This window comes from Mytilus galloprovincialis, chromosome 11 (genome assembly GCF_965363235.1).
Source record: "Mytilus galloprovincialis chromosome 11, xbMytGall1.hap1.1, whole genome shotgun sequence".
Taxonomy (NCBI): domain Eukaryota; kingdom Metazoa; phylum Mollusca; class Bivalvia; order Mytilida; family Mytilidae; genus Mytilus; species Mytilus galloprovincialis.
Genome location: NC_134848.1, coordinates 3,636,672 through 3,708,760, shown reverse-complemented (window position 1 = coordinate 3,708,760; position 72,089 = coordinate 3,636,672). Strand labels below are relative to the sequence as shown.

Genomic DNA, 72,089 nt, shown 5'->3' with positions numbered 1-72,089 from the left:
GATGGCGTCTCAAGGGAAGCGTATGACGGATTTTGGGCGGCGTTCATGGAAACGTCGACCACTGGAGAAACGGAGAGGGTACCATGCGTGAAACCTTCTATGCAGCGACCAGAGTGGGAAGCTGTTGGACGAATCCTCGCAGAAGGATTCATAGATCATGGCATATTTCCAATGAATCTATGTACAGTGTTTACTATTGCGGTAATTCACGGAGAAAGATCAGTAACAAGTGATTCTATGTTGGAGTCTTTTCTTAACTACATTGCACCGATGGAGAAAGATGTTGTGGAGAAAGCCATTTACAACAAAATCGAGGAGGAAGATGACAAGGAAGTGTTTATTGACATGTTATGTAGAATGGGATGCACGTCTGTATCGACAGATGGTGTAAGGGCATGGCTATTGGTACTTTACGGAACGGAACGGAACGGAACGGAATTTCATTTAAGGTATCCAAAGGGGGCATTTATCAAAATTTCGAAAAATCTTTAAAACAAAACAAACTTTAAAATTTCTGTGTTTTACGGTTTTCCATATACAAATAACACAAATGTATACTTAATCTCATCTTCACAGGTGAAATGTGTAATAATGTATAACATCGGGAAATATTCTGTAGATGAATATGTCGGATTGTCCTGATAAATTATCATGAAATTAACGCATTTGCAAGTCATGCATTATGATATCTAGACTGACCTCACGTCGTCCTTGATTAGAGACAGTGATCAAAATGAATCTGATTTAAACTTTTTAATTTATTTTTCCGTTCCGTTCCGTTCCGCAAAGTACCAATTGCTCTGAGGAATTGGTATTTAACGGAAAAAACGGAAACAGACATCTTTAATGTAATTAAAGCAGTATGATAAAAAAAAAATTGTCTGACACCTCTTTTTGCATGAGTGGTATGTGTTTTAGATAGCATTTTCGACTTGCTCAATAATGAAAAATTTAACACAAAGGCAGGTTACACAAAAAGTCTTTCTCCTTCCATCGGTAATTATATTTTAAAAAAAGAGGCCTTCAACAGCCCGTTCCGACGATGATTAGAGACAGTGATCAAGTTGAATCTGATTTAAACTTTTTAATTTAATTTTCCGTTCCGCAAAGTACCAATTGCTCTGAGGAATTGGTATTTAACGGAAAAAACGGAAACAGACATCTTTAATGTAATTAAAGCAGTATGATAAAAAAAAATTGTCTGACACCTCTTTTTGCATGAGTGGTATGTGTTTTAGATAGCATTTTCGACTTGATCAATAATAAAAAATTTAACACAAAGGCAGGTTACACAAAAAGTCTTTCTCCTTCCATCGGTAATTATATTTTAAAAAAGAGGCCTTCAACAGCCCGTTCCGACGATGATTAGAGACAGTGATCAAGTTGAATCTGATTTAAACTTTTTAATTTATTTTTCCGTTCCGTTCCGTTCCGCAAAGTACCAATTGCTCTGAGGAATTGGTATTTAACGGAAAAAACGGAAACAGACATCTTTAATGTAATTAAAGCAGTATGATAAAAAAAATTGTCTGACACCTCTTTTTGCATGAGTGGTATGTGTTTTAGATAGCATTCCCGACCAGATCAATAATAAAAAAATTAACACAAAGGCAGGTTACACAAAAAGTCTTTCTCCTTCCATCGGTAATTATATTTTAAAAAAGAGGCCTTCAACAGCCCGTTCCGACGATGATTAGAGACAGTGATCAAGTTGAATCTGATTTAAACTTTTTAATTTATTTTTCCGTTCCGTTCCGTTCCGCAAAGTACGAATTGCTCTGAGGAATTGGTATTTAACGGAAAAAACGGAAACAGACATCTTTAATGTAATTAAAGCAGTATGATAAAAAAAAATTGTCTGACACCTCTTTTTGCATGAGTGGTATGTGTTTTAGATAGCATTTTCGACTTGATCAATAATAAAAACTTTAACACAAAGGCAGGTTACACAAAAAGTCTTTCTCCTTCCATCGGTAATTATATTTTAAAAAAGAGGCCTTTAGCATTCCCGACCAGATAAATAATTAAGAATTTAACACAAAGGCCGGATAGACAAAAAGTCTTACATTGGGTACCAACCAGTCTTGTAAATCATTTTCAATTTCCGGTGCATGTGTCAAAACATGGATGAAAAAAATAATCCAGTTTTTCCTGATTTGTATTCCGGACTTTTTTCGGTTTGATAAAAAAAAAAATTGTGTTTTTGAGGGATATCAAATTATGAAAGTGGAATGATATGATGTTCACAGGAGGTGATGCGACCATGTGAAAACAGCAAACAGAAAGTAGAAACAAGTCTTAATTAACTTCAATGCGTTATAACTTTGTAATCGTAGTGGCATGGTACCCTTTCTTTAGTTAAATCACGGTATAACATTTCTACGATCTGATATGTAAATAAAATGTTATTTCTATGAATCCATTTAAAAAAACACATCAAAGATCAGCTGCATTGCATGTCAGCCTATGGAGCAGCCAATTACATCAATGCAACCATTGAAGAATTTGTATGTAAGTTACCGCCATTGAGTGGGCGGGGCTGGTAAATTTACCCTTGTAAATATGTCTGTCTACTACTTAAATAGGTATTAATGGCGGCAACCCTCGCGGAATATGAACATGATATTATAGCTCACTCGCGGGTATTGCGGCAGATTGCCATTTCATTGTAAAAGGTATAGCCCTCACTGTGTTGTCATTCCGAAATAGAATACTTGTACACATTTCTTTGCTAAGCCTGCCGATATTGAACCAATATTCCATGTGTGAGTGAATAATGTCGAGTTTCAGATCTAGCTCGCAATTATTTTTGTTTGGCACACTTTTAACGGAAGTTTAGCTTTATTAGTTTAATTTTTTTTGCGTGAACCCCATTTATTAGCGAGATTGGACTATGTCTATGGGCCATTCGATCTCCTCGGTAGGAAGATTCTCGGAACGTCTCAAACATTTATACTGAACTCTTTGTTGGTGAATTTCACAACACATAAACAAATTCTAGCTAGTGTCGGTCATGAGAATAAATAAAATAAGTAAATATAAATAAAAATCACTGAAGAACATATCATTAAATAATATTTAAACTATGACCCTTCTATTTTTAACATAAATAATGACAACATGTTAAATTGAGAAATTAACAACATGGGTTAATGAATTTTTATCTTTTAACAAGTGGACTTTTATAAACTTATTAATTTTAAGTTTTATCCATTTTTGAATTTTAAAAACAAATGTTTTAAGCTCATGGCAGTATGATCTGTACAGTGTAAATACAAGTTTTTACCTTTTATTCTTTTATTCTTATTATTTTTGTTTTACTAAAATAAAGTTACATAATTAAAGTAATAGAATTTTAATATTTTATAATAAATACGCATTTTATAAAATATCTAAACTAGTATATTTTTAATGCGGTGACCCTGCAAATAGGGTGGACTTCCAAAGAAGAAGAAGAAGATCATTTATACAGTACGATTTCTGCGATCTCGATTAATGTGCTATACCATGAGTTAATTAAATTAGAAACGCATACGTAAGTTTCATGAAATACAAGCTTTGTCCAAATAGATGGTTTGAGGTTATTTCATTTAATCGTAGAGATACCAAAGTCCGTCAATGCATAGAATAGCAGAACATCTTTAAAATTAGAATTATAATGATTCGTATCAAGGTTGCAAATTTTGCCGTGATAAATTTGAAGCATCTTGAAATTGATTTTTTTCAAAATGAAATTAACTTTCATTTAGACCTGTAATTTTTCAAGTAAAATTTGACTCTGAAATGGACTTAGAACCATTAGAAAATTTTGTTTATTAATTTTTGCCAGATTTCATTAATTTTCTTCAAGGTATTTTTTTGCCATGTTATCATATGAATACCCGGACTTCTAATATTGTTTTCACAAAAATAACTATGAACTTAGTATCGTCATTCAAGTTTTTTAGATGAAAATAACAAATCTTCCAACAAAATGACTAAAATGTATAAAACCAATGCATGAATATCGCCCAGCAAACATCCATGTAATCTATATTTATTGTAGCATGCTAACATAAGAAATCAGAGCTATTTAAAACGTTTCTCTTGTTAAAATGTTTCTTAGGAGAGGATCTGTGTTTGCCAAACTTTTAACAATTATTTAAGAGTGCTCAACTAAATAGAAATTTGTATAGTGAAAAAGTCTTCTCTATAATGATAACAATTATCTTTGCTGTTTCTGAACACCTCAAATATATGTACACAACTCTTAACATGGGCGATCTAATATTAAACAGAATTTTAATTTAACTAAACAAGTTGTACTATTACACCATTGCTCTTGAGGGGATAGAGCGCTCACGGCGACTTGAACAGCGCCTCATTATATAGATCAAGATCCGAAATCGGCAGCTTTTAATTATGCGTGTTATATTTGTTTATTGCTTTTTTTTCTAGAAACCGGAAACGCTGTTTTTCTCGCTTTTTATTGGTTTACATTTAGTAGTGAGTGCAAGTAAAGGGGTCTCTTATAACTTACTATATTGGATGTGCTTTGTTCATTGTTGAATGCCATTAGGCATACGATGTTTTATTGGGGTATACATCTTTATTAGTTCGTCTTTTGATAAAAGTTGTCTCATTTGTAATCATATTCATTATGTCTGCTATGTTTATATAGACTACACTGCATTGGCTCTGCGATTCCAGTTTCCTTCTGTCGTCGTCAGGCAAGTATAATATTACATGAACATTCCTTCTGTCATCGTTGATTGAATTTATTTCCAAAAGAAGAATCATGAAATTTATAGTAGGATAAACAAAGAAGATTAACACATAAATTTTTATTTATATTCAAACCAAATTGATCAAAATTCAAATCCCGTGTCTACTCTTAAAAAGTTTGCGTACAAGGATCTGACAACACTCCGTTTTACTTTCTGTCCTGGTAGTTTTTACATCAGCTAATAAAAATTTAAGCTTTCAAATTTTAAAAGTGTGTATTAATCCGACAAATTAAGAGAACCTCAAAAGATCTTTAAACAGAAAGTAAAATTGAGCGTTTTCAGATCCGTATAAGCAACGTATCGACACATTTTATATGATCTTTAGGGACGGACCATTTAACTTGCAGAAGGGGAGGCATGCGCGCATTTTTTTTTAATTTTTGGGAAGTGGCGCGACAAATTATTTTTTTCAAATTTAACATTATTTTTTATGGTAAATATCCTCTGTCAAAATTTTTTTTCTCCCTTTGCTGGCCAAATTATTTAATTTCTCTATTCAGAATCAACATATTTATTTACGAAAAAAAACATGCCCCCCCCCCCCCCCCCCCCCAAATTGCAAGTTAATTGGTCCGTCCCTTAGTTTAGTCCGATTGTATTCAAACTGACGAAAAGGTCAGTCATTCGATTTTTTGGCCTTCGCAATAAGGTAATATGTCCCGGGATATTGAATTTATGTCAGTTTTCAAATTTCTTATGAAAATGAGATGAAATAATGAATTTATTTTTCTTTCAAACCAAACCCCCAATAAGGTTCTCGTATTGCTTATCTTTTTTTTAAAGATAGCAACCTGTTTTAATTACGGAGTGCAGTACTCCTCCAAATACGCGCCTGAATACAGTGTTTTTACTTTTAAAATTGCATTAAGACAGTACATATTCCAACTTGTTTGAGCACGCCTAAAGATTTTTGACGTGAAATTATAAGTGTATAATGATAACTTGCAGATTGGATGCATTTTATGTTATAATTGGCCTTATTGGAATTAAGATCCATGTCAACTTTAACTTGCATTAACCTCGGGGTCATTCGTATAAATAAATAAATAAATAATTAAATAAGAATAAATAAATAAATCTTTATTTAAAGAGAGTAACTCATTTGGATTAAATCAATTTTCAATAAGGCTCTCTATAGACACAATATTAACAACATGAATAAACATAATCTACTACTACGGTTTTTTTTTAACGACCTTGACTAAAGGCCTTGCACGGTTGATATAAACCAAATCAATCTAGCAATACACAATGATGAATAATAGTATAAATATTAAATTACATAAACAAATACATGAACAAAACGGATTACATGATAGTGTTTTGAGTTTGATTGTTAAAATATATAATGATTTGTAAGTATACTTGACGATACATTTTTTTGATTTTTTGATTTCTTTGGATAGTGAATTCCACACCTTTTGACCACTAAAAGAAGAGCTTGGTTTGTATAATTCTGTATTTGATTTTGGAACAATAAAATTATCTGAAAATGACAGTCGAGTACTGTATGACTGTTTGCTATTTGTAGTTACAATAAGATTTGACAAGTATTGGGGTACCAATCCATTGTTTTATTCATACATTAATAAGGACTTGTGGTATAATATTCTATTACATGTATTTACTGGAATTATTCCAGATTCTTTAAAAAGTTCAACAGATGGCTTTGAAAATCGTGTTCATTTAAAATAATTCTAGCTTCCCTTTTTTGTAATTTAAGCAAACTGTCGATTAAAAATGTGTTACAGTTGCCCCATATTGAACAACAGTAGTCAAAATTTGGAAGAATGTATGCATTATAAAATAAAAATAAAATTCTTGCATTATGATTTAAATATTTCTTGATCCTTTTTAGTAGAGCTAAAGGAAGAATTTACCTTAAAGTTTTTAATAACATATTTGATATGATCAGACCAAGACAGAGTTGCGTCCACAAAAATACCAAGGACTTGTTCACGCTGACTTTCATTAATATATTGATTATTAATGAAGATATTAAAAGGTTCATTACACATGACAGAAAGTTTGTGTTTTGAACATAAACACATTTTCTTTGTTTTGGATACATTGATTAACATTTTGTTTTCATCACACCAATGAGAAATATTTTCTAACACAGTATTTAGTGTCTGGCTATACAACTTTTGGTTTTACCAGTAACAGAAATAGTACTATCATCAGCAAAAAGATCACTGTTATGATTTGGATTACACAAAGGCAAAAAATTAATGAATAATAAGAATAATATGGGACCTTAAACGAACCCTTGAGGTACACCTGTTTTTACTTTTAATACACCTGAAAAAGTATTTGAAATGTATACAACTTGCTGTCTATCAGTTATATATGAAGTAAGCCAGTGCAGTGAAGAATAAGAAAATCTGTATTTTTGTAATTTCTGGAGGAGCAGTTTATGATGAAGAACATCAGAAGCTTTACAAAGATCCAGAAATACTGCTCCTACTAATTCGCCTTCATCAATTGCTTTTAACCATTTATCTAACAAAGTTGTCATGGCAGTTTGACAGGAATGGTTCGAACGAAAACCTGAGTGCAGGACTTACAACAGATTATATGTGTCCGTATAGTTCATTAAATAAGTTTTTACGTGTCTCTCAAGTATTTTAGATACTAATTGTAAAAATGCAATTGGTCTGTAATTAAATACATCATTTTTTAACATTTATTTAGCTAGTTTGAATAATGATGGAGAAACTGATTTTTTAATGCTTGAATTAAAAATTTGACATAAGGGAACTGAAATAAGATGAGAAGTAATTTTTAAAAACTTTGCACTGATATTATCAAGACTGCTTTTATTACATTACAGATGCCTGTTTCCGTTCGATTCCGTTAAATACCAATTCCTCAGGGCAATTGGTATTTTGCGGAACGGAACGGAAATCAGATTCAACTTGATCACTGTTTCTAATCATCGTCGGAAGGCCAATGGAAGTAGAAAGACCTTTTGTCTAACCTGTCTTTGTGTTATTTTTTATACGTCCGTCAATTTTGACGGGACGTATTATGGTATACAAATGTCCAGTGTCCGTCCGTCCGTCCGTCCGTCTGTCCGTCTGTCCGGTGTAAACATGTCGCACCGTAACTTGAGAACGACTTATCCAAATTTCATGAAACTTAACATAGTTGTTTCTTATGATGGTAAAATGATCTGTATACTTTTTCGTGAAAATAAGATTACAACTTTTTGAGTTACGGCACTTTGTAACTAAAACAGGGGTGTGTTTTTTTTTTCACATGTCGCACCGTATCTCAAAAACGATTCTTGATTATGGCTTAAAACTTTAAATACTTCTTAGTTATATTAATCTTAATATCTGTATACTTTTTGGTGATGATTCAAAATTTCATTTTTGAGTTATTGAGTATTTTGTAAAAAAAAAAGGGGGGGGTTTACATGTCGCACCATATCTCAAAAACGATTTATGATTATTGCTTAAAACTTTACACACTTCTTTGTTATATTAATCTTAAGATCTGTATACTTTTTGGTGATGATTCATTTTTATATTTTCGAGTTAATGAGTTTTTTGTAAAAAAAGAGGTTTTTTTTCACATGTTGCGCTGTATCTCTATTGCTTAAAACTTAACAGGCTAATGTTGCGTCGGTTTTCCAAATACATCTTGTACAATCTTCCTATTGAGCGGGAATAAGGAATGAGTCAGGATATACTAAGCATGACATCCTGTACAACCCTGTGTTATTCAAAAAAGATTTATGTTTTTTCACAAGACGACGGGCGTATCATGCGCTCATGGCGCAGCTGTTTATTTAAATATTGATCAAGTCGAAATGCTATCTAAAACACTAACCACTCATTCAAAAAAGAAGGGTCTGACTTGTTTTTATCATACTGCTTTAATTACATTAAAGATGTCTGTTTCCGTTGGTTCCGTTAAACACCAATTCCCCAGAGCAATTGGTACTTTGCGGAACGGAACGGAACGGAAAAATAAATTAAAAAGTTTAAATCAGATTCAACTTGATCACTGTCTCTAATCATCGTCGGAACGGGCTGTTGAAGGCCTCTTTTTAAAAATATAATTACCGATGGAAGGAGAAAGACTTTTTGTGTAACCTGCCTTTATGTTAAATTTTTTATTATTGATCAAGTCGAAAATGCTATCTAAAACACATACCACTCATGCAAAAAGAGGTGTCAGACAATTTTTTTTTATCATACTGCTTTAATTACATTAAAGATGTCTGTTTCCGTTTTTTCCGTAAAATACCAATTCCTCAGAGCAATTGGTACTTTGCGGAACGGAACGGAACGGAAAAATAAATTAAAAAGTTTAAATCAGATTCAACTTGATCACTGTCTCTAATCATCGTCGGAACGGGCTGTTGAAGGCCTCTTTTTTAAAATATAATTACCGATGGAAGGAGAAAGACTTTTTGTGTAACCTGCCTTTTAGTTAAATTTTTTATAATTGATCAAGTCGAAAATGCTATCTAAAACACATACCACTGATGCAAAAAGAGGTGTCAGACAATTTTTTTTATCATACTGCTTTAATTACATTAAAGATGTCTGTTTCCGTTTTTTCCGTTAAATACCAATTCCTCAGAGCAATTGGTACTTTGCGGAACGGAACGGAACGGAAAAATAAATTAAAAAGTTTAAATCAGATTCAACTTGATCACTGTCTCTAATCATCGTCGGAACGGGCTGTTGAAGTCCTCTTTTTTAAAATATAATTACCGATGGAAGGAGAAAGACTTTTTGTGTAACCTGCCTTTGTGTTAAATTTTTTATTATTGATCTGGTCGGGAATGCTATCTAAAACACATACCACTCATTCAAAAAGAGGTGTCAGACAATTTTTTTTATCATACTGCTTTAATTACATTAAAGATGTCTGTTTCCGTTTTTTCCGTTAAATACCAATTCCTTAGAGCAAATGGTACTTTGCGGAACGGAACGGAACGGAAAAATAAATTAAAAAGTTTAAATCAGATTCATTTTGATCACTGTCTCTAATCAAGGACGACGTGAGGTCAGTCTAGATATCATAATGCATGACTTGCAAATGCGTTAATTTCATGATAATTTATCAGGACAATCCGACATATTCATCTACAGAATATTTCCCGATGTTATATACATTATTACACATTTCACCTGTGAAGATGAGATTAAGTATACATTTGTGTTATTTGTATATGGAAAACCGTAAAACACAGAAATTTTAAAGTTTGTTTTGTTTTAAAGATTTTCCGAAATTTTGATAAATGCCCCCTTTGGATACCTTAAATGAAATTCCGTTCCGTTCAGTTCCGTTCCGTTCCGTAAAGTACCAATAGCCTAAGGGCATTACTATTAAACATTGCTACCAAAGAGTTGATACACAGACCGAAGTATGCTATTGATGCAATAACATCGACAGCCTGGAAAGTCTTGATTTTGAAGTTACCCACAATACAATCGTTTTTTTTAATGTATGCATCCAAACGACCCACCAATCTAAAAGTCGTACGTCTTTTTCAGCCTTAGGAAACGGGTATAGAGCAGGAGAAATGCATGGGTTATCTTAAACAGTATATTAAAGGACTGGATATTCTTACTTTGAAAAGATTTCTTCATCATGTAACTGGTTCAGACATGATTGCTGACCTGTGGATAAAATTGAGGTACATTTTAACAGAAGAACGGGCATTAATCGGATACCTGTTGTGCGCACTTGCACCCCATTGATAGAACTTTCGACAACATACTCTTCACACACAGAACTCCGAGCAGAATTTACGGCTTTACTGAGAGTTCATCGCCCTTTGGATATTGATTAACGTTTTCAAAAGAGATATATATAGATAGAAAAATGTGTAGACTTACACTTTTTTTATGAAGAATCGGATTATTTTTCTTTACATTTGTAACAGAGTTATTCAGATACCACAGAACAAAATGTCTAAATGTGTACTTTAATTTGTTTTTCACTATTTGTTTAATAATTGTCCAGTGAAGACATACTTTTTTTTTTAATTTTTGACAGTCACCAGAATATTAGTTTCATATACTATTATTCGTTTTTATTTTCCGATTTATATTCTATAATCTTGTATATTCAATCGTAACGTACTAATTTTTTCAGGCATATATATCTTGGCATCTGTTGAACCGCTCTATTTCGTACATTGACTCTGAGTTGATATCGCCAAAGTATGTACATAAGGAATAATCGACCAGTTATGTCCATAAGTGAATCATTATCTTTCTGCCCTGGCCTAGAGTTCTACCTGAATAATGATTAGGAAAACTGTTGTCACACATTCCTCTAGAAAATTTGGTCCAAAGTTTGATATTTTCTGAAGTTGTATGATGTAAGTGGTCTATATATGTGTCGTATACCACAACAGGGCACGTATCAACAGAAATATATAGTAAACGATTGATATGCGTTTTACATTGTATTTATATGACTTTAAAACGATGCAACAATAATGCATACCACTCGAGTGGCAAATATTTCAAACATAAAAAAATCTTTGATGTGTCCCCTGTTGTACCTCTGCTGTCAAATAGGCTAGAAAGTGGGGTATGCCTATGACACTTTATGTTAATGTATGAAAGGGTTTCCTAAATTCATTTATTGTAATTGCAGACATATTATATGACTTTCATAAAGTCATGAATCATTTTCATGTATCTGTTTAATTTAGAGTACATATATGGGTCACTTCAGCCCGTCTGGTTTCTATTTCTTAAATGCTCTGACATTGAAATATACTGTTATTTGTAAAGTTTCACTATTAGATAATATTTAAACATTACATAGAAAATGTAAAACTTTAAAGTTGGAAATGATTTGAGATCAAATTTTCAGTTGAAAAGTAGGCCTTTAGGGACTTGAGATACAATATTGCTCATGAATCTTGAAAACGATTCAACTCGTTTTTAACCGGATTTTTTTGACAAAAATGTCGGTTATTGATTTGGGGATGTACGGCGGGCGGGCGGGCGGCAATCAAATGTTGTCCGTGCATTAACTCATGAACCGTTCAACCAAAGCTTTTAACATTTTAATATGTTGTTACTGACAACTAAATGAAGGTCAAGTTCAATAATGGCGACTTTGACTTTTACCGTTCAGGAGTTATGGTTCTTGAAAGATTGAAAAATGGAGTTTCCAGTCGTGTCCGTGCATTTACGCATGAACTGTTCTACCAAAGCTTCCCAAATTTTAATATGTTGTTACTGATGACAAAATGGAGGTCAAGTTCAATAATGACGATTTTGACTTTTACGGTTCATGAGTTATGGTTCTTGAAAGAATGAAAAATGGAGTTTCCAGTCGTGTCCGTGCATTTACGCATGAACTGTTCTACCAAAGCTTCCCAAATTTTAATATATTGTTACTGATGACAAAATGGATGTCAAGTCAATAATGACGATTTTGACTTTTACCGTTCAGGAGTTATGGTTCTTGAAAGATTGAAAAATGGTGTTTCCAGTCGTGTCCGTGCATTTTCTCATAAACCATTCAACCAAAGCTTTTGAAATTTTTATATGTTGTTACTGATAACAAAATAGAGGTCAAGTTCAGGAGTTATGGTTCTTGAAAGATCGTTAAATGGTGTATCCATTCACGTTGTTGCATTTACTAATGAACCATTCAATCTAAGCTTTTTCAAATTTAATATGTTGATACTGACTACAAAATGGAGGTCAAATTTGATATTGACGATTTTCACTTTCAGCATTCATCAGTTATGGTTCTTGTGATATTGCCAGGACACAAATAAATGTTAATAAATCCGGTTTGCTGTCGTTGTGACAGCCTCTTGTTTAAAATTGTTTCTTAAAATTGTGTGATTCTTTGTTGTCCGGCTTAAATTGAAACATAAGACTTAATACCTTATCTATTAGTCCCAGTTAGAATATAACACTTGCATGCATTTTCAATATGTTGAACTGTTTATTTTAAACATTGTAATGTTAATTAAACATTAACTTGTATTGGTTCATTATTAGTACAGAGAGTACAAAATAGTTTAATAAAGTTTTTGTTAATCTGGAAAGTTTTCATCTTTTATTAGTGTCCCTCGTCTTTCACAAAAGCTTTAGAATATAGAATTCACGTTTCCAGTCGTTTTCCGGTGTCCACAACATGACTAAGGGAGCTACCATTTGATTTTTAGGGGGGGGGGGGGGGCTAGGATGAAAAATTTTGTCCTGCATTTTTTTTTAGCTGTAATCTCTGTCCTGCCTTTTTATTTTTCACTCTAATCGGTCCTGCCTTTTTTTTTTAGTTTATCCTGACTTTTTTTTACCTAAATTGTCGTCCTGACTTTTTTTTTGCAAGTGTCACATCCTGACTTTATTTTACTCAAAACTCCTGTCCTGCCTATTTTTTGAAATTTCATCCTAGCCCCCCCCCCCCCCCCCCCCATAAAAATCGAATGGTAGCTCCCTAAAACGCCATTTAACAGAAACCGATTTGTTTAGTGTCTTGGTAAAAAGAACTCTATCCATGGTGTTTAGTGTCTTGGTAAAAAGAAGAACTCTATCCATGGTTTTTTAGTGTCTTGGTAAAAAGAAGAACTCTATCCATGGTGTTTAGTGTCTTGGTAAAAAGAAGAACTCTATCCCTGGTGTTTAGTGTCTTGGTAAAAAAGAAGAACTCTATCCATGGTGTTTGAATTAAATAATGCGTTATACCATAGTGCAATTACATTGTCCATCCTTCTGTCCGTGCTTAGGAACAATTACATTGTCCATCCTTCTGTCCGTGCTTAGGAACAATTACATTGTCCATCCTTCTGTCCGTGCCTAGGAACAATTACATTGTCCATCCTTCTGTCCGTGCTTAGGAACAATTACATTGTCCTTCCTTCTGTCCGTGCTTAGGAACAAATACATTGTCCTTCCTTCTGTCCGTGCTTAGGAACAATTACATTGTTCATCCTTCTGTCCGTGCTTAGGAACAAACGTTATACCATAGTGCAATTACATTGTCCATCATTCTGTCCGTGCTTAGGAACAAACGTTATACCATAGTGCAATTACATTGTCCATCCTTCTGTCCGTGCTTAGGAACAAACGTTATACCATAGTGCAATTACATTGTCCATCCTTCTGTCCGTGCTTAGGAACAAACGTTATACCATAGTGCAATTACATTGTCCATCCTTCTGTCCGTGCTTAGGAACAAACGTTATACCATAGTGCAATTACATTGTCCATCATTCTGTCCGTGCTTAGGAACAAACGTTATACCATAGTGCAATTACATTGTCCATCCTTCTGTCCGTGCTTAGGAACAAACGTTATACCATAGTGCAATTACATTGTCCATCCTTCTGTCCGTGCTTAGGAACAAACGTTATACCATAGTGCAATTACATTGTCCTTCCTTCTGTCCGTGCTTAGGAACAAACGTTATACCATAGTGCAATTACATTGTCCATCATTCTGTCCGTGCTTAGAAACAAACGTTATACCATAGTGCAATTACATTGTCCATCCTTCTGTCCGTGCTTAGGAACAAACGTTATACCATAGTGCAATTACATTGTCCATCATTCTGTCCGTGCTTAGGAACAAACGTTATACCATAGTGCAATTACATTGTCCATCCTTCTGTCCGTGCTTAGGAACAAACGTTATACCATAGTGCAATTACATTGTCCATCCTTCTGTCCGTGCTTAGGAACAAACGTTATACCATAGTGCAATTACATTGTCCATCCTTCTGTCCGTGCTTAGGAACAAACGTTATACCATAGTGCAATTACATTGTCCATCCTTCTGTCCGTTCTTAGGAACAATTACATTGTCCATCCTTCTGTCCGTGCTTAGGAACAATTACATTGTCCTTCCTTCTGGCCGTGCTTAGGAACAAACGTTATACCATAGTGCAATTACATTGTCCATCCTTCTGTCCGTGCTTAGGAACAATTACATTGTCCATCCTTCTGTCCGTGCTTAGGAACAAACGTTATACCATAGTGCAATTACATTGTCCATCCTTCTGTCCGTGCTTAGGAACAATTACATTGTCCTTCCTTCTGTCCGTGCTTAGGAACAAACGTTATACCATAGTGCAATTATATTGTCCATCCTTCTGTCTGTGCTTAGGAACAATTACATTGTCCTTCCTTCTGTCCGTGCTTAGGAACAAACGTTATACCATAGTGCAATTACATTGTCAATCATTCTGTCCGTGCTTAGGAACAAACGTTATACCATAGTGCAATTACATTGTCCATCCTTCTGTCCGTGCTTAGGAACAATTACATTGTCCATCCTTCTGTCCGTGCTTAGGAACAATTACATTGTCCTTCCTTCTGGCCGTGCTTAGGAACAAACGTTATACCATAGTGCAATTACATTGTCCATCCTTCTGTCCGTGCTTAGGAACAAACGTTATACCATAGTGCAATTACATTGTCCATCCTTCTGTCCGTGCTTAGGAACAAACGTTATACCATAGTGCAATTACATTGTCCATCATTCTGTCCGTGCTTAGGAACAAACGTTATACCATAGTGCAATTACATTGTCCATCCTTCTGTCCGTGCTTAGGAACAAACGTTATACCATAGTGCAATTATATTGTCCATCCTTCTGTCCGTGCTTAGGAACAAACGTTATACCATAGTGCAATTACATTGTCCATCCTTCTGTCCGTGCTTAGGAACAAACGTTATACCATAGTGCAATTACATTGTCCATCATTCTGTCCGTGCTTAGGAACAAACGTTATACCATAGTGCAATTACATTGTCCATCCTTCTGTCCGTGCTTAGGAACAAACGTTATACCATAGTGCAATTACATTGTCCATACTTCTGTCCGTGCTTAGGAACAAACGTTATACCATAGTGCAATTACGTTGTCCATCATTCTGTCCGTGCTTAGGAACAAACGTTATACCATAGTGCAATTACATTGTCCATCCTTCTGTCCGTGCTTAGGAACAAACGTTATTCCATAGTGCAATTACATTGTCCATCATTCTGTCCGTGCTTAGGAACAAACGTTATACCATAGTGCAATTACATTGTCCATCCTTCTGTCCGTGCTTAGGAACAATTACATTGTCCTTCCTTCTGTCCGTGCTTAGGAACAATTTCATTATTCATCCTTCTGTCCGTGCTTAGGAACAATTACATTGTCCATCCTTCTGTCCGTGCTTAGGAACAAACGTTTTGTTTACTAACAGCTTGAACTGGACAGAATTATTTGATATTTGGTATGTATTTTTCCCATGTGAGTTATTTTAACATCTGACGAACATCCACTTCCTTTATTTTGGAATCGAATGTTTAAAATGATATTTTAGTCTGTTCTTACCATCGTCTACTTGTCTTCACAGAGCTACTTCTTGTCTTCACAGAGCGTTTTGTATTTGGTATGTAGCTTTGGCTTAATTGGGAGAAAGGTGCAAGCTGTTTCAGATCTGCCTGCTCTTAAGTCGTGAGCCTACAGTAAGCACGACAACCTGCAATCTTTTGTTACATGCAAACTCTGGTTCCTACGGCAAAATATGACAGCACATTGATGGATTTTGATGACATGTATATAGATATAAATAGTATGTTTGTTTCTTCCATTGTTTGTTTATGGAAGAACCAATCGATTTTCCGTGACGACGTAAAAGGTCATGAAGTTTCATGATGTCCTATATTATTTATTATCTGTATTCTGACAAGTCTAGCACCCTTGCATGTGGTTTGATTTATATATCGACTAACACCATTAAAAGGAGATCATCCATTATAAAAAGCTCACCAAAACCTTTACAGAGACATGTCAGTCTCGCAGGTGTTCATTACACACTGGTAGGATTTTGTGTTTTGGTCTATTTTTCTTAAACTATAAGCAATATGTCTTCTATATTTGTTGAATTGAATGATGGTAAGATGTACATAGATATAGGAAGATGTGGTACACAGGCAAAATTTGCTCACATGAATTTCACATGAATCTCACATGAAATTCACATTAAAAATTTCCTGTGAGATTCACCTCAAACGAGCTTATACATGAAACTCACGTGAAAATTTTCATGTGAATTTCACATGAATTGAGATTCACACGATTCTGATGTGAATTTTTTCACATGAATTTCACGTGAAATTTACAACAAAAAATTTTGATATTTTTCATGATTTTAATTCAAGTTGAAAATTAAGATGTAACTTAAAAAACTCTATTTATAAAAATGATGTGCATTTCATATGAAAACAATTACATGATTTTCATGTGAATTTCACATGAGTTTCACATGAGATTCATGTGAAACTCACAAAAACTGATTTCACGTGAGTTTCACGTATAAGCTCGTTTGAGGTGAAATTGGTGTGAATTTCACGTGAGATTCACATGAATTTAATTTCACGTGAAATTGATGTGAGTGAAATTTGCCTGTGTATATGCGCAAATAAGACAACTCTCCATCCAAGTCGCATATAAAACTAAACCATTATCGGTTTAGGTACGGTCTTCAACACGGAGCCTAGGCTCACACCGAACAGAAAGCTATAAAGGGCCCCAGAAATTACTAGTGTAAAACTATTAAAACGGGAAAACCAAACACGAATCACAATAACTGTCTTCCTGGCATGATTCATCTGACCTTGACCTCATTTTCATTGTTCATTGGTCAATGTTTAGTTTTCTTGGTTAAATCTGCTTCTTCGAAACTAAGATCAGTATATCACTTATAAAAAAAGAAGATGTGGTTTGATTGCCAATGAGACAACTATCAATAAAAGACCAAAATGACACAGATATTAACAACTATAGGTCATCGTACGGCCTTCAACAATGAGCAAAGCCCATACCGCATAGTCCGCTATGATAGGCCCCGATAAGACAAGGTAAAACAATTCAAACGAGAAAACTAACGGCCTTATTTCTGTAAAATAAAATGAACGAAAAACAAATATGTTACACATAAACAAACGACAACTACTGAATTACAGGTTCCTGACTTGGGACAGGCACATACATAAATAATGTGGCGGGGGTTAAACATGTTTGCGGGATCCCAACCCTCCCCCTAACCTGGGACAGTCAGTGGTATAACAGAACAACATAAGAACGAACTATAAAAATATAAAAACTTAGTCTATATAAATATAGTGTTTTTACTGATTGTAAGTTGTACATGTATTTCTTATTTGGTTTAAATGACTTTTTCCTAATTTTCTTGGATCCTATTAAGTTGATGTGAAAGTTGTAGTAAGTAAACTCATCATAGATAACAGTAAAGCTTTATATTTATGACTATCAACATAATATCAATGGTTAGAAAGGCGAGACATTCAGCGTGTCTCCTCTTGTTTTATGTTAATATTGATGCACTCATGGTCTTTGCATTAATGAAAAGTAGATATTCATTCTAAAACAAGTTGTTAATGTAGCATGTGGTACAAGTTATTCATTCTAAAACAAGTTGTTAGCATGTGGTACAAGTTATTCATTCTAAAACAAGTTGTTAGCATGTGGTACAAGTTATTCATTCTAAAACAAGTTGTTAGCATGTGATACAAGTTATTTTAACCTATAGCTGTACAATGTAACCTATGGGAGTGCAACCCGAGTATAAATCTCAATAACCGAAAATTATACCATAGCTATCCATGGTATAATTTTCACAATTATACCATGGTTTTGTTGTATAAGGTATTCAAAAGAAAAACATTGTCAAGACCTGGCCGCGGCCGTCTGAATTTTTTGATAGAAACAATAAAGTCAGTGTGGGGCCACTAAGCTAATTTGCCCGCTTTGCACCAGCTGAAATAAATGATTGCTTAGGGTGGGAATCGAACCCACATACACCAACTCTGTTGTCCTATATTTTAAATGAACCAAGATTCGCTCCCAGAACAAACAAATAAAGTTTTAAAATATGTTGATTTTCGGTTATTAAATGGTAAACTTTCTATAGGCTCCACTGTACAGCTACATTTACATGAATCACATCTAACCGTTTGTTTGGCAAGGCGGGTTAGTTTTTAGGGGATGGAGGGGACAGGAAGCACGCCCCTTTTAAAGAACTTTAAATATGGTAAACATATGCTTTACCCCCCCCCCCCCTTAAAAGTGTTTGATCCACACCCGGTTTATTAAACACTGCTGACATCTAGACTTTTAATGAGGCTACTCCATGTTTGACCGTTAAAATTAGATAGCGTTTTACTCTAAACAGGAATATATATATGTTAGATATACTGTTCCCAGCTCTAAATGAGCTATTTCTTTTTTTTAGAATTATATCGTCGCATGTGAATGAATTTAATCGTGAACATTTTGAAATCCCGTTTAAGTAATGTACGCCATGACCTTTATCGGGACTCCGGGATCGGGTGTTTTTAAGCTCGGGATTTCGGGATTGACCCTTTCGGGATCCGGGAATTCTTTTTTTCGAATTTCGGGACCTCTAGATTTCGTGTTTTTAAGCCCGGGATTGCGGGATCAGGAACCCTCCTACCCTTCCTCACGGGCTTCTGGTTTCAAGTTAAACGTGGAATAATTCATACAAACTCTCAGACAGATTCTTGTGAAATTAATTTCCTCAAAATCCATTAATTAATATAAAAAAATTAAAACATTTCGAACATTTTGAAAACAAATGATAAAATTTAAAAAACCTACCCTTTGCAGTTCAATGTACGTAAGTTTGGGATTGCAGCAATCTTCCAAAATATCAGATATCTGTACTAGAAGTTTCTTGTGTCCTTATCCAGAACATCTAAAACAGTTTTTTCGTCACCAATGTAAAGATGCATTCATCGCTGTCGAAAAATCTTTTCAAACTAATTACCCGCTGTTTCTAAAGCCCGTGCTAGTTTTAAAAAGTAGGCGGAGCCTTAAGTGTAAGGTCCGAAAAGGGTTATTTTACAGATTCGTATTAAAATAATTTCGAAGTAAACAAACAAAAATATATGAAATACACAATTTTAAACAGTTAAGATGCAATAGGTTAAAACAGATATTTCATATTTTTTGGAAAGTTTTGTGTTGTATCGTAAATTATACCATAGTTTTTGTTGAAACCCCTTGGCAACCTCACTCGACTTCGTCTCGTGAGGTTATTGCCGGGGGTTTCAACAAAAGCTATGGTATAATTTACGATACACCACAAAACTGTCCAAAAGATATGAAATATCTATAACTTATCTCGTATAATGTATGATGGCCTGATACTAAACTCCATAACATGATTGTACTGTTATATGATGAAGTCATTATCTTTCGAAGAGTTTTATTGAAGGATGGGCTGGCATGTCAGTAACCTGTCTACATATACAGAGAATAGAAAGAACAATATTTTTGATTTGACAAAAGAGGGGAAAGTGGTTTTCATCTCCTAAGGTTTTACAAGTGAGACAAAATGTCATGTTCTTTGGTCTCGAGGTATTTTTTTCAAGTTGTACGTATAAATCCGACTCGGTCTTCTCTTGAACTGAATTGATCTGAATTTCAATGTGCGTACTGTTATGCGTTTACTTTTCTACATTGGCTAGAGGTATAGGGGGAGGGTTGAGATCTCATAAACATGTTTAACCCCGTCGTATTTTTGCCACTGTCCCAATTCAGGAGCCTCTGGCCTTTGTTAGTCTTGTATTATTTTTAACTTTAGTTTCTTGTGTATAATTTGGAGTTTAGTATGGCATTCATTATCATTGAACAAGTATACATATTTATTTAGGGGCGAGCTGAAGGACGCCTCCGGGTACGGGAATTTCTCGCTGCATTGAGGACCTATTGGTGACCTTCTGTTGTTGTCAGTTATATGGTCGGGTTGTTGTCACGGTATCTTTGACACATTCCCCATTTCCATTCTAAATTTTACATCACTGTTTATCACAAGTATGTGGATTGCACTGGTGCATATAGCCGAGCAGAATGTGGAGACATCGTTCATTTCTACTTTACTTTTAGTTCAATAATATGTTAAAGTGTGGCTTCCATTTTGCGGAACACATATATATTACTGATTAGTGGCCAGTTGATCATACACAACAGAAGTTCGACTCTGGGGCGGGATTTTTTCAGCGGGATTTTTTCGATGCGTTGAAACCCCATTGGTGGCCTTTTTTCTTACATGTTCTGCTATTTTGTCGGTTTGTCTCTTTAACACATTCCCCGTTTCAATTCTCAATTCTATTTTTCCGTCGTGATATGTCTTTATCGAAAATAGTAAACGAAGGATGTACAGGGATGAGGGCCTTGAAATGAGTTAAGTGCCCACGGGAACAAGGTTAAGTGTGTCGTCAAATAAGTGCAATACTATTTAGTTCTATATGCGATAGGATTGTACCATCACCTTCCTCTAATACTTATACTGTAGTATTGTCCCAGTCTGTTAATGTAATGGTGGGGCCACGGTTATCACTATATATGTTAAGTACAGTATATACTGTCATGAAAACGGCGGGAACAAAAGTATTCTCGCCGAGGAAAAGTTTTCCGTATAGCGTCTCGTCGTTTATTAAACCAGCAATTGGTGGAAAATATAAACTGGCATCTGGCTAATCAAAATGTTGTATTCTCTTCAATATGTACTATAGATTAAATTATATCATGAAACGAGATAGTAAGAAACCGTTATTCTGTCTATGGAAAGTGCGAATCGAGAAAATCGTTTCTTGTGTGGAGTAGCGACATTTTCTTTCGCAAACGAGATGCATTGTGGGGAAATCTACGAAGAGTGTTAACATTTGTAGGATTTAAAGAAAATTTATCGACAAACACTAACTCGTTTATTATACATTGTATCCCAATCATGTTACTAATAGTTTTTGAGAACTTTAACTGGTCAAGGATAAAGCTATGAAAAATCAAGAGAGAACATTTTCCCGCCAAAATGCCAATGGCTAATATCTCGAAACAATCACATTGACCCCTATTTATTTTTTGCTTTATTGATTCCTCAATTAATAACCAATATATACTAGCAGCAAACATCCTTAAGTTCGTATTCGGTCGGATCCTAACAGTCGGGTAGAAGTCGTAAGCAGGACCGATCAAGAAACTGGTTACGCTTGGTCGTGGAAATTTGGGATATCGGATCATCGAGTTTACTTGATTGGCAGTATGAACCTAGCTTTACAGTAAGAGCACAGACTTGTCGGATGGGAGCCAGAAATTAAATGTTTCCGTGTTGGGTGACTATCCTTCCTGCGAACTGTTATCTTCATGTGAACTTACGCGTAAAAAAAAACCTGGCTCCGCATGTCGATTTAGAACAAAGCAGGGTTAATGTTTATATTATATTTACATGTGATCGTCATGATTATTCATTTGATGTGCCACTTTACGTCATTCATCATTTATTCTATTTAGTGAAGTGTTGTCTTCTACTGGTTTATACATGTAGTACACCTTCTATTTAGTGAAGTGTTTTCTTCTACTGGTTTATACATGTAGTACACCTTCTATTTAGTGAAGTGTTGTCTTCTACTGGTTTATACATGTAGTACATCTTCTATTTAGTGAAGTGTTGTCTTCTACTGGTTTATACATGTAGTACACCTTCTATTTAGTGAAGTGTTGTCTTCTACTGGTTTATACATGTAGTACACCTTCTATTTAGTGAAGTGTTGTCTTCTACTGGTTTATGCATGTAGTACACCTTCTATTTAGTGAAGTGTTGTCTTCTACTGGTTTATACATGTAGTACACCTTCTATTTAGTGAAGTGTTGTCTTCTACTGGTTTATACATGTAGTACACCTTCTATTTAGTGAAGTGTTGTCTTCTACTGGTTTATACATGTAGTACACCTTCTATTTAGTGAAGTGTTGTCTTCTACTGGTTTATACATGTAGTACACCTTCTATTTTATTTAGTGAAGTGTTGTCTTCTACTGGTTTATACATGTAGTACACCTTCTATCTAGTGAAGTGTTGTCTTCTACTGGTTTATACATGTAGTACACCTTCTATTTAGTGAAGTGTTGTCTTCTACTGGTTTGTACATGTAGTACACCTTCTATTTAGTGAAGTGTTTTCTTCTACTGGTTTATACATGTAGTACACCTTCTATTCTATTTAGTGAAGTGTTGTCTTCTACTGGTTTATACATGTAGTACACCTTCTATTTAGTGAAGTGTTGTCTTCTACTGGTTTATACATGTAGTACACCTTCTATTTAGTGAAGTGTTGTCTTCTACTGGTTTATACATGTAGTACACCTTCTATTTAGTGAAGTGTTTTCTTCTACTGGTTTATACATGTAGTACACCTTCTATTTAGTGAAGTGTTGTTTTCTACTGGTTTATACATGTAGTACACCTTCTATTCTATTTAGTGAAGTGTTGTCTTCTACTGGTTTATACATGTAGTACACCTTCTATTTAGTGAAGTGTTGTCTTCTACTGGTTTATACATGTAGTACACCTTCTATTTAGTGAAGTGTTGTCTTCTACTGGTTTATACAAGTAGTACACTTTCTATTTAGTGAAGTGTTGTCTTCTACTGGTTTATACATGTAGTACACCTTCTATCTAGTGAAGTGTTGTCTTCTACTGGTTTATACATGTAGTACACCTTCTATTTAGTGAAGTGTTTTCTTCCACTGGTTTATACATGTAGTACACCTTCTATCTAGTGAAGTGTTGTCTTCTACTGGTTTATACATGTAGTAAACCTTCTATTTAGTGAAGTGTTGTCTTCTACTGGTTTATACATGTAGTACACCTTCTATTTAGTGAAGTGTTTTCTTCTACTGGTTTATACATGTAGTACACCTTCTATTTAGTGAAGTGTTGTCTTCTACTGGTTTATACATGTAGTACACCTTCTATTCTATTTAGTGAAGTGTTGTCTTCTACTGGTTTATACATGTAGTACACCTTCTATCTAGTGAAGTGTTGTCTTCTACTGGTTTATACATGTAGTACACCTTCTATTTAGTGAAGTGTTTTCTTCTACTGGTTTATACATGTAGTACACCTTCTATTTAGTGAAGTGTTGTCTTCTACTGGTTTGTACATGTAGTACACCTTCTATTTAGTGAAGTGTTTTCTTCTACTGGTTTATACATGTAGTACACCTTCTATTTAGTGAAGTGTTTTCTTCTACTGGTTTATACATGTAGTACACCTTCTATTTAGTGAAGTGTTGTCTTCTACTGGTTTATACATGTAGTACACCTTCTATTTAGTGAAGTGTTGTCTTCTACTGGTTTATTCATGTAGTACACCTTCTATTTAGTGAAGTGTTGTCTTCTACTGGTTTATACATGTAGTACACCTTCTATTTTATTTAGTGAAGTGTTGTCTTCTACTGGTTTATACATGTAGTACACCTTCTATCTAGTGAAGTGTTGTCTTCTACTGGTTTATACATGTAGTACACCTTCTATTTAGTGAAGTGTTGTCTTCTACTGGTTTGTACATGTAGTACACCTTCTATTTAGTGAAGTGTTTTCTTCTACTGGTTTATACATGTAGTACACCTTCTATTCTATTTAGTGAAGTGTTGTCTTCTACTGGTTTATACATGTAGTACACCTTCTATTTAGTGAAGTGTTGTCTTCTACTGGTTTATACATGTAGTACACCTTCTATTTAGTGAAGTGTTTTCTTCTACTGGTTTATACATGTAGTACACCTTCTATTTAGTGAAGTGTTGTCTTCTACTGGTTTATACATGTAGTACACCTTCTATTCTATTTAGTGAAGTGTTGTCTTCTACTGGTTTATACATGTAGTACACCTTCTATTTAGTGAAGTGTTGTCTTCTACTGGTTTATACATGTAGTACACCTTCTATTTAGTGAAGTGTTGTCTTCTACTGGTTTATACAAGTAGTACACTTTCTATTTAGTGAAGTGTTGTCTTCTACTGGTTTATACATGTAGTACACCTTCTATCTAGTGAAGTGTTGTCTTCTACTGGTTTATACATGTAGTACACCTTCTATTTAGTGAAGTGTTTTCTTCTACTGGTTTATACATGTAGTACACCTTCTATCTAGTGAAGTGTTGTCTTCTACTGGTTTATACATGTAGTACACCTTCTATTTAGTGAAGTGTTGTCTTCTACTGGTTTATACATGTAGTACACCTTCTATTTAGTGAAGTGTTTTCTTCTACTGGTTTATACATGTAGTACACCTTCTATTTAGTGAAGTGTTGTCTTCTACTGGTTTATACATGTAGTACACCTTCTATTCTATTTAGTGAAGTGTTGTCTTCTACTGGTTTATACATGTAGTACACCTTCTATCTAGTGAAGTGTTGTCTTCTACTGGTTTATACATGTAGTACACCTTCTATTTAGTGAAGTGTTGTCTTCTACTGGTTTATACATGTAGTACACCTTCTATTTAGTGAAGTGTTGTCTTCTACTGGTTTGTACATGTAGTACACCTTCTATTTAGTGAAGTGTTTTCTTCTACTGGTTTATACATGTAGTACACCTTCTATTTAGTGAAGTGTTTTCTTCTACTGGTTTATACATGTAGTACACCTTCTATTTAGTGAAGTGTTGTCTTCTACTGGTTTATACATGTAGTACACCTTCTATTTAGTGAAGTGTTTTCTTCTACTGGTTTATACATGTAGTACACCTTCTATTTAGTGAAGTGTTGTCTTCTACTGGTTTATACATGTAGTACACCTTCTATTTAGTGAAGTATTGTCTTCTACTGGTTTATACATGTAGTACACCTTCTATTTAGTGAAGTGTTTTCTTCTACTGGTTTATACATGTAGTACACCTTCTATTTAGTGAAGTGTTTTCTTCTACTGGTTTATACATGTAGTACACTTTCTATTTAGTGAAGTGTTTTCTTCTACTGGTTTATACATGTAGTACACCTTCTATTTAGTGAAGTGTTGTCTTCTACTGGTTTATACATGTAGTACACCTTCTATTTAGTGAAGTGTTGTCTTCTACTGGTTTATACATGTAGTACACCTTCTATTTAGTGAAGTGTTGTCTTCTACTGGTTTATACATGTAGTACACCTTCTATTTAGTGAAGTGTTGTCTTCTACTGGTTTATACATGTAGTACACCTTCTATTTAGTGAAGTGTTTTCTTCTACTGGTTTATACATGTAGTACACCTTCTATTTAGTGAAGTGTTGTCTTCTACTGGTTTATACAAGTAGTACACTTTCTATTTAGTGAAGTGTTGTCTTCTACTGGTTTATACATGTAGTACACCTTCTATCTAGTGAAGTGTTGTCTTCTACTGGTTTATACATGTAGTACACCTTCTATCTAGTGAAGTGTTTTCTTCTACTGGTTTATACATGTAGTACACCTTCTATCTAGTGAAGTGTTGTCTTCTACTGGTTTATACATGTAGTACACCTTCTATTTAGTGAAGTGTTGTCTTCTACTGGTTTATACATGTAGTACACCTTCTATTTAGTGAAGTGTTTTCTTCTACTGGTTTATACATGTAGTACACCTTCTATTTAGTGAAGTGTTGTCTTCTACTGGTTTATACATGTAGTACACCTTCTATTTTATTTAGTGAAGTGTTGTCTTCTACTGGTTTATACATGTAGTACACCTTCTATCTAGTGAAGTGTTGTCTTCTACTGGTTTATACATGTAGTACACCTTCTATCTAGTGAAGTGTTGTCTTCTACTGGTTTATACATGTAGTACACCTTCTATTTAGTGAAGTGTTGTCTTCTACTGGTTTGTACATGTAGTACACCTTCTATTTAGTGAAGTGTTTTCTTCTACTGGTTTATACATGTAGTACACCTTCTATTTAGTGAAGTGTTTTCTTCTACTGGTTTATACATGTAGTACACCTTCTATTTAGTGAAGTGTTGTCTTCTACTGGTTTATACATGTAGTACACCTTCTATTTAGTGAAGTGTTTTCTTCTACTGGTTTATACATGTAGTACACCTTCTATTTAGTGAAGTGTTGTCTTCTACTGGTTTATACATGTAGTACACCTTCTATTTAGTGAAGTATTGTCTTCTACTGGTTTATACATGTAGTACACCTTCTATTTAGTGAAGTGTTTTCTTCTACTGGTTTATACATGTAGTACACCTTCTATTTAGTGAAGTGTTTTCTTCTACTGGTTTATACATGTAGTACACTTTCTATTTAGTGAAGTGTTTTCTTCTACTGGTTTATACATGTAGTACACCTTCTATTTAGTGAAGTGTTGTCTTCTACTGGTTTATACATGTAGTACACCTTCTATTTAGTGAAGTGTTTTCTTCTACTGGTTTATACATGTAGTACACCTTCTATTTAGTGAAGTGTTGTCTTCTACTGGTTTATACATGTAGTACACCTTCTATTTAGTGAAGTGTTGTCTTCTACTGGTTTATACATGTAGTACACCTTCTATTTAGTGAAGTGTTGTCTTCTACTGGTTTATACATGTAGTACACCTTCTATTTAGTGAAGTGTTTTCTTCTACTGGTTTATACATGTAGTACACCTTCTATTCTATTTAGTGAAGTGTTGTCTTCTACTGGTTTATACATGTAGTACACCTTCTACTTAGTGAAGTGTTGTCTTCTACTGGTTTATACATGTAGTACACCTTCTATTCTATTTAGTGAAGTGTTTTCTTCTACTGGTTTATACATGTAGTACACCTTCTACTTAGTGAAGTGTTGTCTTCTACTGGTTTATACATGTAGTACACCTTCTATTCTATTTAGTGAAGTGTTGTCTTCTACTGGTTTATACATGTAGTACACCTTCTATTTAGTGAAGTATTGTCTTCTACTGGTTTATACATGTAGTACACCTTCTATTTAGTGAAGTGTTTTCTTCTACTGGTTTATACATGTAGTACACCTTCTATTTAGTGAAGTGTTTTCTTCTACTGGTTTATACATGTAGTACACCTTCTATTTAGTGAAGTGTTTTCTTCTACTGGTTTATACATGTAGTACACCTTCTATTTAGTGAAGTGTTGTCTTCTACTGGTTTATACATGTAGTACACCTTCTATTTAGTGAAGTGTTGTCTTCTACTGGTTTATACATGTAGTACACCTTCTATTTAGTGAAGTGTTTTCTTCTACTGGTTTATACATGTAGTACACCTTCTATTCTATTTAGTGAAGTGTTGTCTTCTACTGGTTTATACATGTAGTACACCTTCTACTTAGTGAAGTGTTGTCTTCTACTGGTTTATACATGTAGTACACCTTCTATTCTATTTAGTGAAGTGTTTTCTTCTACTGGTTTATACATGTAGTACACCTTCTACTTAGTGAAGTGTTGTCTTCTACTGGTTTATACATGTAGTACACCTTCTATTCTATTTAGTGAAGTGTTGTCTTCTACTGGTTTATACATGTAGTACACCTTCTATTTAGTGAAGTATTGTCTTCTACTGGTTTATACATGTAGTACACCTTCTATTTAGTGAAGTGTTTTCTTCTACTGGTTTATACATGTAGTACACCTTCTATTTAGTGAAGTGTTGTCTTCTACTGGTTTATACATGTAGTACACCTTCTATTTAGTGAAGTGTTGTCTTCTACTGGTTTATACATGTAGTACACCTTCTATTTAGTGAAGTGTTGTCTTCTACTGGTTTATACATGTAGTACACCTTCTATTTAGTGAAGTGTTTTCTTCTACTGGTTTATACATGTAGTACACCTTCTATTCTATTTAGTGAAGTGTTGTCTTCTACTGGTTTATACATGTAGTACACCTTCTACTTAGTGAAGTGTTGTCTTCTACTGGTTTATACATGTAGTACACCTTCTATTCTATTTAGTGAAGTGTTTTCTTCTACTGGTTTATACATGTAGTACACCTTCTACTTAGTGAAGTGTTGTCTTCTACTGGTTTATACATGTAGTACACCTTCTATTCTATTTAGTGAAGTGTTGTCTTCTACTGGTTTATACATGTAGTACACCTTCTATTTAGTGAAGTATTGTCTTCTACTGGTTTATACATGTAGTACACCTTCTATTTAGTGAAGTGTTTTCTTCTACTGGTTTATACATGTAGTACACCTTCTATTTAGTGAAGTGTTTTCTTCTACTGGTTTATACATGTAGTACACCTTCTATTTAGTGAAGTGTTTTCTTCTACTGGTTTATACATGTAGTACACCTTCTATTTAGTGAAGTGTTGTCTTCTACTGGTTTATACATGTAGTACACCTTCTATTTAGTGAAGTGTTGTCTTCTACTGGTTTATACATGTAGTACACCTTCTATTTAGTGAAGTGTTTTCTTCTACTGGTTTATACATGTAGTACACCTTCTATTCTATTTAGTGAAGTGTTGTCTTCTACTGGTTTATACATGTAGTACACCTTCTACTTAGTGAAGTGTTGTCTTCTACTGGTTTATACATGTAGTACACCTTCTATTCTATTTAGTGAAGTGTTTTCTTCTACTGGTTTATACATGTAGTACACCTTCTACTTAGTGAAGTGTTGTCTTCTACTGGTTTATACATGTAGTACACCTTCTATTCTATTTAGTGAAGTGTTGTCTTCTACTGGTTTATACATGTAGTACACCTTCTATTTAGTGAAGTATTGTCTTCTACTGGTTTATACATGTAGTACACCTTCTATTTAGTGAAGTGTTTTCTTCTACTGGTTTATACATGTAGTACACCTTCTATTTAGTGAAGTGTTTTCTTCTACTGGTTTATACATGTAGTACACCTTCTATTTAGTGAAGTGTTTTCTTCTACTGGTTTATACATGTAGTACACCTTCTATTTAGTGAAGTGTTTTCTTCTACTGGTTTATACATGTAGTACACCTTCTATTCTATTTAGTGAAGTATTTTCTTCTACCGGTTTATACATGTAGTACACCTTCTATTTAGTGAAGTGTTTTCTTCTACTGGTTTATACATGTAGTACACCTTCTATTTAGTGAAGTGTTTTCTTCTACTGGTTTATACATGTAGTACACCTTCTATTTAGTGAAGTGTTGTCTTCTAATGGTTTATACATGTAGTACACCTTCTATTTAGTGAAGTGTTGTCTTCCACTGGTTTATACATGTAGTACACCTTCTATTTAGTGAAGTGTTGTCTTCTACTGGTTTAAACATGTAGTACACCTTCTATTTAGTGAAGTGTTTTCTTCTACTGGTTTATACATGTAGTACACCTTCTATTTAGTGAAGTGTTGTCTTCTACTGGTTTATACATGTAGTACACCTTCTATTTAGTGAAGTGTTTTCTTCTACTGGTTTATACATGTAGTACACCTTCTATTTAGTGAAGTGTTGTCTTCTACTGGTTTATACATGTAGTACACCTTCTATTTAGTGAAGTATTGTCTTCTACTGGTTTATACATGTAGTACACCTTCTATTTAGTGAAGTGTTTTCTTCTACTGGTTTATACATGTAGTACACCTTCTATTTAGTGAAGTTTTTTTTTCTACTGGTTTATACATGTAGTACACTTTCTATTTAGTGAAGTGTTTTCTTCTACTGGTTTATACATGTAGTACACCTTCTATTTAGTGAAGTGTTGTCTTCTACTGGTTTATACATGTAGTACACCTTCTATTTAGTGGAGTGTTTTCTTCTACTGGTTTATACATGTAGTACACCTTCTATTTAGTGAAGTGTTGTCTTCTACTGGTTTATACATGTAGTACACCTTCTATTTAGTGAAGTGTTGTCTTCTACTGGTTTATACATGTAGTACACCTTCTATCTAGTGAAGTGTTGTCTTCTACTGGTTTATACATGTAGTACACCTTCTATTTAGTGAAGTGTTTTCTTCTACTGGTTTATACATGTAGTACACCTTCTATTCTATTTAGTGAAGTGTTGTCTTCTACTGGTTTATACATGTAGTACACCTTCTACTTAGTGAAGTGTTGTCTTCTACTGGTTTATACATGTAGTACACCTTCTATTCTATTTAGTGAAGTGTTTTCTTCTACTGGTTTATACATGTAGTACACCTTCTACTTAGTGAAGTGTTGTCTTCTACTGGTTTATACATGTAGTACACCTTCTATTATATTTAGTGAAGTGTTGTCTTCTACTGGTTTATACATGTAGTACACCTTCTATTTAGTGAAGTATTGTCTTCTACTGGTTTATACATGTAGTACACCTTCTATTTAGTGAAGTGTTTTCTTCTACTGGTTTATACATGTAGTACACCTTCTATTTAGTGAAGTGTTTTCTTCTACTGGTTTATACATGTAGTACACCTTCTATTTAGTGAAGTGTTTTCTTCTACTGGTTTATACATGTAGTACACCTTCTATTTAGTGAAGTGTTGTCTTCTACTGGTTTATACATGTAGTACACCTTCTATTTAGTGAAGTGTTGTCTTCTACTGGTTTATACATGTAGTACACCTTCTATTTAGTGAAGTGTTTTCTTCTACTGGTTTATACATGTAGTACACCTTCTATTCTATTTAGTGAAGCGTTGTCTTCTACTGGTTTATACATGTAGTACACCTTCTACTTAGTGAAGTGTTGTCTTCTACTGGTTTATACATGTAGTACACCTTCTATTCTATTTAGTGAAGTGTTTTCTTCTACTGGTTTATACATGTAGTACACCTTCTACTTAGTGAAGTGTTGTCTTCTACTGGTTTATACATGTAGTACACCTTCTATTCTATTTAGTGAAGTGTTGTCTTCTACTGGTTTATACATGTAGTACACCTTCTATTTAGTGAAGTATTGTCTTCTACTGGTTTATACATGTAGTACACCTTCTATTTAGTGAAGTGTTTTCTTCTACTGGTTTATACATGTAGTACACCTTCTATTTAGTGAAGTGTTTTCTTCTACTGGTTTATACATGTAGTACACCTTCTATTTAGTGAAGTGTTTTCTTCTACTGGTTTATACATGTAGTACACCTTCTATTTAGTGAAGTGTTTTCTTCTACTGGTTTATACATGTAGTACACCTTCTATTCTATTTAGTGAAGTATTTTCTTCTACCGGTTTATACATGTAGTACACCTTCTATTTAGTGAAGTGTTTTCTTCTACTGGTTTATACATGTAGTACACCTTCTATTTAGTGAAGTGTTTTCTTCTACTGGTTTATACATGTAGTACACCTTCTATTTAGTGAAGTGTTGTCTTCTAATGGTTTATACATGTAGTACACCTTCTATTTAGTGAAGTGTTGTCTTCCACTGGTTTATACATGTAGTACACCTTCTATTTAGTGAAGTGTTGTCTTCTACTGGTTTAAACATGTAGTACACCTTCTATTTAGTGAAGTGTTGTCTGTTACTGGTTTATACATGTAGTACACCTCCTATTTAGTGAAGTGTTGTCTTCTACTGGTTTATACAGGTAGTACACCTTCTATTTAGTGAAGTGTTTTCTTCTACTGGTTTATACATGTAGTACACCTTCTATTTAGTGAAGTGTTGTCTTCTACTGGTTTATACATGTAGTACACCTTCTATTTAGTGAAGTGTTTTCTTCTACTGGTTTATACATGTAGTACACCTTCTATTTAGTGAAGTGTTTTCTTCTACTGGTTTATACGTGTAGTACACCTTCTATTTAGTGAAGTGTTTTATTCTACTGGTTTATACATGTAGTACACCTTCTATTCTATTTAGTGAAGTGTTGTCTTCTACTGGTTTATACATGTAGTACACCTTCTATTTAGTGAAGTGTTGTCTTCTACTGGTTTATACATGTAGTACACCTTCTATTTAGTGAAGTGTTGTCTTCTACTGGTTTATACATGTAGTACACCTTCTATTCTATTTAGTGAAGTGTTGTCTTCTACTGGTTTATACATGTAGTACACCTTCTATTTAGTGAAGTGTTTTCTTCTACTGGTTTATACATGTAGTACACCTTCTACTTAGTGAAGTGTTGTCTTCTACTGGTTTATACATGTAGTACACCTTCTATTCTATTTAGTGAAGTGTTGTCTTCTACTGGTTTATACATGTAGTACACCTTCTATTTAGTGAAGTGTTGTCTTCTACTGGTTTATACATGTAGTACACCTTCTATTCTATTTAGTGAAGTGTTGTCTTCTACTAGTTTATACATGTAGTACACCTTCTGTTTAGTGAAGTGTTGTCTTCTACTGGTTTATACATGTAGTACACCTTCTATTTAGTGAAGTGTTGTCTTCTACTGGTTTATACATGTAGTACACCTTCTATTCTATTTAGTGAAGTTTTTTCTTCTACTGGTTTATACATGTAGTACACCTTCTATTTAGTGAAGTGTTGTCTTCTACTGGTTTATACATGTAGTACACCTTCTATTTAGTGAAGTGTTTTCTTCTACTGGTTTATACATGTAGTACACCTTCTATTTAGTGAAGTGTTTTCTTCTACTGGTTTAGTACACCTTCTTAAATTTCCAATGATCGAAATTAAACAAATGGCAAGTGATATTTTTCAACCAAATACTTGTGCCTGTTATAATATTCTATAACAAAAGACTTAGCCAGTTGACTCATAATATGATTTGTCTATGTCGTTGGATTGCTGCCGCATTAATTTATACCTTTATTTCATTTTATTCAAAACCAAAGGATGTATTGGATATTGAAATATTGACATGTCTTAACTTTCCTGTCCGACAGTATACCCTTGGCTGTTCGACTGCTTTTATACCAGATATGAAATAAACTTTTAAACAGCAAATTTTCTCACTTAGACGAGACTGTCGTCGTTGTACGCTTCAATATACGAGTTATTGCCACTCAATGCATTTTCCCCCTGTTTTACTCCTCTTCTTCTTATATGATTAGATAGGAGCAAGTATAACCCTTATGTGGACTGCGTTATTTTATGTTCTAAAAGATTAGATGCAAAGAAAAAAATAAGGAAAGAAATGCAAACATTAACGCTTAAAAATCAAATATATAAAAAACATAAAACTGCCTTTGATAATTATCAATTCAAGACAAGAGATTGCACATCACAGGTTAATGGTGCTGATTAATGAATTGCTCCCTTGATGTCCAGTGGCAAGTATGTCGTGCATATTTACGACGAGATGTGAAGTGCATCAACCTGATGCAAATCATATCAATTTCAGAGCATCACTTTAATAAGATACACGGGTTATTCAGTGTGTACCTCAATTTTTATGTTATTTCTTCATAGACAGAAAAAATATTACAGTCATTCCTTAAATATATTATTTTTAAGTATTTTTTCTATTTCGTACAAGTGTGGATAGTATGTTTGGATGTTTGAGGTTCCCGACAAAGGGAGTTCTCTGTTTTTTCCTATAGGGTTCTATATTATTAACTGTGTTGTACAATGACAGCCAACCTGAGCATTAGGAGTGTTATAAAATAGAAGATGTGATATGATTGCCAATGTGAAAACTCTCCACAAGAGAGAGACCAGAATGACACAGAAATTAACAACTATAGGTCACCGTACGGCCTTCAATAATGAGCAAAGCCCATACCGCCTAGTCAGATATAAGAGGCCACAAAATGACAATGTAAAAAAAAAACAGACGAGAAAACTAAGTTGTTTATTTTATATTTAGTTTTTTATGTTAAAGATCTAGACTGTCATGGAAACGACACTAATTGCATTGACTACCAAATGATTATGATAGAATATTAATATGTTCCACATCTTTGATTTTGGATACATTTAGCTAGGATGTAATTTTATGATGTGATTTTTGTATATGATAGATGATATCTGAGAACATGTATTTGCGTACTATTGGTATGGTTCTATTTATGTTTTTTGTGGTGGATCTTCCCAATATCATAAGTCAAGAAGTTCGTTAAAATGTTTCGTACTATGAACACGTCATTAAGCATAGTCCCTTGGTGCCTCTTTTCTTTCTATGTATGTATACTAGACTATTGTTATTAAACCCCACGCAACGAAGTTGCGAAGGGTATTATGTTTTTGACCCGTCCCTCCGTCTGTCGTACCGTCCGTCAGTCCGTCAGCCCTGCTTCTTGTCATCGCAACTCCTCTCAAACCACACAACAGAATTTCACAAATCTTTTTAAATAAAAAGGACATATTATGTAGTTGTGCATAACGACAGAAAATTACGATTCAATTTTTTTTCTTATACAATTTTCTTTCTCTCCTACGCTTATTTGATTTCTCCAATGACAATGTGGGGACGTGGGGTATGTGAGCGCGCTCACTAAGGTTCTTTAATTAATTTAGAGTGCACATATCCGTCTGGCTCACTAAGGTTCTTTAATTTCTTTTCGTTATTGTCTTATTAATGTCTTAAATTGTACTATGCTCCATCATTGGGGTATCTAGTTTACAAAAATGTCTGAATACCTCGCCTGCCAAACAAGATTTCCAACATAGTTAAAAATTGAACATACATGTAGGGGTAAAATGCAAGTTGTTTCTATTATTATGAAACCATCATAAAGAGAGAAAATTTGACAAGAGCAAAAATGGTCAGGATGTTGAGTTATACTAAATGCCCATACATGTCAAAACTGTCAGATGACTTCTTATAGGATTTATTGCCCTTAAATGGCAAATTTTACCATTTTTTTCACTTTGCCTACTATATCTTGAAAACTAAAGTAGATACAGGGTTGTTTTGAGCAAACACTAAAGGGGATAGAGAGAAACTAAACATGCTTGATGATCAGCAATATAAGATCAACAAAACAGATTTTTGTCAGGAATTCTACTCTTGTCTACAATGTTGGAGAGTCTCCTTTGTTGAATATGCACATAAACAAAAGAGAGTGTCACAGGCTCTTTAAAGCCTCTAGTTTTATAGAAGCATTAGTACCCATTAGTACCCATTTCTTAATGTACACAAGGATTTGCATAGTAACGGAAGAAATCAGTAAATTGTTTTATGAATTTATCATAAATGTAGTACAAGAAATGATTATACTATGCCAATTATTACATGTATATTATGTTCCCCTTTCTGTTTTTCTAGTCTGATATCGTCAAATGATCTATAAATCATTAATAAGTTCTGTTCTGAGTGTCAAGTACAAAGCAACTGCATCGTCCCTATTGTCAGGTAACTGCTTGTTCAATTTTTCCAGATATATCATGCAAAGTTCAAAGAATTCGGCATCGCACGGTTTTTCGTCCCGAAAGGTACATTCTTCCCTGCAGACAGCAATTTGATTTGGTAACACTGGATTTAAATAGCTTCTTGAATCGTACATATCTGCAATTCGATACATAACCATAGGGCGACCACTTAGGCAGTTCTGATATTTTGATGGCCTTATAGTATGTGACTTCCATTCAATTACCATTCGATCGATATCCTGCTGCAAAATTAACGTTACATTATTCGGCCCTCGGCTCTGTCGTGTGGTATTGCACTTTACTCTTTTTTTGTTATTTATTTAATAATATGATTATTATCAGTGGTTGTGATATATGGGTGTTAACGGAAGAAGAAATATAGTGTCGGCCCTCGGCTCTGTCGTGTGGTATTGCACTTTACTCTTTTTTTGTTATTTATTTAATAATATGATTATTATCAGTGGTTGTGATATATGGGTGTTAACGGAAGAAGAATTAACATTACAATTTGTTTAATACTTCATTAACGGAAATTTGTTTTTAAAAAATAAATAATTGTGCTTATACTTTTATTTATAGGTTTTAGTTGTTTTAACTATATGCAATATAAATGTATTTTATGCAAAGGCTTTTTGTTGAAATGTAATGATTAGCAATTTCATAATCTGGAAAGAGCTGCGGTGGCAGGTCTATGTGGACGAGTTGTCTTAGTTCGTCAACTACCCCGAAAACTAACCGTTCAACATTGATGTTGTGAGTTCGAACCCTGATCGTGGAAGGTGCGGTGCGTTCAACTCCTATATGAAATTGATAATGAATGGCTATTTTTCTGCCAAAGATCGATGGTTACAAGTCTACTCATCTACTCAAGCTTGCACTACCAAAAGCTGGCTGCCATGATATAGCACAGCAAATTAAAAGTGACGTTAAACACCACCAATCAATAAACTTAATGTGAAATCGGACAGAATTCAGATTTGTTTTTTTTTCCAAAAGCATTCACTTTAGTCTAGTTACATGTATTTCACTTTCTCTTGAATTTAATATTACGCATTTCCTGACTTTTTTTACATGAATTGTCATCCTGTCTTTTTTTTAACAAGTTGCTCATCCTGCTTTTTTTTTAACCCAAAACTCCTGTCCTGCCTTTTTCAAATTTCATTAAAGCCACCCCCCCCCCCCCCTAAAAATCAAATGGTAGCTCCCTAATAACACTTGTTAGATTTTTTCACGGTATCTTATACAATTTTACTAGCTGGAGGATAAGTCCTATAGTCCTATTCAGACAAAAAATAACAGCTTTTTCTGAAACAGTTTTTATAATTAATCATTTACTGCGAGACGTTTATTGCCAAGTTTTCAGCGCCCGGGTTGGCAAAATTATTACGATTGACATACTTGGGAAGGATAGCTACGGATGATTCCGACAACAAATATAGGCGTGTTATACACTACTGTAAAGATAAATCAATTTGGATTTACGATATAACAAGTTTAAGTGGGGTTGATAGCCTAGAAGCGGCATATAACGGAATTTCGTCACCGCCTGACATTTTTTTTTAATGTAAGTTAAGTTAAGATATTTAGTTAACGAAATCAGAGATCTATATTTTAATTAGATGTATAACGAAATCAGAGATCTATATTTTAATTAGATTGCTCAGCTGTGTCCGCCTGTAGCCCCCTGTTTCTTTAGTGGTTTTTTTTTTTTTTATAGAAATAGCATTGTGTCCGGCTGTGTCCAGCGTGTCCAGCTTTAGCCACCGGTTTTTATAAGTTTTATATATAAATAACGTTGTGTCCACTTAATTGTGTCCGCCTGAAGCCCCCTGTATGTAACAGTCATAAGTTCTGAATTCAGTTTTTATATAGAAATTGCACTGTGTTCACTTGTGTCCGCCTGTAGCCCCCTGTTTTTTTTTTGTTTTTTTTTTTAAAGTTTTATATATAGCACTGGGTCCAGCTGTGTCTGCCTGTAGCCACCACAAGTTTCTATACGTTTTATATAGAAATAACACTGTGTCCACTTGTGTCTGCCTGTAGCCCTCTGTTTTTTTTTTTTTTTTTTTTGTTTTTTTTTAAAGTTTTATATATAGCACTGGGTCCAGCTGTGTCTGCCTGTAGCCACAAGTTTCTATACGTTTTATATAGAAATAACAGTGTGTCCACTTGTGTCCGCCTGTAGCCCTCTGTTTTTTTTTTTTTTTTTTTTTAAAGTTTTATATATAGCACTGGGTCCAGCTGTGTCTGCCTGTAGCCCCAAGTTTCTATACGTTTTATATAGAAATAACACTGTGTCCACTTGTGTCCGCCTGTAGCCCTCTGTTTTTGTTTTTTTTTTGTTTTTTTTTTTTAAGTTTTATATATAGCACTGGGTCCAGCTGTGTCTGCCTGTAGCCACAAGTTTCTATACGTTTTATATAGAAATAACAGTGTGTCCACTTGTGTCCGCCTGTAGCCCTCTGTTTTTTTGTTTGTTTTTTTTTTAAAGTTTTATATATAGCACTGGGTCCAACTGTGTCTGCCTGTAGCCACAAGTTTCTATACGTTTTATATAGAAATAACAGTGTGTCCACTTGTGTCCGCCTGTAGCCCCCTGTTTTTGTAATTTTTATATAGAAATAGCAGTGACCAGTTGTGCCCGTCTGTATCCCCTGTTTCTATAAGTTTAATATAGCACTGAATCCAGTTCTGTTCACTATTTAATATCTAATTTTTATATATAGATATAAGATTGTGTTCAGATCAGTACTGATTTGTTTAAACCATGGTGGCGGATCCAGCCATTTTAAAAAGGGGGGTTCCCAACCCAGAGTAAAGGGGGTTTTAACTATATGCTCCCATTCAAATGCATTGATCGGCCAAAATAAAAAGGGGGGGTTCCAACCGCCGGAACCCCTCCCCCCTTGGATCCGCCACTGTACCATACATACGTTCCTCTGTATCCCCGGACACAATGTTGCTCTCCCAATTATTCTATATTCTATATACCCCATCCACACTGTAAAAAGTAAAAGTAAAGTAAAGTAATCTTTATTTAAAGTCGGGTTGCATATATACACAATAACAATGAACATGAGCTCTTAAGAGCTCTTTAAACCGACTGATATTAATAAACAAATAAAATTGAGAATGGAAATGGGGAATGTGTCAAAGAGACAACAACCCGACCATAGAAAAAAACAACAGCAGAAGGTCACCAACAGGTCATCAATGTAGCGAGAAATTCCCGTATACATGTAATAACATGATTTACTTCTTTTTAAATTGGAAAAATATGGCCTTAGTCCATCTGCTCTGGAATTACTCAAAAGCTATCTGCATGCAAGAAAACAGTGTGTAAAAATAGGCCAGAGTATCAGTCAAATGCAAGAAGGTGTTCCTCAGGGATCTGTACTAGGCCCTGTATTATTTAATGTATTCATAAATGATATTTTTCTTTCTGTCAAACACTGTGATTTTATATAACTATGCTGATGGTGACACCCTCTCAAAAACAGGTACTACTTTTGAATCAGTTATTAAACCCTTAGAGGAAGATAGTATAAATTCCCTAATATCATGGTTCTCTTTCAACAAAATGCAGGCAAACCCAGAAAATTCTTAGCAATTTCCATAGGTAAAAAAACACACACTCAAAATATTGTTTTAAACCTAAATGGATTCAATATAAAATGTGACGACGAAGTGAAACTTTTCGGTGTAACAATAGACTTTAAACTGGATTTCAACACTCACATTTCAAATATTTGCAAAAAAGCTGCACGACAACTAAACGTTCTAAAAAGAATTGGCACTCATCTCACCAGAATCTCTTAACTCACAATATACCACTCATTTATCATGTCAAACCTCAGCTACTGTCCTCTTACATGGCACTTCTGCAGTGAACAAAACACAAAGAAAATAGAAAAAAATCAAGAAAGAGCACTCAGATTTATTTATGACGACTACACAAATTCTTACGATACACTTCTTGCACAGTCTAATTATGTAAGCTACCAGCACTAAAAATCAGAAGATTGAGAACCATGGCATTAGAGACATATAAAATTATTAATAAATCAAGTCCAGAATTCCTACATAATTTAGTAAATATTAAAGAAAATTCATATAACTTCAGGTACAAAGCATAGCAGATATATCACGGCCAAAAAACAATGATGGTAAGAAAAGCTTTAGTTATAAGGCAGCAAAACTCTGGAACTCCTTGCCTCAAGGAGCTTATCAACTTTTGGTCAGTTCAAAATTTTTATCTCCACCTGGTGTTTTTCAGAAAAATGTACATGCAGTTCTTGTAAATAATGTACTTACTTGCTGCCCCATAACTTGATCTCGAAGCCTGCTGTTTGTTTTTTTTGTTTTTCTATGTTTTATCTTTTTGCAGTTATTTTTACTTTATTTATTTAGCAATTTATTTCTTTTGCTTATGCATTACGTTTGCTATTGCTGCATGCAGTCTTTTGTTTGTGATTATAGTGTTTTATTCTGCATGTGCTACTCCGATATAAATACTATGTGCTACTCCGATATAAATACTATGTGCTACTCCGATATAAATGCTATGTGCTACTATGTGCTGATATTTGACATTTGTTTTAATATATAACTTGCTTTACTTTTATTCTGCATGTGCTATCTATGTATTAATACATATATGTGCTGTCTGTCTGTCTGTCTGTCTGTTTGTGTTGTATGTGTATCTGATGTTATTACATGTATGTTTTGTTTATTAATATCAGTCGGTGACCCTCCGCAGTTAATTATATATAAATATACTGTCTAATGGTTGGGTGTACGCGAGGGTGGACGATCAAGTAACAAGAAAATAACTGAAAATTATCGAAGTCTTTACAGGAAGATAATTTCTTAGCAAACAGAGGATTTGACGTTTCAGAAAGTGTTAAGGGAGCTACCAATTGAATTTTATGGGGGGGGGGGGGGGGGGGGGGTGAAATTTTTGTCCTGCATTTTTTTTAGCAGTAATCTCTGTCCTGCCTTTTTATTTTTCACTCTAATCGGTCCTGCCTTCTTTTTTTTTTAGTTTATCCTGACTTTTTTTACCTAAATTGTCGTCCTGACTTTTTTTTTAGCAAGTGTCACATCCTGACTTTTTTTTTTACTAAAAACTCCTGTCCTGCCTATTTTTTTCAAATTTCATCCTAGCCCTCCCCCACACACCCCCCCCCACCCCATAAAAATCAAATGGTATAGCTTCCTAAGACTTTTGTATGCGGAAGTGAAAATTTCTGCATTTCTAAAGGAAACAGGCTAGTTGTTATTTATTGAATTAAAGCCACCAAGAAAATTTAAGTGCACATGCCTGTGTTCGCATACAAGTTGAACTTGTACAAAAAAATGTACTATTCCACAAAAAAAAACATTGTCAATTGACTTAAAAGTTTCTGAAATTATATGTGTCACAAAGTTGACGAAGGAAATTGTGACTCTTTGTACTGAATTACATGCATGCAGGGACAGATCCAGCCATTTTTAAAAGGGGTCCCAAACTAGGATAAAGGGGGGTCCAACTATATGTCCCCATTTAAATACATTGATCGTCCGAAAAAAGGGGGGCTGGATCCCCCACTCGGTTGCATGTGTCACAAAGGTGAATCAGTTTGTAGATACGACACCCCTCCCCCAATTCCAAACCCTCACTGAGGTGACGAAGGAAAAGATCCGCCTGTTGGGGAAATGTTAGCGTTCAGTCAATATTCATTGGCAAATTTATGTGAATCAGTGGCTCCATTTGCAGATTTGCCGGTGACTTAATTTTTTTTTATAGACTCATCATAAAACAATGAAATTTTGTCAATATCATTTTACGACAACTCGGACCAATTTTTAAGACAATTAAATAAAAAAAATGTTGGGACGTTTTTATATAAAAAAATCTATATATATATACCGGGAAAAAATATTTATTATTTATTTGGCGATCAAACGGGAGGCCGAGTCTTACGTCCTCTACGCCCCCTTTTCCCCCTTAGAATCAACCACTGAGAAGCGTTCTTAAATGAGGCCAATCAGTGTTTCACATTGTTCCGAGGTGTCTTTGAAATTGTATTGACCTTAAATGGGCCCAATCAGTGTTTCAAACTGGTCAGATCGTTCAATCTAATCCGAGTTTTTTTAAAACTGGTCCGAGTTTTCCTGGTCCGACTTGTCCCAATCCCGTCATTCGGTGTCTCGTTTTGACAAAGCTTCCTGTTCTCAAACTACAGACAATTATTTTTAACCAAGAAGATGTCATTTCAATGACTTTAAATGGTAAGTTTTGAATATTTCTGTTATATCTGACTCAAGTGAAGAAATGACATAGGCCGTACTCATTTTATCTCATTTTAAAAAATATTTATTTACATTTTGAACACAGCAACAGGTCTATGGACACATTTCCGGGTTTCCATATCTCTTTTTCTTTGCATTTGGACGAAACTTTCTAAATGATGACTGAGAAGAAATGTTCAATTGAACGTTTAACTGAGTATTTTTATTTTCTTTAAGGTTAAAGTATTTATGAAACCAAATTTAAAAGTTAAAAGACAGTAAAACTTAGTGCAGTTGAAAAGTTTTTAGACACCAGGCGGCGCTGATGTTTGCCATTTTTTTTTGTGGCAAGTATTTTTTTTTATAAAAAGCTTGTCTTGAACCTTTCATTAAGACTTATAAATCCATTTAGAATTAAAATTGTGCTTACAATGTAAAAAGGGTCAGAAATTAGTCCAAATACAGGGGTTAAGAAATTTTGTTGTAGCTCACTAGCTCAGGGCTAATTGGTAGCAGGATTTTACTAGCCCTGCTGGAAGAACTACTAGCCCAGCAAAACTGACCTGCTAGCCCTAGTATGCCTTACAAATTCAGTTTGCTGCAATAACAATGAATTCTATAAAGTTAACAGTTTTTATCCATTGTACAGTAGATTTTTGCAAATTGGATACCCAAAACTTATGTTAGCAAAATCTATCCAATTACTGGCATTAGCAGATATATTCAATTAATTGATAATTGAATATTAACTGAATATTCTGTAATAATTAGTTGACCAAATCCCGAGATGATACAAGTCTTGACCACTGCTATACAAGGGTATATAAAGGATTGGAGGGTTTTTATCAGATACATCATCACGTTTTCTTGTCCGAACCTTGGTCAGCTTGCCCTAAGCTAATTTTGGGCTCTAAATATATTACAACCTGAGCACAGTCTCTAAACTGAAAAATTTTGTATTTGTTATAAATCTTATTTCTTTAAAAATCGAATTCATTTGAATATCAATGGAGATTATCATGATTGATGAAAATTTATTGCATCAAGTTTAAGTTTTCTGAAGACTGTTAATGTTTAGATCATGGTTCTGGAGACTTCTTCACAGTATGTAAACAAAAACAAAATGGCGTCCATAACTTGTGCACATGTTTCAAAAGTTATATCTGACAAAATTAAGTCAGGTTTCTGCTTTTAAAAAGGATTCACATTTATATTGCAATAAATTATTCAAGAGGAGGTACAATCAGATTGCAGAAGCAATGTACAATAACCCCTGTACTGATACATCGATATTGAAAGTACGGGATCCATCCAGATTTATTTGTTCTATTTTATAACTTGTACAAAATCAGTTCAAATTCTGGGAATCTCCGATGACGTAGTGGAATCTTATTGGCTAAGATAGAAAAGTGATGAGGGGAGGTTCCCCTTTCTATTTTAGAAACGCCAAGAATTTTTTGTCACTAGTCCGTCGGGCATATTGGGTTACAAGTTTTGGTTGCCCGAGCCCTAAATGCTGTAGTCCCGGGCGTCGGGCTAGTGGATTTTTTAACCCCTGAAATACATGTAACGTAACGGTACCCAAATTGCACCGAGTACCCAAATTGCACCTATTAAGCCAAAATAGTTAAAATAATCTTGCAAGATTTCCTAGAGACCGTAAACAATTTGTATTTTTATGATTTGATACTATGCACATCTTTCAACATAGGTCAAACTATTTAGATATGCACAAAACGTTCACAGTATTTATCAACAGGTGAAGTGTTTACTGAAAAAGCAAAATGTATACTGTCTTTTACTGAAACGTCGCATGGCGACGTCATCAAAACGTCATCTTTTTAAAATGATCAAATACAATATGTTACAAGTCTCCATTTAAAAAAAAATAAAGAGTAAGCATGGACTAATATCTAATTGTTCAAAATATTTGAAGAAATTAAACAAAAGCTCTGTTATCAGAATTTTGACAGTGCGAATTTAAGCATGGATGCAATTTGGGTACTCCTCATTTCAGAATCATTGATGGTTTGGAGGTCAGTTTAGACCAATTTTCTTATGATTCCGTATGGATTAACAATCAAATTAGTGTTCCTATATAATAAAGAAGGATACAGCTACAAAATAAACACAGAATGGAATTTTTTTTCTTTATCATAAAAAAATGTAGGTGAAAAAACTGTCAAAATAGGTGCAATTTCGGTACCGTCACGTTAAGGCCAAATAAAAATATATGTGGTTCCAGTTACCCTACCGTCCCTACTATTTCAGCTTAAGGAAGCTGGCTGTCATGTTTTGGAATTTTGGACAGATTTTCAAGCATCCTCTGGTTTTATCCGTTGGAATGCATAAACAAATTTTGCCCGATAACCCCCATTTTTCTTTTTATAATTCTTTTACATGTACATGATGTGTAGTTTTAAAGCTGTCTGTTTAACATGTTTAAGTCTTTTAAAATTTTAATTACTTTTTAATAGTTTTTGAAGACTTTCAGTGATATTGTTTGCCTTAAATTACCGGAGAATAAAGGCTTTTTCCCCTGGAGAAAAATCCCAATTTGAAAAAAAATTGGCTTAAAATTATTCCCAAAAATACAACTTTTTTCCCAAACAGTGCAGTCTCAGTAATAATTGGGCATGAATACAAACCGAAAAACACTCCAGGTAAACATTTTTCATGTCTAAAATGACTATATGTGCAGATTTGAGGGTCTATTTATGTATCATCACTGACAATAAGGTGTCTTATTTCAAATGAGGGTTTACCTCTTGAATGGGGGTCTGCAAATTGAAGTTCCAGTCAAATTCATGGTTTATTATAAATTTCCCAATTTGATAAAAATGACGCATATTTTCCCAATAAAAAAGGGTAGAGGTTGTTTTGAAAAAAGCCAACAATATCACTGACTTTAACTTCAGTCAGAGCTCAGACATAAATAAGTCTGAATCTGCTTTTGACTCATAGAGGTCTAAATTTGTGAGTTTTAGGATTTGTCTCCCTTAAATGCAAGACAAAATATGACTTCAATAAGTCAAATATTGTTAAGCAAGAAATGATTGACCAGAATCAAAAAGTTGCAAATATCGACTCCTACAAGTCGATAAGTTACCAAAATTGGTTAACTTCAAGACCCACGCATATTTATAAAAAGGTCATGCATCTAAATCAAATAATGACAACATTGAAAGCCAATGCTTTGTCTTCTAAAGAAAAATATGAAAGAGAGTCTAAAAAATCGGGGATAATGTTAATTAACCTTACAATGCAACCACCTGGATCCACACTTAATGAGGTAAAACATCTGTGTTTAGTAAGGATGTTCAATTAAATGATTAAATATAGATAGCCCAAGTCCTTGTGAACTCTCGGACAGGTTTTCGCTGTCATAGGTGGTGTACTTTGGCCACCAAGTCAAATCAAGTTTTTTCATAAACATAAATAGACCTAAACAAGTCTGTCATTTTGTGACTTAGATAAGTCTAAAATTGAAAACACATTTTAATAATAAATACATGTTTTGACTTCTTTAAGTCAAAAACAGAAATCGACTTGTTTATGTCTGAGCTCTGACTGAACTTGTCAATAATAAAGCTATGAAAAGTCAAGAGAAAATATTTTCCCGCCAAAATTTCAATGGCTTATATATCGAAAACGAGCACAGCGTCCTATATATTTTTTATGCTCTATGGATTCTTTTATTAATCCCCTATCAATATAAACTAAGCTTTTGAAAAGTTAATTACTTTGAAACTGAGAAGCGAACTCCCTTAAAAATAGCCTACCCTAAAGATTTATTGCCATTTTTCATTAAGCACTGTTAAAGTCAGAATGTTGCGCCCACAGTGTTCTAGGATTCCCATTACCCGTTACCCGGGGTAAGTGGATTAGGACAATGGGTAAGTCATTTTTTAGCCTTTGTCACCCGGTGGTAAGTCAATTTTCAAGTTCGGGAAAGCCGAAAAACTCTTGAAATTTCCCGGTCCTCTTCAATTTTCCCATATCTGCTTTTTATACGACCGCAAATTTTGAAAAAATTTTCGTCGTATATTGCTATCACGTTGGCGTCGGCGTCGTCGTCGTCGTCCGGCGTCCGAATACTTTTAGTTTTCGCACTCTAACTTTAGTAAAAGTGAATGGAAATCTATGAAATTTTAACACAAGGTTTATGACCACAAAAGGAAGGTTGGTATTGATTTTGGGAGTTTTGGTCCCAACATTTTAGGAATAAGGGGCCAAAAAGGGCCCAAATAAGCATTTTCTTGGTTTTCGCACTATAACTTTAGTTTAAGTTAATAGAAATCTATGAAATTTTGACACAAGGTTTATGACCACAAAAGAATGGTTGGGATTGATTTTGGGAGTTTTGGTCTCAACAGTTTAGGAATTAAGGGCCAAAAAAGGGCCCAAATAAGCATTATTCTTGGTTTTCGCACAATAACATTAGTTTAAGTAAATAGAAATCAATGAAATTTAAACACAATGTTAATGACTACAAAAGGAAGGTTGGTATTGATTTTGGGAGTTTAGGTCCCAACAGTTTAGGAATTAGGGGCCAAAAAGGGACCCAAATAAGCATTTTTCTTGGTTTTCGCACCATAACGTTAGTATAAGTAAATAGAAATCTATGAAATTTAAACACAAGGTTTATGACCATAAAAGAAAGGTTGGGTTTGATTTTGGGAGTTTTGGTCCCAACATAATAAGGGGCCCAAAGGGTCCAAAATCAAACTTTTGTTTGATTTCATCAAAATTGAATAATTGGGGTTCTTTGATATGCTGAATCTAACTGTCATGACTGTGTATGTAGATTCTTAACTTTTGGTCCCGTTTTCAAATTGGTCTACATTAAGGTCCAAAGTGTCCAAAATTAAACTTAGTTTGATTTTGACAAAAAATGAATCAGTTAGGTTCTTTGATATGCTGAATCTAAAAATGTACTTAGATTCTTGATTATTGGCCCAGTTTTCAAGTTGGTCCAAATCGGGGTCCAAAATTAAACTTTGTTTGATTTCATCAAAAATTGAATAAATGGGGTTCTTTGATATACCAAATCTAACTGTGTATGTAGATTCTTCATTTTTGGTCCTGTTTTCAAATTGGTCTACACTAAAGTCCAAAGGGTCCAAAATTAAATTTAGTCTGATTTTAACAAAAATTGAAATCTTGAAGTTCTTTGATATGCTGAATCCAAAAATGTACTTAGATTTTTTATTATGGGCCCAGTTTTCAAGTTGGTCCAAATCAGGATCTAAAATTATTATATTAAGTATTGTGCAATAGCAAGTCTTTTCAATTGGACAGTATTGCACAATGGCAAGAAATATCTAATTGCACAATATTGTGAAATAGCAAATTTTTTTTTAATTAGAGTTATCTTTCTTTGTCCAGAATAGTAAGCAAGAAATATCTAATTGCAAAATATTGTGCGATAGCAAGATTTTTTTTAATTGGAGTTATCTTTCTTTGTCCAGAATCAACTTAAATCTTTGTTATATACAATATGGACCATAATTTGCTATTGGGCTCCGTTTCCTATAACTATAGAAAAGTGATAAAATGTGAATTACTGTAAGAAAAGTTGCAACTACATCTAAAGATGCCATTATTTTTATCAACATACAAGTGTATGCTACTCTTCCCTAGAAAAAAAATTAAAATATACGAATTTCAAAGATTCTACAACCGTATTTTTGTGTCGTTTCTCGCGTTACTTATTGCTTCCGAAGAGCATAACGCTGACTGATTTATAGATAATCGTCACCGGCAAATTCGTAACTTTTGCTTTCAAATAACAAAGAATATCGACCAATAAGAATAGTGAGAAGAAAATGCCGAGAACTATAAGTATTTATGTAGCAGATGTAAGAACAGTGGCGTGATTTTTGTGTCCGATTTCGTAACGCAATTTTTAGATGATGTAATCTGCTTTGTTGTAATAGAATTCTTAAAAACAATATGCAAATATGAACTCTCGCGAGATGTTCAAACAGGTAAATCTGAGATGATTTACATTCTTGTTTTGATCTTCGTAATAATTAAGCAAGAAAATTACGTTGTCGTTATGCGTTATATTTCACACGAAACAGAAGTCCAGTTATTTATTAAAATTGTTTTTGTCCTTAAGTTCTAACCATTTCCGTTCATACGTGAAACACGTGACTAACATGTGATAACGCCATTACGGCCGGATGTACGAAATACTAGGTCTAAACATTGTTTTTGTTTCCAACGGGATGTTAGCAAACATAATCTGTAGACTTGTTTCGTCTTGTTTAAAAGAGAAAATTACAATTGTCAAAGAGATTGCGCCGGTGGTCTGTTATTTATCCTATGTGCATAATGCTACATACGATCCTGTGTGAAAATAAATGCCCAATGACTTGACAAAATCGATTTCATATTTGACAGACGTTAGAACACACTTCGTTTCCCGATAATGACGTGAAGAGTCCTTGGAAAAATCAATCGAAATTATGTCTCTTATCATTGTACCAATGCTCGTTGGATTGATTTAACTTCAGCAGTAAATATTACTGGATATTTTAGGTGAATAAATATAATTTAATAACAAATACATGTTAATATACCGTTACACTTAGAATGTACAAAGTTGGAATCCTGTCACAGTTTTATTTATTTTGGGAGTTTTGGTCCCAACATTTTAGGAATAAGGGGCCAAAAAGGGCCCATATAAGCTTTTTCTTGGTTTTCGCACTATAACTTTAGTTTAAGTTAATAGAAATCTATGAAATTTTGACACAAGGTTTATGACCACAAAAGAAAGGTTGGGATTGATTTTGGGAGTTTTGGTTTCAACAGTTTAGGAATTAGGGGCCAAAAAAGGGCCCAAATAAGCATTATTCTTGGTTTTCGCACAATAACTTTAGTTAAAGTAAATAGAAATCAATGAAATTTAAAGACAATGTTTATGACCACAAAAGGAAGGTTGGTATTAATTTTGGGAGTTTCGGTCCCAACAGTTTAGGAATTAGGGGCCAAAAAGGGACCCAAATAAGCATTTTTCTTGGTTTTCGCACCATAGCATTAGTATAAGTAAATAGAAATCTATGAAATTTAAACACAAGGTTTACGACTATTAAAGGAAGGTTGGTATTGATTTTGGGAGTTTTGGTCCCAACAGTTAAGGAAAAAGGGGCCCAAAGGGTCCAAAATTAAATTTTGTTTGATTTCATCAAAATTGAATAATTGGGGTTCTTTAATATGCCGAAATCTAACTGTGTATGTAGATTCTTAATTTTTGGTCCCGTTTTCAAATTGGTCTACATTAAGGTCCAAAGGGTCCAAAATTAAACTTAGTTTGATTTTAACAAAAATTGAAACCTTTGGGTTCTTTGATATGCTGAATCTAAAAATGTACTTAGATTTTTGATTATTGGCCCAGTTTTCAAGTTGGCCCAAATCGAGGTCGAAAATTAAACTTTGATTGATTTCATCAAAAATTGAATAATTGGGGTTCTTTGATATGCCAAATCTAACTGTGTATGTAGATTCTTAATTTTTGGTCCAGTTTTAAAATTGGTCTAAATTAAAATGCAAAGGGTCCAAAATTAAACTAAGTTTGATTTTAACAAAAATTAAATTCTTGGGCCTCTTTGATATGCTGAATCTAAACATATACTTAGATTTTTGATTATGGGCCCAGTTTTCAAGTTGGTCCAAATTAGGATCTAAAATTATTATATTAAGTATTGACTATTGTGCAATAGCAAGTCTTTTCAATTGCACAGTATTGTGCAATGGCAAGAAATATCTAATTTCACAATATTGTGAAATAGCAATTTTTTTTTTAATTAAGAGTTATCTTTCTTTGTCCAGTATAGTAAGCAAGAAATATCTGCAAGATTTTTTTTTAATTGGAGTTATCTTTCTATGTCCAGAATCAACTTAAATCTTTGTTATATACAATATACAATGTATATTCACTTTTTACTACCAACTGATAAATTTAAATAATCTTTATCATTCAGTGATAACAAGCAGTTTTTTTACATCTTAATATTTTATGATGTATTTAAATGAGTAGTAATTGTTGCAAACTCCATTAGAATATTTTAATTGAAATTAGTTTTGGAATAAGGGAAAGGGGGATGTGATTAAAAAATTGGGTTCAATTTTTCTCATTTGAAATTTCATAAATAAAAAGAAAATTTCTTCAAACATTTTTTTGAGAGGATTAATATTCAACAGCATAGTGAATTGCTCTAAGAGAAAACAAAAATTTTAAGTTCATTTGAATACATTCATTCTGTGTCAGAAACCTATGCTGTGTCAACTATTTAATCACAATCCAAATTTAGAGCGGAATCCAGCTTGAATGTTGTGTCCATACTTGCCCCAACCGTTCAGGGTTCAACCTCTGCGGTCGTATAAAGCTACGCCCTGCGGAGCATCTGGTTTATTCATGTTCTGCAAACACTTATCAGAAACGCAATAAACTTGTCAAAGGAGAAGTAAACTTTTACCATGCATGACTTGAAAGTAAGTATGTACTTTATTGATTTTAGCCAACTAAAGTAGGTTAAAATCTGGAAACCATGTAGATGGTGAACAGGTCACAAGTATCACATTGTGCCTATTTTAAAGATTTTAATTCCAAGTTAAAAGTTTTTTTCTTTACTGGATTTAAAGAATGTTACATTGCCAATGATTTGGAATAAATTGTATATAACTGGAATATCAAAACCAAATATCAATACATTTTTTTTGCTTAAACATCAAGATACAACAATTATGGTATCCTGTATCAATGGAGAAAATATGGAAAATTCTGAATAAATTGTACTAATTGTTTTCAAAACAAGCACATATTTAGGAGTTTTATAATACTGTTACATTTAAGATGGATTTTAAGAAAAAGTATACTGTTCAGATAATTTTAAGCAGATTTTGCAATAAAATAAAACTAAAAAAATGCTTTCGGTTTCTTATGGTTTCCTGTCAGGTTTTAAAAAAACTTTAATATAACATTGAAAATAGATTTTAAATATTAACATGAAGCAAGTAACACTAGTAATGGTGTTTATTTATGCCTTTTGAATTATATTGTGCAAAATAAAGAAAATAAAGATTGGTTTCCTGTTTGGTTTCATGTCACGTAAACGGTGAATCAAAATGTATTAATTTTTTCTCGAAAAACTCAATTGTTCCATTCATACTATTCTAACACCAACACAACCCACAAAATAAAAGTTAAAATTTTAGAACTTATAAAAAAGGATACAAAAAGAAACCAAAGGCCGAATACCAAATTATGGTCCATATACAATGTATATTCACTTTTTACTACCAACTGATAAATTAAAATAATCTTTACCATTCAGTGATAACAAGCAGTTTTTTTTACATCTTAATATTTTATGATGTATTTAAATGAGTAGTTATTGTTGCAAACTCCATTAGAAATTTTAATTGAGATTAGTTTTGGAATAAGGGAAAGGGGGATGTGATTAAAAAAATTGGGTTCAATTTTTCTCATTTGAAATTTCATAAATAAAAAAGAAAATTTCTTCAAACATTTTTTTGAGAGGATTAATATTCAACAGCATAGTGAATTGCTCTAAGAGAAAACAAAAATTTTAAGTTCATTAGAACACATTCATTCTGTGTCAGAAACCTATGCTGTGTCAACTATTTAATCACAATCCAAATTTAGAGCTGAATCCAGCTTGAATGTTGTGTCCATACTTGCCCCAACCGTTCAGGGTTCAACCTCTGCGGTCGTATAAAGCTACGCCCTGCGGAGCATCTGGTTATTTTTATTAAATCACGAGAAAAAACTTTGATAAAAGATCGAAGATTTTGTCGATGTCTATCGGCGCTTTTATTCAAGCACTCATTTACTAGGTGTAATCAAGCGCAAAAGAGACCACATTCGTCTCCTATCATTCTAAAAGTCGGTCACGGTGTCGGTAAAATCGGAAAATCCGGATTGATAACTGGTGCTTAAATCGGGTCATAAACGATTTTTTTCTTGTCATCGGAGGAAAATAAACTTACAGAACTTTGCATTTATTATAGCTCTTAATAAATGACATAGTAATAACTATAACATATTTGTCAAATTTAGTAAGAAATCGTTTTTTTTTAAATTTTGTACAAAATTCAATCGTATCCGATTCCAGCTTTGTTCAGACAAACTTCACAACATATAATTAAAAGCATGTCATAAAAGATTTTTGAGCGGCCCCCAGACCCCCGGCCATAAGGGCGGCAAGCTAAAGCTCACCGCAGCGGACGGCGCTTTGCGCCGTCCGCATTGGTTGGCGGATTTAACTTTTAGATGTGGGTAAGTAATTTTTTTATTGATCTTACCCGTGGTAAGTCAAGGTGCCAAAAAAATCCTAGAACACTGGCCCATCGACTCAACGTAAAAATAAACATAAAATAAAAAAAAATCCCTACCTATCTACCCTAACTTTTTTTCAGATGTAACTGGAACCACACATACTTTTTTATTTGGCCTATTTACATGATTTATGACGTCTGGCAAGGCTATTTAATTTTTTTTCTGGGACACCTTCCTATGAATTTTCTGGGACACCTTCCTACGTATGTCATAGGAAGGCGTCCCAGAAAAAAAAAATGAAAATACTTGCCAGACGTTATAATTATTTGGACTACTCAGCATGGTCAGGAATTCAATACCATTAATTGGTGGATTATACCTCAAATCTGATACTATCATAATTAAGATTGCTCAAATAGACTAGGGTTCGGTTAAGTATTGGGGTGAAGTAGATATAAAACACAGTCATACTTCACCTGAACAATGGAAGTTACTATACAGAAACAAAACAAACCTTAATTAAGACTTCCCAAAACTCATCCCAAAACTCAAACCTTAAAATAAATCCATATGCTGTCAGGCAGCTTGGAAAGCAGAAAGTTAAGCCCGATGATACATTTTTTGTACATATACTGGTCCCAGGGGACGTACTTAACTTACAAGGTGCAATTATTCAATTTACACGTCGTAAAGTCTCACTGTGAACTTAAGATGAAGAATGACAAACAAAGCGCCATCGCATGTTGATCTTGTTTAAATCTATATTCAAAATGACTTCGTGACGAACATTGTGAATGTCATCCATATATTATCCATAAACATGATAAACTCCCTTTATATACACATTAGTGACACGAATTAAGAGAACTGTTAAAACTTCTAACAATACAATTGAAAGATGATAGATGAACTTCAAGACAAATGGGGTGTGAACGGAACTACATGTAGTGTCGATGTGGTATCTGTGTACTATGGACACTGTGATTCTTGTTTCCACATGTTTTACTTATTTTAATATATATTATGCAACTGGTATGATCCCTTAAATATTTAACATTTCAAAGAAAACAGTAGTCAGAATACAGAGAAACTTTATATTAAAGCAGTATAATCGTTATTTACATGTACATGATGTAGATAAACGCGAAAAATAATTGTCCTCTCTAACATGTCTAAGGAGGTATAATAGTTGTGGTTCTTGCGATCTAAACACCATGATACGGAGAACGCTCTGATTGGCTTTTTAGCTCACCTACCCTGAAGGGACAAGTGAGCTTATGCCATCACTTGGCGTCCGTCGTCGTCCGTCGTCGTCCGTCGTCTGTCGTCGTAAACTATTTCAAGAATCTTCTCTGAAACCACTGGGCCAAATACTTTCAAACTTTAACTGAATGTTCCTTAGGGTATCTAATTTATAAATTGTATCCGAAGTTTTGATCTATCAACAAACATGGTCGCCATTGCTAAAAATAGAACATAGGGGTCAAATGCAGTTTTTGGCTTATAACTCAAAAACCAAAGCATTTAGAGCAATCTGACATGGGGTAATATTGTTTATCAGGTCAAGATCTATCTACCCTGAAATTTTCAGATGAATCAGACAACCCGTTGTTGGGTTGCTGTCCCTGAATTGGTAATTTTAAGGAAATTTTGCTGTTTTTGGTTATTATCTTGAATATTATTATAGATAGAGATAAACTGTAAACAGGAATAATGTTCAGTAAAGTAAGATTTACAAATAAGTCAACATGACTGAAATGGTCAGTTGACCCCTTTAGGAGTTATTGCCCTTTATAGTCAATTTTTAACCATTTTTCGTAATTCTTAGTAATCTTTTACAAAAATCTTCTCCTCTGAAACTACTGGGCCAAATACTTCCAAACTTTAATTGATTGTTCCTTAGGGTATCTAGTTTGTAAATTGTATCCGAAGTTATGATCTATCAACAAACATGGTCGCCATTGCTAAAAATAGACCATAGGGGTCAAATGCAGTTTTTGGCTTATAACTCAAAAACCAAAGCATTTAGAGCAAATCTGACATGGGGTAATATTGTTTATCAGGTCAAGATCTATCTGCCCTGAAAGGAGTAAGTTCGGTAAGTGCCATATTTGGCCCCAATTATAAAGTTCATGGTTACAAGACAATAATTGTTTTAAGTTGCCTTAGAGACATGTGAGAAAGTTAAACAGAGCTTTTTTTGTCAAAGTTTAATTCTAACACGTTGATTTTTACATCCCAAAAAGGTCAAGATAAGGGATTTTGGTGAAATTTGACAAAATCAGCTGGATTTCAACCAAATAAAGGACCAGGAAACATAGAGCGCAGGCGTCGACAAACTTAATATTTAAATAAGATATGTTAAATGTCTTCACAAACATTATTTTAAAAGATCTTTGTTGTCGACGTATGCGCTCTATGTTTCCTGTCGAATAATCTTTGGAAATTTACCCATTTTCATTGATCTTTTCTCGAAAAATCAATATGAGTACAACTTGTGACGTCATAATGAAACGCAGAAACGTAAAATTTTCAACAAAATTGCTTATATCCTATCTAGTCAATGTATTAGCTATAATTTATCGTGATATTGGTCAATAAATCCGAATTTGAAATTTACGCTAAAAAAGGGGGCCATTTTAGGACCTTATCGAACATACTCCTTTTCAGATGAATCAGACAACCTGTTGTTGGGTTGCTGCCCCTGAATTGGTAATTTTAAGGAAATTTTGCTGTTTTTAGCTCACCTGGCCCGAAGGGCCAAGTGAGCTTTTCTCACCACTTGGCGTCCGTCGTCCGTCGACGTCCGTCGTCGTCGTCGTTAACAATTTACATTTTGAACTTCTTCTAGAGAACCACTGAATGGAATGGAACCAAACATGGCATGAATGTTCCTTATGAGGTGCTGACCAAGTGTTGTTACTTTGTAGCCGATCCATCATCCAAGATGGCCGCCAGCGGGGGACTGAGTTTAACATAGGACCCTATGGGAAATGCATACAAATGACTTCTTTTAGAGAACCACTGAATGGAATAAAACCAAACATGGCATGAATGTTCCTTATGAGGTGCTGACCAAGTGTTGTTACTTTGTAGCCGATCCATCATCCAAGATGGCCGCCAGCGGGGGACTGAGTTTAACATAGGACCCTATGGGAAATGCATACAAATGACTTCTTTTAGAGAACCACTGAATGGAATAAAACCAAACATAGCATGAATGTTCCTTATGGGGTGCTGACCAAGTGTTGTTACTTTGTAGCCTATCCATCATCCAAGATGGCCGCCAGCAGGGGACTTAGTTTAACATAGGACCCTATGGGAAATGCATACAAATGACTTCTTTTAGAGAACCACTGAATTGAATGAAACCAAACATGGCATGAATGTTCCTTATGAGGTGCTGACCAAGTGTTGTTACTTTGTAGCCGATCCATCATCCAAGATGGCCGCCAGCGGGGGACTTAGTTTAACATAGGACCCTATGGGAAATGCATACAAATGACTTCTTTTAGAGAACCACTGAATGGAATAAAACCAAACATAGCATGAATGTTCCTAATGGGGTGCTGACCAAGTGTTGTTACTTTGTAGCCGATCCATCATCCAAGATGGCCGCCAGCGGGGGACTTAGTTTAACATAGGACCCTATGGGAAATGCATACAAATGACTTCTTCTAGAGAACCACTAAATGGAATGAAACCAAACATAGCATGAATGTTCCTTATTAAGTGCTGACCAAGTGTTGTTACTTTGTAGCCGATCCATCATCCAAGATGGCCGCCAGCGGGGGACTTAGTTTAACATAGGACCCTATGGGAAATGCATACAAATGACTTCTTCTAGAGAACCACTAAATGGAATGAAACCAAACATAGCATGAATGTTCCTTATGGAGTGCTGACCAAGTGTTGTTACTTTGTAGCCAATCCATCATCCAAGATGGCCGCCAGCGGGGGACTTAGTTTAACATAGGACCCTATGGGAAATGCATACAAATGACTTCTTTTAGAGAACCACTGAATGGAATGAAATCAAACATGGCATGAATGTTCCTAATGTGGTGCTGACCAAGTGTTGTTACTTTGTAGCCGATCCATTATCCAAGATGGACGCCAGCGGGGGACTTAGTTTAACATAGGACCCATGGGAAATGCATACAAATGACTTCTTTTAGAGAACAACTGAATGGAATGAAACCAAACATTGCATGAATGTTCCTTATGCCGTACTGACCATGTGTTGTTTCTTTGTAGCCCATCCATCATCCAAGATGGCCGCCAGCATGGGACTTAGTTTAACATAGGACCCTATGGGAAATGCATACAAATGACTTCTTTTAGAGAACCACTGAATGGAATGAAATCAAACATGGCATGAATGTTCCTAATGTGGTGCTGACCAAGTGTTGTTACTTTGTAGCCAATCCATTATCCAAGATGGCCGCCAGCAGGGACTTAGTTTAACATAGGACCCTATTGGAAATGCATACAAATGACTTCTTTTAGAGAACCACTGAATGGAATAAAACTAAACATTGCATGAATGTTCCTTATGAGGTGCTGACCAAGTGTTGTTACTTTGTAGCAGATCCATCATCCAAGATGGCCGCCAGCAGGGGACTTAGTTTAACATAGGACCCTATGGGAAATGCATACAAATGACTTCTTTTAGAGAACCACTGAATGGAATAAAACCAAACATGGCATGAATGTTCCTTATGAGGTGCTGACCAAGTGTTGTTACTTTGTAGCCAATCCGCCATCCAAGATGGCCGCCAGTGGGGGACTTTTGAATGAAATTAAACATGTTCCTTTCCTTATCAATGAGGTTGTGTTGTCACTTTTAGCCAAATTTTATATTTTTTCATATGATTTCAAAAACCCAAGTAGAATCAGGTGAGCGATACAGGCTCTTGAGAGCCTCTAGTTGGTTATTATCTTGAATATTATTATAGCTAGAGATAAACTGTAAACAGGAATAATGTTCAGCAAAGTAAGATTCACAAATAAGTCACCATGATGGAAATGGTCAGTTGACCCCTTTAGGAGTTATTGCCCTTTATAGTCAATTTTAACCATTTTTCGTAAATCTTAGTTATCTTTTACAAAAATCTTCTCCTCTGAAACTACTGGGCCAAATACTTCCAAACTTTAACTGAATGTTCCTTAGGGTATCTAGTTTGTAAATTGTATCCGAAGTTATGATCTATCAACAAACATGGTCGCCATTGCTAAAAATAGAACATAGGGGTCAAATGCAGTTTTTGGCTTATAACTCAAAAACCAAAGCATTTAGAGCAAATCTGACGTCAGGTAATATTGTTTATCAGGTCAAGATCTATCTGCCCTGAAATTTTCAGATGAATCAGACAACCTGTTGTTGGGTTGCTGCCCCTGAATTGATAATTTTAAGGAAATTTTGCTGTTTTTGTTTATTATCTTGAATATAATTATAGATAGAAATAAACTGTAAACAGCAATAATGTTCAGCAAAGTAAGATCTTCAATTAAGTCAAATTGACCAAAATTGTCAATTGACCCCTTAAGGAGTTATTGCCCTTTAAAGACTTTTTTCACAATTTGTTCATCATGTTGACTTACTTTAAAAAATCTTCTCCTTTGAAACTGCTGTATCAATTTCGGCCAAACTTAGGCTAAATGAGTTTCAGAGTATCTAGTATAAATTTTATATTTTATTTCCTTGTATGTCAAGAAACATAGCTCCTATGGCTAAAATAGAACATAGGAGAAAATGATTATTTTTTTTGGCTTTTGAAGAAAATAGGACGATCCAAAAAACATTTAAATAAATTGAAAAGCCAAAATAATCATTGATGAGAGATTTAACCAAAAGAATTAAGGTGAGCGATTCAGGCTCTTGAGAGCCTCTTGTTTTTATTTGGTATCATATGGCTTTGAAACTTTGTAAACTGTTTCATAATATACTAAGCTTAAATCATGCCAAGTTTTATCCGAATTTGTCAAGTTTTAGGCCCCTAATAGGCCCAAGACAACAATTAATGACCCCGCTTTTCGTTCTCCACAAATATAGTTCCTTTTAATTAGATTTTTTTGGGTGGAAATGAAAGAAGAGATATGAAATAAATTTTTGGATGTTGTATTTAAACTGATTTTGATATGGAATGAGTGATTAGGCCAAGTGCAAAAAGGTAATATTTACAGTTTTTGGAACATCTCTTGACTTGTCAATAGGGGTATGCATGGTATGGATGTGTATTAGCTAAATTTGTAAAAGTGATTGGTTCAATCTTTCTGAATTTTAGATATATCCCCTGCGAAATGATTATGAATAGGTCATGAATGTTCATGGATGATTCATGAATGATTCATGAACATAATTCATGAATTGTTCATAAAAGATTCATGAACAGTTAATGAACTAGACATGAACTACAAATGGACAAGCACGTTCATGAACCAGTGAATAATGAACTATTCATGAACAGAAAGTGTTCATGAACTCTTTGGTTCATTAAAGTTCATGAACAAAAATAGTTCTTGAACTTTTATTATTCATGAATTGTTCATGATTTTATAGTTCATGAACATGCTTGTCCATTTGTAGTTCATGTCCTGTTCATGTATAGTTCATGAATTTTTTATGAATGATTCATGAATTTGTTCATGAACCATACCAGTCCATGAATCATTCATGAACACATGAACTACTGTGTTTATGAAATGTTCATTAGTAATTTAATTCATGAACATTGTTTGTCCACTTGTAGTTCATGAACTGTTCATTTAAAGTTCATGAAATAATTAAAAAGGATTTTTTTGAATTTTCATTTTTTGTGTTATTATCATAAGTAAACTTCTCTTCCTGTCTGTAATTAAAATTGCTGTATCGGGACTTCCAACTTGAAATGCTAAATAACATCTTGGTGCAGTTGTTCTGCTTGAAATTCTTCACAGTTGAACAGATCTTTTAATCAATAAATGCATCTGAGTTCCCCCTGCAAAATCAAAAATCACTCCACAAAGAATCAAAAGTCCTTGATATTTGTTTTTATAAATAAACACTCAAGATTAAACAGTTTCTAACAGGTATAATACAATGTAATAATTTAATTTAATAAATGTTGTTTTTATTAAAATATCAATAGAGTAAGATTAATAACATGAATATCACTTCAGCCTTTTCATGACATTTCAAATAATGTACCTACCCCCCTTTTCCCCCTTTTAATATTTACCCACACACAATCATAAGAGTGGCTGAAGCATGAATTATTTTTACCTTGAAATACAATATATTGTACAAATCTATCAGTTATTCCTGAATGGAAATCATTAAACTAACACTGTAAAATGTAAAGGCTACTTTCTGGTGTTTTATATTTATTTTAATTAATCAATAATTATTATAAAATGCTTCAACAAATAGTTATTCAGCAAAAAAATATAATCAAAATATATATAATTTACTTATCTGATAACAAATCTGCTTTATTTTGACAGCTATATTACTTCACTCCTCATCAAACATCTTCATTTGTATTGTAAGCGTCAAAAACATCATTTTGCTGACGTCATTATGACGTTTTTCTATTCCCAGTCACTTGTAATCATTTGTCTACATTGTAATCTTTTGTCAAAGTCATTGAAGCGTTTTACAATAGGTAAACGTAATTCATTAATAATGATAATTATTGACACCAGTCTGCAATGTTTGGGAAAGAATGAATTGTCATTAATCTGTGCTTTTTTTCCAAGTTCCTCTATGTGCCGTATGATGGTTAAGAAAGGCACATGTTTGAACTTTGAGAGACAATCAGAAATTACATCTTTAGAAGAAAGAAATTAAGTTTACCAAATTTGTCATGATTGTAAAAACGAAACATGAGAAACATCTCCAGCTCAAAGTAAGTTACAAAACTTCAAAGTTAGTCCAAAATTTTGTATGACTCTAAAAATGTAACACTCTTCTGGCGTAGTATGAAAAAAAGAAAAAGGTGCTGAGCTAATTTCTGTTGTTAAATGATTTTTTTTTAATGATTATTTTATTTTCTTTAATTTACCACAAAAAAGAGAGATATTTTATTTTTTTCTCCAACTTTTTCTCTTTCTCCCAGCCTTCCTCTCCTTTCTCCTACCCCCTTTCTCCTTTCTCCTACACCCTTCCTCCCTGTCTCCCTGGTTACCCCTGTCCTCCCCCTCATACATGTACATGTATTTACACTTTTGCTATTCAACTGAATTTTGTCTCAAAATGATCTCAAGATCTGTAAATGAATAAACTGGAGGTCATGCTAAAAGCACTTTAATTGTGATGTCATGATACAATGTAATGGATGTCAAATTTTATGAGAACTTGTATGACAGTCAAATTTATGATTTTTTTTATAAACTTTATGTATTCATTTATTCATTAAAAGTTCATAAAATGTTCATGAACATGTGTTATGAACAATTTATGAACATTATGAACTGACTTACAGTTCATTAAAGTTCAGAAAATATTCATGAACTGCATTTTATGAACTATTCATGAACTAAATTCATGAACGAAACTTAATGAACTCATTATGAACAGTCATGCATTGTTCATGAACATTCATGAACAGTTCATGGTGGTTCATCAGTTCATGAATTTCATCTCGCAGGGGATATTTGGACTACAAAACGGACTAGGACTATACATTACACACACAAAAAATTTGACAAAAGTGCATGGTGCAATTTTTTTAATGATTCAAAACGTTATAAAGAACTGATAGAGGAATTAATTGTGGTCTGTGGCCTGATAATAGAACCATGCAATTTAACGTCTCGGGTGTTTTCCTATAGTAATAATAGAACCATGCGGTCTATCTGATATTGATAACCCAAAAAACGTAATTAACCCTCATTCATGATATATTTTTTTTTATAAACATCTTTAAATTTGTGAAATTTGGCTAGTACAGACGAGATTTAACTCTTATAATAATCTCATTTAGTTTAGCTTGGTATTATTTCGATTGAAGAACCCCAAAGACTTTTTAGGAATATAATTTTTGTCTCCATAAAAGACGCTTAACTGTCCTTGTCAATTTTTGGTCTTTGGCTCGTTTTGACATTTTGTAAACATGACTTCAGCGATTTGTTGTTTTGTTCTATGAATTAATGGTACTCTATACTGTTATTCTTGTCACCGTGATGAAGTTATAATAATACAAGAAGTGCAGACGAACTGCATGAAATGTCCTCTGATACAAAACGTCTGGAATAAGTATGGTATCGACAAAGACCCAAATTTAATCATTAATGTACAAAAAAAACCCATTAACATGAACAAGGCAACAGTACCAGTTTAAACATAGTAAATAAAGGTTAACTTAAATATTGTTGGGGTTGGAAGAAGTTATTGTATATATATTCATTGAAATTGAAATTACAAAATCACAGGAACAATATCCATGATTTTATTTAAAATCATAAACAGTCAGAGCTCAGACATAAACAAGTCTATTTTTGTTTTTGACTTAAAGAAGTCAAAACATGTATTTATTATAAAAATGTGCTTTCAATTTTAGACTTATCTAAGTCAGAAAATGACAGACTTGTTTAGGTCTATTTATGTTGATGAAAAAACTTAATTTTACTTGGTGGCCTAAGTGCACCACCTATGACAGCAAAAACCTGTCTGAGAGTTCTGACATAAGGACTTTAGCTATCTGTATTCAATTATCTAATTGAACATCCTTACTAAACACAGAGGTTTTACCTCATTAATTATGGTTCCAGGTGGTTGTAAGGTTAATTAACATTATCTCTGATTTTTTAGACTCTCAGTCACATTTTTCTTTAGAAGACAAGGCATTGTCTTTCAATGTTGTCATTATTTGATTTAGATGCATGACCTTTTTATAAATATGCGTGGGTCTTGAAGTTATCAAATTTTGGTAACTTATCGACTTGTAAGAGTCGATATTTGCAACTTTTTGATTTTGGTCAATTATTTCTTGCTTAACAATATTTGACTTATTAAAGTCGTATTTTGTCTTGCATTAAAGGGAGACAAATCATAAAACTTACAAATTTAGACCTCTATGAGTCAAAAGCAGATTCAGACTTATTTATGTCTGACCTCTGACTGATAAAGGTAAGTACCAACACCTTTTTGCAAAAATATACTGATACTTTTTTGTCGAGCCTGCAACTTTTGTTGCAGAAAGCTCGACATAGGGATAGTGATCCGGCGGCGGCGGCGGTGTTAGCTAACTTCTTAAAAGCTTTATATTTTAGAAGGTGGAAGACCTGGATGCTTCATACTTTTTATATAGATACCTCATGTTACGAAGTTTCCGTCAGTCACATGTCCAATGTCCTTGATCTCATTTTCATGGTTCAGTGACCACTTGAAAAAAAAGTCAAGATTTTTTGTAATGTTGAATTCTCTCTTATTATAAGTAATAGGATAACTATATTTGATATGTGCGTACCTTGAAAGGTCCTCATGTCTGTCAGACAGTTTTCACTTGACCTCGACCTCATTTCATGGATCAGTGAACAAGGTTAAGTTTTGGTGGTCAAGTCCATATCTCAGATACTACAAGCAATAGGACTAGTATATTCGGTGTATGGAAGGACTGTAAGGTGTACATGTCCAACTGGCAGGTGTCATCTGACCTCGACCTCATTTTCATGGTTCAGTGGTTATAGTTAAATTTTTGTGTTTTGGTCTGTTTTCCTCATACTATATGCAATAGGTCTACTATATTTGTTGTATGGAATGATTGTAAGGTGTACCTATCTAGCGGGCAGATGTCATGTGACCTTGACCTCATTTTCATGGTTCAGTGGTCAAAGTTAAGTTTTTGAGTTTTGGTCTTTTTATCTAATACTATATGCCATAGGTCATCTATATTTGGTGTATGGAAATATTTTATGATCTTTATGTCAGTCGTGCAGGTTTTATTTGACCGTGACCTCATTTTCACGGTTCATTGCACAGTGTTAAGTTTCTGTGTTTTGGTCTATTTTTCTTAAACTATAAGTAATAGGTCAACTATATATGTTGTATAGAAGCATTGTTAGCTGTACATGTCTGCCTGGCATAGTTCATCTGACCTTGACCTCATTTTCAAGGTTCATTGGTCTTTGTTTAGTTATCTTGGTTAATGTTAAGTTTATGTGACAGTTGTATTAAAGCTTAGCTTTATACTTAGGACTATCAACATAATATCAATGATTAGTATAGAAGGTGAGACATTTCAGCGTGTGCACTCTTGTTTATTTTTTACAGAAGTCAATTCAAATGGCCCATTATTTTTTAAAATGGCCCATTGAATTTATTTTCGAGGGGCCCTGGGACCATAGTGAAAAAAACCTTCCAGATCACTGGGTAATCACATTTTTAACCCTTGTACCAGATCACTTTATGTAATCTTTTTCCCACCATTTTAAGGCTTGTGCAGTTTGCAGGCTGTTGTAAATCGATGTCAGTAACCATGGTAACACAATTTATTTTGCACGTCTAGTATATCAAATGGTCGTCTCCTTAGATAAATGTGATTATCAAAATAAATTTCATCTAGGCTACATGTATATATGTTATTACATTTTAATAATGTATCACTAATCATAGATGTGGGGTAATTGGTTTTTATCTTCAGAAAATTTGAATTAGTTCGTTGTGATAACAATGTTAATCAATTGTTTAACAAAAACACTGTGATATAAAAAATAGACAGGTACATGTATGTGAACCATAGGCTTCACTCTTCGAATTACAGAATTCCCCGTATCTAGCCCCCTCCTTTACTCTAGCAATCTGAAACATGAATTAGATATCATATGCCTGTCTTGTGTACAAGTACATACCACTAAATACGCACCTGCAATCAAGAAATTTCGATTAGTTAAGTACACAATGTTCTTTATAAAATCTGAATTACGAGGGAACTGTATGACCTTCACTGTATTGTCAGCGAATTTTATTGGCATTCCATTCTTGAAACTACATTTAATAATATTAGACCCAGGATTGTTTTTTTACAGGTTTACATCTGTTTATAAATAAACTCAATCACAGATACCAGGATTGAAATTTTGTATTTGTGCCAGACGCGCGTGTCGTCTACAAAAGACTCATCAGTGACACTAAAATAAAAAAGAAGTTAAAAAGGCCAAATAAAGTACGAAGTTGAAGATCATTGAGGACCAAAAATTCCTAAAAGTTTTGCCAAATACAGCTAATCTATTCCTGAGATAGAAAAGCCTTAGTATTTCAAAAATTCAAAGTTTTGTATACAGTTATAATTATGACCATATCAATGATAATTTACATGTTCAACATTTTATATAAATCTTTATTTGCAGATTCTGATCAGGCTTATTGACTGGTGGCAGATGGGGTAAAAATGTATGTAATATAAAGTGGCATTAAGGCCATGAAGACAGACTGTACAATAACATGCTGAAGTTGCAATAAGAGTTTGACGAAGACCCACGTGTAATCCCTTATTGACAGTTGCAGAACTCTGGCCAACAGATTTCACATTGGGTATTTAACATGTTTAATCATTTAATCATAAAGATAATTAAACAGAGGCTTTACGTATGACCCGGATGTAATGGAGGGGGCATTAAGATTTCACATTGGGTATTTAACATGTTTAATCATTTAATCATAAAGATAACTAGACAGAGGCTTTACGTATGACCCGGATGTAATGGAGGGGGCATTAAGATTTCACATTGGGTATTTAACATGTTTAATCATTTAATCATAAAGATAATTAGACAGAGGCTTTACGTATCAGGGATGATTCCACTATATAGTTTAGGGCCGCTAAGCGGCCCTTAAATCGGCCAGCGGCCCCCCAAAAATGTACATGAAAATGAATTCCCAATTCAGGAAAATAAAATAAAAATCGATATTTCCGGAAAAGTGTCTGTCACCGATTAAGGCAACTATAATTTTTCATAGTTTGTTGTCAAAACGTTTTAAAATCCAGATAAGAATGCTAGATGTTTACGATCGCAATTTATAAACAACGATTTAATTATGTCAGTCAAAATGTAGCATAAAATTTTATCAGCCGAATTCAATTGATTAATATGTTATAGGAGTATTCGATCTTGTAAAAGCAGATCGCCCAGCAGGTTGATAAAAATGGGTGTCAAAGCAGACCTCGGCAGAGAGAAAATTCAAATTTTGATATAACATTGATGGATAAAGTTTAATGGGTGCCGATCTCGTAAAAGCAGATCGCCCAGCAGAGCCGGTTATATAATATGATGAAAACTTGTTTTGTAAAAGAAATTATTTCATCAAAGGACAAAAGTTTGAGCGTTTTTTGAAAATAATGTTGATGATAGACCATTCATGAAATACGATGTCATCATTTTGGAACTATTTCAAAAGTTTTGAAGATGATTCAAAATAATTTTAAAGAACACTGGTCCAATATTGCTTTAAATATCTTATCAATTAAGTATACTTTTGTAATTGCTTTTCTGAATTCGACAATTGACCAGTCCAATTTGAAATCCATTTGAATCAAGGTAAATTTTTAGAGATGACCTGCTGTTGAAAAAATACCCGATGAATGATTTTTTCAGTGGTTTATGTTAGCTGAAATATATGTTTTTGTAATAGGCCTAGGTGACTATAGCTAAGATGATAGACTAGTGCATCATATTCAATGATATTCATGTCATAACAGTAGCCCATCCAGAATTATTCAAAATGTGACAATTTAAATGAACATCAGTGTACAGGTTAAACTTAATAATAATAATATACATTTTCCGTGTTTACAGGAAAATAATGTTATTTCGTCTTAGATTTTATGTTTATAAAATTCCCAATCAGAATAAAAATTCCCAATTTGATGTTCAAGGGACCCATTTGAAAACACCTGGAATCATCCCTGCGTATGACCCGGATGTAATGGAGGGGGCATTAAGATTTCACATTGGGTATTTAACATGTTTAATCATTTAATCATAAAGATAATTAGACAGAGGCTTTACGTATGACCCGGATGTAATGGAGGGGGCATTAAGATTTCACATTGGGTATTTAACATGTTTAATCATTTAATCATAAAGATAACTAGACAGAGGCTTTACGTATGACCCGGATGTAATGGAGGGGGCATTAAGATTTCACATTGGGTATTTAACATGTTTAATCATTTAATCATAAAGATAATTAGACAGAGGCTTTACGTATGACCCGGATGTAATGGAGGGGGCATTAAGATTTCACATTGGGTATTTAACATGTTTAATCATTTAATCATAAAGATAATTAAACAGAGGCTTTACGTATGACCCGGATGTAATGGAGGGGGCATTAAGATTTCACATTGGGTATTTAACATGTTTAATCATTTAATCATAAAGATAATTAGACAGAGGCTTTACGTATGACCCGGATGTAATGGAGGGGGCATTAAGATTTCACATTGGGTATTTAACATGTTTAATCATTTAATCATAAAGATAACTAGACAGAGGCTTTACGTATGACCCGGATGTAATGGAGGGGGCATTAAGATTTCACATTGGGTATTTAACATGTTTAATCATTTAATCATAAAGATAACTAGACAGAGGCTTTACGTATGACCCGGATGTAATGGAGGGGGCATTAAGATTTCACATTGGGTATTTAACATGTTTAATCATTTAATCATAAAGATAATTAGACAGAGGCTTTACGTATGACCCGGATGTAATGGAGGGGGCATTAAGATTTCACATTGGGTATTTAACATGTTTAATCATTTAATCATAAAGATAATTAAACAGAGGCTTTACGTATGACCCGGATGTAATGGAGGGGGCATTAAGATTTCACATTGGGTATTTAACATGTTTAATCATTTAATCATAAAGATAATTAGACAGAGGCTTTACGTATGACCCGGATGTAATGGAGGGGGCATTAAGATTTCACATTGGGTATTTAACATGTTTAATCATTTAATCATAAAGATAATTAGACAGAGGCTTTACGTATGACCCGGATGTAATGGAGGGGGCATTAAGATTTCACATTGGGTATTTAACATGTTTAATCATTTAATCATAAAGATAACTAGACAGAGGCTTTACGTAAACAAGTTTCTTTCGAAAACAATGTAAAGGCAAAGTGTACACAATTAACTACTCCACAGAATTTATGACCCGGATGTAATGGAGGGGGCATTAAGTTTTACCCTTGTCTGTCCGTACGTCCCAAAGTTGGATTCCGTCCTCTTACTTTAGTTTGCCTCAACCAAATGTTATGAAACTTATACACAATGCTTATTACCACAAAACATAAATTAATTTTGAATTTTGGTGGCGTCATTTTAACCGTTCTAGAGTTATGTCCCTTTACAAATGGAAAAATTGCTGAATTTTTATTTCCCTTCTTTTACTTTAGTTTGCCTCAACCAAATGTTATGAAACTTATACACAAGGCTTATTACCACAAAACATAAATTAAGTTTGGAATTTGGTGGGGTCATTTTAACCGTTCTAGAGTTATGTCCCTTTAGGTTTTACAAATGGAAAAATTGCTGAATTTTTTCGTTTCCGTTCTCTAACAAGTTAGCCTAAACCAAATGTTATGAAACTAATACACCATGCTTATTACCACAAAATACAGATCAAGTTTGAATTTTGGTGGTGTTGCTTTAACCGTTATAGAGTTGTGTCCCTTTACCATGTTTAGAAATGGAAAAATTGCTGACTTTTTTGTTTCCGTTCTCTAACAAGTTAGCCTCAACTAAATGTTATGAAACTTATACACCATGCTTATTACCACAAAATACAGATCAAGTATGAATTTTAGGGGTGTCAATATTACTGTTCTACACTTATGCCCCTTTATAACGTTACATTATATGCAAGCGGGGGCATCATCTGTGTCCCATGGACACATTCCCCATTTATTTATTTAATTAAATGATTGCACCAAAGGCAGATTCCATAAAGAAAAGAAAATTTCCGTCAAAAAGAACAAATTAAGAAAAATGATACTAACTATTATCTGAATGATAATATGTGAATGTTTTATTGAATAGTAATGTTAAATAAAGCAAGAAAACCAATTATTGGATATGATTATTTCCATTAAAAGTAGAAATGATTGAAACAAGTTGAAAAATGTGAAATGTTTGGCGGAAATTACTTCCCATTTTTTGACACAAGGTTTATGTTTTACGATGCTTTAAGTTGATACTGGTATCATGGTTTTTATAAGTGTAGTCTGATTATTCAAACATCCCTGTGACCAAATCTTTTGCTTTTCTTTTGTTAAAAACATCTGTGATATATATTTTTTTCAATTTCAAATACCTTGCTTATTTGATGTTCGTCGTTATGATAGCAACATGTTCATAACATCTTGCCACATCATTATAGGTGCTTATATAAGCTTGTTAAAACTGTATTTCATAATGTACATTAAACATACACATTTTAGATCTTTCGATTTACTTTATTTAATCAATAATTTTATCAAATCTGTTGCTAACATAATTTCTGCCAAACTTGTCATCTTATGTTAGCAACATTTGGATGTGCTACAAATTAGAGTTATCTGTCCTGGGTTGAAATCTTGTTAAATGTCAGGCAGCGGTATTTTACAGGAGTTCTTAATATGACTTTCAACTAGGATAAGATCTTCAATGTTACGGTAGTTAAAAATCTCAAATATATATTGTCCGTCAAAGTTATATGTTAGCACAATCTTATGTTAGCAACACTATTTAGTCCGTCAAATCTTATGTTAGCAACAATAATGTCTGTCAAATCTTATGTTAGCAACAAAAAAGTCCGTCAAATATTATGTTAGCAACAAAAAAGTCTGTCAAATGTTATGCTAGCAACAAAAAAGTCTGTCAAATATTATGTTAGCAACAATAAAGTCTGTCAATTCTTATGTTAGCAACAATGGTTTTTGTAGTAACAAAAGAAAATATTTACTAAACATTTAACCATTATTTGTTCCACATGCACAACTGAAAAATTGTGTATTATTTTGAATGTGTTTTTTACTGTAATGAGGTCAAATTTAGAACCCCCTTTAACAAACTTTAACAAAACAGAACCGATCAAACTTTCATTAACTTTCATGACTATGCTGATGATTCATCAAAAAAAATCTTATTTTATGTTTTTTTTGTTTCTTGTAGTTAATGCCCCTTAAAAATAGTTCTCTTCAAATTACAACTCTTGTGTACAAACATGATAAAATGTTGTATTTTTCTTTTACAGGATATAATGGCAAGTTGGGATGAGGTAAGATTTTCTTCTTTAAAGTCAATGGTCATGTGGCCTATGTTGTCTATAAATTGTACATTTTTGTCTATAAATTGTACATAACGATACAGGAGTGTAGTATTCTCAGAGTCAGACAGAGGGAGAATAGGAGAAATTAAATTGACAACAGTGAACAGAATTTCAATATACAAGATTACGAAATTTTCCTTTGATCGTACCAACTCAGCACTGTAGAGTGATACCAAAAATTATCGCTAGAAACTAAGGGCGCACATGCTGTTGTCAATGAAATTGTGTTTTTCTTTTACAAGATATAATGGCAAGTTGGAATAAGGTAAGATTTTCTTCTTAAAAATCAATGGTCATGTAACTTATGTTGTCTATAAACTGTACATACAGATACAGGTGTGTAGTATTCTCAGAGTCAGTCAGTGTCATGTGACCTATGTTATGTGACCTATGTTGTCTATAAACTGTACATAAAGATACAGTCGTGCAGTATTCTCAGAGTCAGTCAGTGTCATGTGACCTATGTTATCTATAAACTGTACATAAAGATACAGGCATGCAGTATTCTCAGAGTCAGTCAGTGTCACGTGACCTATGTCATGTGACCTATGTTGTCTATAAACTGTACATAAAGATACAGGCATGCAGTATTCTCAGGGGAGAACAGGAGAAATCAAAATGACATCAGTGAACAGAATTTCAATATACAAAATTCCAGGAGACCAAAAAAAAAAGAAACGCAAGATATTGTAGGACATTCACAACTCTTTTAAGTCAAAGAGAATCTGACAACGCCATGGAAAAAAATGAAAAACAATCAAAATTCAACAGTCTACATTAGTCATTTCAGGGCCTTTTATAGCTGACTATGCCATATGGGCTTTGATCATTGTTGAAGGCTGTACGGTGACCTATAGTTTTTATTTTCTATGTCATTTGGTCTATTCGCAATCACACCACATCTTCTTTTTATGTTCAAAACATTACATAGAAAACTAAAGACAGATCAAAACAAACCTCAACAAAAACTTAGGCTGATCTCAACACTGATGCATAATACACATGATACAATTGTCTACAGACTTTTCTAAAAATACTCTGAAATTATAGACAACAATTTCACTCCTTCTTGGTAATCACTGTTTTTGATATAGCTATTGAAACTGTAAAAATGTAGCTTGTTAAATTCAATTATTACATTTATAATACATTTGTATGTTCTAGAGGAAAATGTAAAAGCTTTGTTTTGCTTACAGAAACTTCTTACAGCTGCAAAGGAGAGGAATATAAAAGAGGTGGAGTTATGTGTAAAGAACAGAGCTAACTTGGAATGTAGAGATGACATTTGGGTAAGTGAAGTAAAATGTTTAACACAAATAAAGTTATTTATTTTATAGTACACACAATATGAATCAGTCAAATATTACTCTTGTTTATGTTCAGTGATTCAATGTTAATTTTTGGTTATTGCAAATACTCTTGTCTCAAAATAATAAGAATATTAGTTACATAGTGTGCTAGTGACCTAATATGGTATATATGGGGTCAGTAAATTCCATATGGGGTGAGAGCGAAGCTCATATGATACTTCCTTACTGTATACAACTGAAATATTGTGATTAACTTTATTACACTGATGAATACCACTCAAGTTTGTATGTCAAAGGGTTGCAGTCTGATACTTCCTTACTGTATACAACTGAAATAGTGTGATTCCCTTATTACACTGATGAATACCACTCCAGTTTGTATGTCAAAGAATTACTGTCTGATACTTCATAAATACAACTGAAATAGTGTGATTTACTTTATTACACTGATGAATACCACTCCAGTTTGTATGTCAAAGGGTTGCTGTCTGATACTTCCTTACTGTAGACAACTGAAATATTGTGATTTACTTTATTACACTGATGAATACCACTCCAGTTTGTATGTCAAAGGGTTGCTGTCTGATACTTCCTTACTGTAGACAACTGAAATATTGTGATTAACTTTATTACACTGATGAATACCACTCAAGTTTGTATGTCAAAGGGTTGCAGTCTGATACTTCCTTACTGTATACAACTGAAATAGTGTGATTCCCTTATTACACTGATGAATACCACTCCAGTTTGTATGTCAAAGAATTACTGTCTGATACTTCATAAATACAACTGAAATAGTGTGATTTACTTTATTACACTGATGAATACCACTCCAGTTTGTATGTCAAAGGGTTGCTGTCTGATACTTCCTTACTGTAGACAACTGAAATATTGTGATTTACTTTATTACACTGATGAATACCACTCCAGTTTGTATGTCAAAGGGTTGCTGTCTGATACTTCCTTACTGTAGACAACTGAAATATTGTGATTTACTTTATTACACCAGGGATGATTCCAGGTGTTTTCAAATGGGTCCCTTGACTACATCAAATTGGGAATTTTTACCCCAATTGGGAATTTTGTATGCATACAATCAAAAACGAAATAATATCATTTTCCTGGCCTATAAAAACGGAAAATGTATTTTAAGTTTCACCTGTACACTGATTGAAGAAGTTATTGG

The 72,089-nt window shown here is 33.8% G+C and overlaps 1 long non-coding RNA gene across 1 annotated transcript; it reads left to right on the top strand.

Annotated features, from left to right (window-relative positions):
* The first annotated feature begins 41,882 nt into the window (after positions 1–41,882).
* Positions 41,883–69,569, top strand: LOC143051560 (uncharacterized). The gene is made up of 3 exons (XR_012970830.1): positions 41,883–41,983; positions 64,620–64,803; positions 69,519–69,569. It is a non-coding gene; the product is annotated as an uncharacterized LOC143051560 (long non-coding RNA).
* Positions 69,570–72,089: the final 2,520 nt, after the last annotated feature.